Consider the following 72,089-nt stretch of genomic DNA (forward strand, 5'->3'; position numbering starts at 1 on the left):
GACATATGACCTCTGATAACCTCAAGGTCATTAAACTTGGCCTATAGGCCTATGCATTTAACGGCATTTTTAAACTGACTTTACTCCCCCAAAAAGAATATGAACAGACAAAAAACAAATAGAAAGGAACAAAAACAACATTAAATGCCAGTCCATGTACATGTGACTTACTTTTCACAATGAGAATGCCGAGGCGATCACCTTACATAACATTGCATTACATTTAGCGGTTATTGTTTATACAAAGCTACTGAAAAAAGGACAGATTCAGCAGCATACAAAATGTGGGGGCATACAGGTTAATCAGGGTTAGTATATATGAGAGTTTTTTTTCTTTGTTGTTTGTTTTTTGTAAAGGCTTTACCCCGTTTAAAACAAAAGAAAAAACAAAGAAAAAAACTCTCATATGTACTAACCCTGATTAACCTGTATGCCCCCACATTTTGTATGCTGCTGAATCTGTCCTTTTTTCAGTAGCTTTGTATAAACAATAACCGCTAAATGTAATGCAATGTTATATAAGGTGATCGCCTAGGCATTCTCATTGTGAAAAGTAAGTCACATGTATATGGACTGGCATTTAATGTTGTATTTGTTTTTTGTCTGTTCATATTCTTTTTGGGGGAGTAAAGTCAGTTTAAAAATGCCGTTAAATGCATAGGCCTATAGGCCAAGTTTAATGACCTTGAGGTTATCAGAGGTCATATGTCGTTTTACAAATGAAAAATGAATTCAGCACCCAAACATTTAACAAACGAGGCCATTTGCTAACTTCATTAATCATTTTAGTACATTTCATTCCTTAGAAAGCTGAGAAACTGGGTTCGGCTGAGACGTTTACAGGCCCAAAGTTCAATGACCTCTAGAGGTCAACAGAGGTCAGATAGAGCTCGGCATATTGCAGATTTGAATTCGGCACACCCAAATTGACAAAATAAGACTGTTTGCTGACTTTGTCTCAAAAATGCCTTTGGGTGTCACAATTCTGGATTTTGGTACCAGTCTATATTATTAGACCTCTACAGCCCCGTCACACATCCCCTCCCCAAACTGAACATCTGAAGGAAATGCAAAAACTCCTAAGGACTGCAAAGTGATGTCCTGTTAAAAACGAAACACTGATTAAAAAGGAAATGGTATTTTAAATAAAGATTTATTCTATGCCAGATGCACAGTGTGTGCAGACTTGTGAATAAACAGATGCAAAAGGGAAGCCTGATCATCACTGATCCACATTCTTCACTCGTAGCACTACAGGCACAGAGGTACAGGGGATCATGCCTAGCTCTGTGATCACCAAGTCAACAAAGTCTGGAGGTGTAACATCGTAGACCAAGTTCAGCAAGCCCAGGGATTTCACACTCTGCCAGTTCTCCAGCTGGGTCTTTCCCTTCCGTGTCACGATCAGATCGTCAGGGTCATCTAGGAGGAAAAAAAAAAAAAAGGCTTGGTAAAAAAAAAAAAAAAAAGATTGATTGATTGTATACTATTAACTGCAGAGTCGATCATAATTACCCAGCTCGTTAGATACGAACGAGTCGGTCTGCACTCGTTCACAGAACTTGTACGTCTCACAGCAGACCAGCACAGGCACATTGTACGCCTTGGCTACGAGGGCTATTTGAGATGTTCCCACTCGTGACATGACGTATCCATTAGCCAGAAGGGCATGAGCTCCAAGAAACACCTTAGACACCTGTAGTGAATAATTATATCAATGCTGTTTATTTTCTAAAATGCAATAAAACACTGGCGTAAAATTCATTACTTTTGTAAGTTACGTGCCTCGGGCAGAATGTAGGAGAGGGCAGATATGAGCACGTAAGTACAGCGAATGCCTCTCTTCACCAAACGTCTCAGCGCTTCCCTGCCCTCCAGTCTGGGCCGACTGTCCACCACGATGACTCGGAACTTCTTCTGCAGATTCTCAAATGCCTCACACAGGATATAATTGACGAGTGAGGAGCTAAAGAAAGAAAGTTCACATTAAAAAAAGTGCACATTCCACAGTCACATGACTCCATCTTAAAACAAAAAAACAAACATAGGGAGACAGACATCTATTCTCTTACCATCCATAAACTAGAATGACATCACCATCACTAATCTTTTCACTTGCGCATTTAGAGATGGCTTTGGCAGCCAGCTTGATCTTCTCATTTACATAGTTGTCGATACATGATAATAGTTTCTTCTTAGCCTATAGACAAAAGGGGGAAAAAAAAAGGTCATAACTTTTTTTTTTTTAAATATGAAAAACAGTGCTTTTGCATTTCACATCCATGTGGTGGTCTGGGAAAATCCTGTTGGAAGTCGCTGTGGCCGAAACCTGAAACCATCAAAAACTGACAGATTTTGACCAGAACTCTTTTTTTTTTCTGCCTATAAAACACTTTCTCATCTCATCTCATTATCTCTAGCCGCTTTATCCTTCTACAGGGTCGCAGGCAAGCTGGAGCCTATCCCAGCTGACTACGGGCGAAAGGCGGGGTACACCCTGGACAAGTCGCCAGGTCATCACAGGGCTGACACATAGACACAGACAACCATTCACACTCACATTCACACCTACGGTCAATTTAGAGTCACCAGTTAACCTAACCTGCATGTCTTTGGACTGTGGGGGAAACCGGAGCACCCGGAGGAAACCCACGCGGACACGGGGAGAACATGCAAACTCCGCACAGAAAGGCCCTCGCCGGCCCCGGGGCTCGAACCCAGGACCTTCTTGCTGTGAGGCGACAGCGCTAACCACTACACCACCGTGCCGCCCCATAAAACACTTTTTTATATACAATTTTACCAAAACAATGTGAAAATGCTTGTTATTTTCTAAGCTTGCTGGTTAGGGTGGTTCACAATATGATGGTATAAGTAAAAGTTCTCTAAATTTTGCCAGATCGCATTTTGCCTTGTTCCTATTGACACTGTAAACATCTGTACCAAAAATTGAGCCAATAGGATGCCAGTAAAGGGTGGCACACTTTTTCACAATTTTTAATGTTGTACATAAGAATGCGTAACTTTAGCAGAAACAGAAACTTGAACATTACAAAAAGGAACAATGCAGAATGCTCGATAAGTAATTCTCCTATTTTATATTAAACTTTGGTCAAATATCTGTCACATTTTGCATTTTGTGCAATTTTTTTTTTACCTTGCGCAATACCAGAAAAATTCAGTTGAAATCAAGCCAATTGAGGCGAACTGGTCCACCTCTGAAAAAACTTGGCATTTGGATTTCCCGGCAAACATTGATTTTCGTGACATCGCGTGCGGGACGCCTCCCTCTGAATCCTACGTCAGCGCTGGTTTGTTTATGAGAAAACGACCATATTATTTACATCCCCGGTGTTGTCTCCGTCGTCTTCACTACTTGAATCATCATCAAATCCAAACAGATGAAGCCCCAATTCTGACATCTCATTATATTCTTCATCCAAAGGTGAAGTAACACCTTTTGTTATTTTCTAAGCTTGCTGGTTAGGGTGGTTCACAATATGATGGTATAAATAAAAGTTCTCTAAATTTTGCCAGATCGCATTTTGCCTCGTTCCTATTGACATTGTAAACATCTGTACCAAAAATTGAGCCAATAGGATGCCAGTAAAGGGTGGCACACTTTTTCACAATTTTTAATGTTGTACATAAGAATGCGTAACTTTAGCAGAAACAGAAACTTGAACATTACAAAAAGGAACAATGCAGAATGCTCGATAAGTGTGCTCAATCATAATCTCTCCCAATCTCCCTGTACTTATGCTACATATACTAGAACAGTTCAAACACTATATTCCATGTATGATGACCTTGTTCTCTTTGATACTTTGTCTCTGTGTCCTTGCACAATGCGGAGCAAAAACTGCTTTTGGTCTTCATTTCGCACAGATTGTTGACAGCGTTTAATAAGGGCAATGCCTCTCTCTGCACTGTCACTGATGACCTTCAAGGCATGAACTTTTTGTCGCAGATTCTCATCTGTGAGAATGGACCTCACATCATCAGGGTTACTTGTGCTGTTAATTTGGCCTTCAGTGAGAACTTCAAAGAAGTGGATTGAGCGGCGAGTGACGAGGCTAGAGATGGTAGTTGTACTGTTCTTGCGGAAGAAAGACTTGGCATCAAGTCTTTTGAGCATCTTCCCAGGGCGTCTTTCAAGATTTCTCAGCATTGCCTCCTTTTCTTCAGCATCAATGCGAGCATCAAAAAATGCTAGGGCGACGAGATCTTCTGACAGATACCACAAATGTCGTGCAATGCTCTTCAGTGCGGCATCTGCAATGCTTTTATCCGGATATAGATGCAAACTCTGGATCAAGTCCAAATCATTCTTTGGAGCATGGGTTGCAAGGGAAGCCTCATGCCAATACATTATGTAGATGAAACAGACAAAGTTGGTATCTTTCCTCACTGATTGTTTCTGCTTCAATGTCAGACTTGTCTGGGCCTCGAAAATAGAAAAAAAACGTTAATTTTAAAATTGTGCCACCCCTACATGTGCAGCAATTGACTCCAATTTTGGTACATATGCTTAGAATATCAATTGGAACAAGGCAAAAAGCGATCTGGCAAAATTTGGTGAAAGTCAATTTTATGAACCACCCTATTGCTGGTACACAAGACAAGATTAACTAAATGAGCCAGTTTTTAAAAAAAAGCAGCTATAAAAATGGTCAGTTAGACTAAAGATGTTTGCTGACCAAGTGTGATTTCCTCACCCAGCAAACGTCAAGCTGTTGGTTGTCTGTCATAATGAAACAGGCATAAACCGACCAGCCCAAGAGATTCAGTTTGTAAATGGTGTACAAGTCAAATAATGTGCAATGCACAGACGTTCACAGACACTGTAGAAATGGCAGTGGACAACCATAATGTTTGAAATGTAGCTTAAAAACAAAAGTGAATGTAGCGAACAGAGCAAAAGTAACTGCTTTCTATCAGCAACTGTTTGAGCACAGATGGAAGACAGGATACTGAACAATAGATTAAAGAGGGACAACCGAATGATTCAAGAGAGATGAGGGACATCTGCGAAATTAGAGAGACTGATAAGGATAATTTGTTGTTTTAGTGGTAACTCATTTTCCATCAAATGTATAATCTTTGATGGGAAAAAACAAAAATCATATTTTCCAAAAATAGATTAGTATTTTGTGTTTTTAAAGTGCATATCACGGGTAAATTCAGGAGCAAGATCAATGTAATTCTCCTATTTTATATTAAACTTTGGTCAAATATCTGTCACATTTTGCATTTTGTGCAATTTTTTTACCTTGCGCAATACCAGAAAAATTCAGTTGAAATCAAGCCATTTGAGGCGAACTGGTCCGCCTCTGAAAAAACTTGGCATTTGGATTTCCTGGCAAACATTGATTTTCGTGACATCACGTGCGGGACGCCTCCCTCTGAATCCTACGTCAGCGCTGGTTTGTTTATGAGAAAACGATCGTATTATTTACATCCCCGGTGTTGTCTCCGTCGTCTTCACTACTTGAATCATCATCAAATCCAAACAGATGAAGCCCCAATTCTGACATCTCATTATATTCTTCATCCAAAGGTGAAGTAACATTGCGCTCAGGTGACAATTTCATATTTCAATGCAAAATCGCTAGCTGCTAAACTTGGTCTACACAGGGTGTGCACTGAAACCGTGCAAGCTCTCGCAGCCTGCTGGCGCTTCCGCAGGTGACGTCACGAATCTGGCTCCAGACTCCCTTGGGATTTTTCCAGACGCGTTTTATTTTTTGCTGTAGACAGATGGCCTTGTGCAAAATTACCCTTCTGGATGAGTGTGTAAAGGGACATTCTTTCACACACACACACACATTTTATATTTTTATATATATATATATATATATATATATATATATATATATATATATATATATATATGTGTGTGTGTGTGTGTGTGTGTGTATATATATATATATATATATATATATATATATATATAAAATATACATACACATTTTATTTATATATAGTGTGTATATATATGTGTGTGTGTGTATATATATATATATATATATATATATATATATATATATATATATATATATATATGAGTGATTCCACGCTTATGGGTACTGAAATGGGGACATGAACTTATTCACCTAAAACCATTTCTTTTTTTTACCATCAGGTCACAAAACATGTAATCTTTAATGAATGATGTGTTAAAAGATAACTTTAATTTTCTGAGATGTAATAAAAACATTTATATGCCAAAGTCAAGCCTATGAGTTCCAAAATGATGTCTGTTACATTACTTCTGTTACGACTGTCCATCTCGCGTCTGTTACAAATTAATTACAATCTAGCTATATACCATGTTAATCTTATTGAAAGAATGTGTGTGTAGCGCGGACAATGCGTGGGTGGAGCACAGAGGACGGCAGGACAACGTTTGGAGGTAGTAACTGCGTATTTTATTAATAAACTTTTCAGTTTAAAAGAACTCGCAGCACACAGACACACTCTCAGCCTCCACTCCCGGGTCGCGCTCCCTCTGCTCTCTCTCAGCCTCTTAAAATAGGGAGCGGTTTACTGGGAAAACACACACAAAACACAGGTTAATTACCATCAGGTGTAGCGAATCTGCCACTCACCTTCCCCGGCTCCACCCTCCTGTCACAGACCGATGCTTGACCACGCCCCCGCTGCCACATACCCCCACCGCCCGACTCAGGCCGGGCGCCCGTCCGGCCCGCAGCCGACTCCCCCCCCCCTTGACGGGAGAGGAAGTCCGCCACGACCATCTGCGCCCCCGGCCTGTGGACCACCTTGAAGTTGAAGGGTTGGAGTGCCAGATACCAACGGGTGATCCGCGCGTTGGCATCCTTCATGCGGTGGAGCCACTGGAGGGGCGCGTGGTCCGAACAGAGGGTGAAAGAGCGCCCCAGCAGGTAGTAACGGAGGGCGAGGACCGCCCACTTGATCGCCAGGCACTCCTTCTCAATGGTGCTGTAGCGCCCCTCACGCACTGACAGCTTGCGGCTGATGTATAGGACTGGGCGGTCCTCCCCCTCCACCTGCTGGGACAAAACGGCCCCCAGCCCTCTGTCCGACGCATCCGTCTGCAACAAAAAAGGGAGAGAGAAGTCAGGGGAGTGTAAGAGTGGCCCCCCACACAGTGCAGCCTTTACCTCAGAGAAAGCCCGCTGGCACTGCTCCGTCCACTGGACCGGATCTGGTGCCCCCTTTTTAGTGAGGTCAGTCAGCGGGCTGGTGACGTCCGAATAATTAGGTATAAACCTACGATAGTAGCCAGCCAGCCCCAGGAACTGTCTCACCCCCTTTTTGGTCTTGGGCCTCGGGCAGGCCGCAATCGCTGCAGTCTTATTAATTTGGGGACGCACCTGCCCGTTGCCCAAGTGGAAGCCCAGATACCGTACTTCCACCCGCCCAATCGCACACTTCTTCGGGTTGGCAGTGAGTCCCGCCCGCCTCAGCGACCTAAGGACGGCCCTCAGGTGTTGCAGGTGCCGCTGCCAGTCATTGCTATAAATGATGTCGTCGTCTAGGTACGCGGCCGCATAGGTGGCGTGCGGCCGGAGGACTCGGTCCATCAGCCGCTGAAACGTAGCGGGCGCCCCAAACAGCCCAAACGGAAGTGTGACGAACTGGTGTAAGCCGAACGGTGTGGAAAAGGCCGTTTTCTCTCGGGATAATGGAGTCAAGGGGATCTGCCAATATCCCTTCGTCAAATCCAGTGTCGAGTAAAAGCGAGCCGTGCCTAGTCGATCGAGCAGCTCATCAATACGAGGCATTGGGTATGCGTCGAATTTAGACACCGCGTTGACTTTTCTATAGTCCACACAGAACCGGACCGACCCGTCGGCCTTGGGAACCAAGACCACTGGGCTGCTCCAGTCACTGTGGGACTCCTCGACGATGCCCATTTCGAGCATGGCCTGAAGTTCTTCCCGAACCACCTTTTTTTTGTGTTCGGGTAGTCTATAAGGGCGGCTACGCACTACCACCCCCGGGGGCGTCTCTATGTGGTGTTCTATGAGGTTCGTGCGACCGGGCAGGGGCGAGAACACATCCGAAAACTCGGCCTGCAACTGGGCGACCTCCGCGAGTTGGGTCGGGGAGAGGTGGTCTCCACAGGGGACCGGAGAGGTACGTGATGCCAATGACCCTTTGGGGACCTCCGGCCCCAGCTCCGCCTTCTCAGGAACTACCGACACCAACGCCACGGGGACCTCCTCATTCCAGAGTTTCAGCAGATTGAGGTGGTAGATCTGTAGCGCCCCCTCCCTGTCCGTTCGCCTAACCTCGTAGTCGACGTCCCCGACTCGCCGTGTGACCTCAAAGGGTCCTTGCCACTTGGCGATTAATTTGGAGCTCGATGTGGGCAACAGGACGAGTACCTTCTCTCCCGGAGTGAACTCTCTAAGGCGCGTGCCCTTGTTGTACAGGCGGACTTGCCGTTCCTGGGCCTGCCGCAAATTCTCCTGAGTTAGGTGGGTGAGCGTGTGGAGTTTTGCGCGCAGATCCATAACATACTGAATTTCGTTTTTGCTCTGTGAAGGTCCCTCCTCCCAATTTTCCCGCAGAACATCTAAGATGCCGCGCGGCTTACGCCCGTATAATAATTCAAACGGGGAAAACCCCGTGGAGGCTTGGGGGACCTCTCGCACTGCAAACAACAAGGGTTCGAGCCACTTATCCCAGTTACGTGCGTCCTCACTTACGAATTTTTTAATAATATTCTTGAGGGTGCGATTGAACCGTTCAACTAAACCGTCCGTCTGTGGGTGATAAACGCTGGTGCGGATCGGCTTAATACCTAGTAGCCCATACAGTTCGCTCAGTGTTCGTGACATAAACGAGGTGCCTTGGTCAGTCAGAATCTCTTTCGGGATTCCAACCCGGGAGATGACGTGGAAGAGGGCCTCTGCAATACTGCGTGCTGAGATATTGCGAAGAGGCACCGCTTCCGGGTATCGCGTTGCATAGTCCACCAGGACTAATATAAAGCGGTACCCTCGTGTTGACCGATCTAATGGCCCAACGAGATCCATCCCAATTCTTTCGAACGGGGTCTCGATTAACGGTAGGGGGCGCAAGGGCGCTTTTGGAATGGCCGCTGGATTTACTAACTGGCATTCGCGGCACGCCGTACACCACTTACGGACGTCGCCGCGAATCCCCGGCCAATAGAATCGGGCCATTATCCGGGCGAGTGTCTTATCCTGCCCGAGGTGTCCAGCCATGGGATTAAAGTGGGCCGCCTGGAATACCAATTCCCGGCGGCTCTTTGGAATTAATAACTGGGTGACTCGCTCTTTCGTCTGAGTGTCCTGCGTCACTCGATATAATCTATCCTTCAAAATGGAAAAATAGGGGAAGGACGGGGTGGCGTTCGGCTGGAGCGTTTGACCATCGATTACTCTCACTTGGTCAAACGCGTGTCGCAGAGTCTCGTCTCGCGATTGTTCCAGTGGGAAATCCACGAGGGATTCCCCAATAGAAAGAGGAGGGGCCGGCGGCTCCTCCCCCTGTCGCGGAGGTGACGTAGACGGCTCTGCAACCGCCGCTCCAGCCAAAGCGACACCGGGACCCTCCCCCGTCAACCGGCAGGACCCACTCTTTACTAGGCGTGCCATTAAACCCCGAAATCCCGGCCAATCGGTCCCCAAGATCAAAGAGTGGGTAAGGCGAGGATTAACCGCCGCCTTCACTATAGATTTTTCCCCTCTAAAATATATGTGGACTGACACCAACGGGTAGCTGTGAATATCCCCGTGTACACACAACACCTTCACCCCTTGTGCTCCCCCCAATGCCTCGTCTTGCACCAGGCTTTGGCGGATCGAGGTCTGATTGCAGCCTGAATCCACCAACGCCTGATATGTAGCCCCTTGTACACTTACCGGTATGCGATACGCTCCGGCCCGATCGAGGGCAGCCTCTGGCGCGTCGGGGATCCGCACCACCGCCCCCACCTCCATCGCTGCACATTGTTGCTGCAGGTGGCCCGGTTCCCCGCAGCGCCAGCAAACCGGCCCGGGCCTCCCCTCTGCAACTGTGTTCTGGGGCTCACTCACCTGAGGGGGGGGAGAGACAGACACAGAAGGGAGAAACGGGAGGGCACCACGGGTGCGGCGGGCCGGCTGGGGTGGGGCCGGCCCCCGCCTCCGTGGTGGGGGAATGGGGCGAGGACGGGACACGGGAGGAGGGGGGGAAGACAGAGAGAGAGGGGGGGAAGACAGAGAGAGAGAAGAGGAGACAGAAGACGATGTCATCCGTTGTCCTGCCGCCGGTACAGCCGCCAGATGATCCTCCGCCAGTCCTACGGCCTGATCCAGCGACGCCGGGCGGTGGCACTGGACCCACTCCGCGGTTCCGGCTGGTAAGCGGGCAACGAACTGTTCCAGCGCCACCTGGTCGATGATTCCCTCGGCATCGCGATCTTCGGCCCTCAGCCACCGCCAGCAGGCGTCCCGGAGCTGCTGGCCAAACGCGAACGGGCTGCCGGCTTCCTCCATCCGCAGCGCGCGGAAGCGCTGGCGCTGCTGCTCCGGCGTGCGCCCCACGCGCTGGAGGACGGCCCGGCGAAGGTCAGCGTAGGCCAGCCGGCGGTCGGCGGGGAGCTGTAATGCGGCCAGCTGCGCCTCTCCAGTCAGGAGGGGGAGGAGGCGCGCCGCGCGCTGCTCCATCGGCCACCCCGAGGCTTCGGCGACCTGCTCGAACAAGGTGATGAAAGCCTCGGGGTCGTCCTGCGGGCCCATCTTGGTCACAGTGAGGGGAGACGGGCCCGCGGCCGGGGCGCTGGTGGACCCCGCCGACGCGAGGAGCCGCCGGAACGCCTCTCGATCTTCCTGTTGAGCCAGCACCAGGGCTTCGAAGCGGCGCTCCTGCTCCGTTCGGAGCGTGACGAGTGCCTGGTGCTGGCTCTGCTGAGCCGTGGCGAGGGCGTGGACCAAGTCCGCGAACGGGGAGGATTCCATGGAGCTGTAGCACTGGTGCTCCACCTTTTCCCGGGTTTCGGCACCACTGTAGCGCGGACAATGCGTGGGTGGAGCACAGAGGACGGCAGGACAACGTTTGGAGGTAGTAACTGCGTATTTTATTAATAAACTTTTCAGTTTAAAAGAACTCGCAGCACACAGGCACACTCTCAGCCTCCACTCCCGGGTCGCGCTCCCTCTGCTCTCTCTCAGCCTCTTAAAATAGGGAGCGGTTTACTGGGAAAACACACACAAAACACAGGTTAATTACCATCAGGTGTAGCGAATCTGCCACTCACCTTCCCCGGCTCCACCCTCCTGTCACAGACCGATGCTTGACCACGCCCCCGCTGCCACAGTGTGTTTATTCTACTACACATGTTTATTAATTATATTTGCTAAAACATCACCTTCCTATGTTTCAAAAAGTAATTCTACATTGTTAAAATTGAGAATATATATGTCCACAACACTTCTGTTACGTTCTGACTTTGGCATATAAATGTTTTTATTACATCTCAGAAAATTAAAGTTATCTTTTAACACATCATTCATTAAAGATTACATGTTTTGTGACCTGATGGTAAAAAAAGAAATGGTTTTAGGTGAATTTTTAAAAATAAGCTCATGTCCCCATTTCAGTACCCATAAGCGTGGGATCACTCATATATATATATATATATATATATATATATATATATATATATACATATACACACACAAAATATATATATATAAATAAAATGTGTGTATGTATATTTTATTTATATTATATATATATATATATATATATATATATATATATATATATATATATATATAAAGAAATTGGTCCAGGATATGCACTTTAAGTAGAACTGAAGTACATTACAGGCATTTAGCAGACACTTTTATCCAGAGCGACATACAATATACCCAGAGCAGCTGGGGCTTAGGTGCCTTTGCTCAAGGGCACTTCAGCTATTCCTGCTGGTCCAGGGAATCAAACCGGTAACCTTTTGGTCCCAAAGCTGCTTTTCTAACCATTAGGCCATGGCTTCCCCAGTTTTCTGAGGATTTTTCTCAGTTTTCTCCCTTTTGGGGGTATCCAGACATTATAATTTTATAACTTTATTTGTAATTTAGACACGTGTAGAAGTGAAGCATATAGATTTCTGAACTTCGTATAGAAAATAGTTTATAGAATATAGAAAAAGTTTTACCATCTGAAGGATTTCCCAAGCCATCATCAAAACTATATTCTCTACTGGAAATATCTTTTACCAATTAGCCAAAACATGTAAAGTAACAATTTACTTTTGAGATAGACAATTTACTTTAGACACTGAAATATTTGCCGAAGTAAGGAGCTGTTTGATCCAGTGCATTTCTATAAGTTACAAAACAGAAGCTCTAAACAGCTGTTTCATACATTTTATTTTGCGAACAGTGATCTCATACCCCACTGCGTCATACCTCAGCTGAAAGAGGTGCGTCTTCCCTGTCCTTGACTTAATTGTAAAATGGTTTGAGAGTACAGACAGCTGGGCACTAGTAAGCAAACCAAGCTACATGAATGAATGAATGAATGAATGAATGACTAGATAGATAGATAGATAGATAGATAGATAGATAGATAGATAGATAGATAGATAGATAGATAGATAGATAGATAATTATGCACAGATTCACATTTATACATTTGATACAGCATGCCCGAGTCATTACTCAATAATATTTCTCACCTCCTCCTCTTTGTATTGATTTGGAATATTGGAGATCTCTTTCTTGATGTATTTGATTGCATTACCCATGCTTGCAGAGAGGGGGCGACATTGATTGAGAAAACTGCAGAGGAAGACACAGCAAGGCAATTTCTCCATTGTGTTCTAGCAGATAATTTTTTTTGTCATATTTTAAAACGTGGTAAAGTTTGAATGAAGAAAACAAGGTAAAAGTATGAAACAACTCGTACATCAGCTGAATGTGATCAGACTGATGCATACTGAAACCCGTTAGTGGTATACGAGACACGTTTAAATTACCTGATGTAGGGCTTCAGTTTGTTCACTAGGTCCCTGGACAACTCCTCATTTGGAGGAGTACTATAGTCTTGAATAACCTGCAACATGATCATTATACAGTCGTCAGGTTTGTAAGCAAATTCTTGTTGCCTTGATTTTTGCTGTTCGACATTCAGGAACCAGAATGACTAAGGCTGTGTCCGAAATCACTCATTCACTACTCCCTACTCACTATCTAGGGAATTCTATATAGTGGACTATATAGTGAGCTCATTGGTAAAATAAAAAAAAAAAAAACACTTTTGGAAACTACTCTGCTGTGCTGGTATTTACGTCATTACTGCCGCACAATTAAAATGTGCCAGATCAGCCGGCTGGTGGGTTTTCAAAAATAATAAATCCATATTATACTGAGAGTATTTCCCACAATCAATACAAAATACTTTGTGTCTGCTGCATCTTTCAGTTCTTTTAAATCAAGGCTGAATACTTTCTTCTTTGCCGCTGCCTTTTATTCAATCAAATGAGGCTTTTGATTAATTCCTCGCTCTGCACTCTAACTTTTATTCGACTTATTCTATTTTAGCTTATTTTCTATTCTCTTACTATTTTTTAAGTGGACTTGAATTTCCGTTTACAATGTGCTTCTTCCTCTGTCCATTCACCCCAACACACTTTTTTTTTTTCTTTCAGTGTGACCGCAACGCAGTGACCATTGGTTGTACACTACTTTTCACGATGCATTGTGGGATACTACGAGTCCACTATATAGGGTGTAATTCTCACTATACATTCGGACAGCACTACAAAATGGCGAACTCGCTATATAGTCCACTATAGAGTGAGTAGTGAGCGATTTCGGACACAGGGTAAATAGCTTTAAATCAGTGACGTGTTTCTATATGGTCAACCAAAGCAATGCCAAGGGAAATGAACAGGCTGAAGTAGTAACATTATACCTGTTTAAAGGCATGCAGGAGAGCCACAGAGCGAGCGTTTGAGCCGGCTATGATGCCCTGTGAGTACTGCAGGCCCAACCGGACTATGGAGGGATGGATAACTGTGGCAGGGATGCTGAAAACACCACGTCTATTATTAACATGTATTATAATACCTTACTTTTTCAAAAGACTAACATGTTCCTCATCACAGGCCACACCACTGAAATGAAACACAGTTGCAACAAATTTCAGGTCTGTTCAAGCACTATTTTTTTTATTACTGGATTAAAAAGGTAAAATACTGAAGAATACTGGTCTGTTGGACCGATAACTTATAGCAGCACACGCCAACGTTAAATGCGTCAAGGTTGGCAGGTCTGTAAGTGGGATGGGAGCTCCTCAATCATTTCTACTGCTAGGGGGTTTCTACATACACACGGTCAGGAGTACTTCTAAACACACACACACACACACACACACACACACACACACACACAGATAACTTGATAAATCACATTACACACATCGTGAGCGAGTTAAAACAGATCAAGTTCCAAAGCGTGGCCAAGCAATCTGGCAGAGCTAGAAGTCAAGAAGAATATGGGCAGAGGGGTGGGGAAGTTGATCTACTACTGGGGGGGCCTGAAAAGGCCATTATTTCATTAATAATACCGTCTGAAAACAATGGTACACGTGAAACCGAACACGCTAAATATCTTGGTAATATAATTTACATTCCGTTTTCATCATTCTTCAGAACAGGTAAACATTTGCACCTGACTTTTTCATCTCATCTCATCTCATTATCTCTAGCCGCTTTATCCTTCTACAGGGTCGCAGGCAAGCTGGAGCCTATCCCAGCTGACTACGGGCGAAAGGCGGGGTACACCCTGAACAAGTCGCCAGGTCATCACAGGGCTGACACATAGACACAGACAACCATTAACACTCACATTCACACCTACGGTCAATTTAGAGTCACCAGTTAACCTAACCTGCATGTCTTTGGACTGTGGGGGAAACCGGAGCACCCGGAGGAAACCCACGCGGACACGGGGAGAACATGCAAACTCCACACAGAAAGGTCCTCGCCGGCCCCGGGGCTCGAACCCAGGACCTTCTTGCTGTGAGGCGACAGCGCTAACCACTACACCACTGTGCCGCCCACCTGACTTTTTTTTTTTTTTTTAAATCAAGCACTTTTTAGAAACTTGGAAAAAAAAAAAAAAAAAAAGCTCATTTTCAGATTGTACTGTAATCAAATGTCAAAAAAACAAAACCGTTTCAAACAAGTGTTGCCAGGCAAAACAAACCTCTCCCAGCAGCACTTATTTTATATCTATATGTTGATAAATGGTAATATTTCTCAGTCATCAGCTGTCTGGTTATAGTCCTATGAAAATCCATGACCTTGAGTTTGACATTTCAAAGTCGTTCAAGGTCAAAGTTCATGGCAGCAACTGAAAGCCCATATGGGACTTCTTATACAGGGGGCTGCAAAAGTAGGTATACAGTAATGAAAACCAAAACTTTCGCACAAAACGTTATTTTATTGATTATACGAACATACCAATAATAAACATATTAATCCCTCAAATGTTCAAACTGTTTGCCCCCGGCATTCACACACTCCGCTAGTCGAGTGCGGACACCCATGCACACACGGGCACAAAGGTCTTTATCAGCATCAATTTCCTGGCAAGTCTCCCATATGAACCGAATCATGGCATAAACAGAACGTGGCTTGTGTGCGAAAACACTCTTTTAATGAATTCTAGTATTAAATGAAACCTACTGCCACTATTATACAACCCCGATTCCAAAAAAGTTGGGACAAAGTACAAATTGTAAATAAAAACGGAATGCAATAATTTACAAATCTCAAAAACTGATACTGTATTAACAATTGAACATAGACAACATATCAAATGTCGAACGTGAGACATTTTGAAATTTCATGCCAAATATTGGCTCATTTGAAATTTCATGGCAGCAACACATCTCAAAAAAGTTGGGACGGGGCAATAAGAGGCTGGAAAAGTTAAAGGTACAAAAAAGGAATAGCTGGAGGACCAAATTGCAACTCATTAGGTCAATTGGCAATAGGTCATTAACATGACTGGGTATAAAAAGAGCATCTTGGAGTGGCAGCGGCTCTCAGAAGTAAAGATGGGAAGAGGATCACCAATCCCCCTAATTCTGCGCCGACAAATAATGGAGCAATATCAGAAAGGAGTTCGACAGTGTAAAATTGCAAAGAGTTTGAACATATCATCTACAGTGCACAATATCATCAAAAGATTCAGAGAATCTGGAAGAATCTCTGTGCGTAAGGGTCAAGGCCGGAAAACCATACTGGGTGTCGGTGATCTTCGGGCCCTTAGACGGCACTGCATCACATACAGGCATGCTTCTGTATTGGAAATCACAAAATGAGCTCAGGAATATTTCCAGAGAACATTATCTGTGAACACAATTCACCGTGCCATCCGCCGTTGCCAGCTAAAACTCGATAGTTCAAAGAAGAAGCCATATCTAAACATGATCCAGAAGCACAGACGTCTTCTCTGGGCCAAGGCTCATTTAAAATGGACTGTGGCAAAGTGGAAAACTGTTCTGTGGTCAGACGAATCAAAATGTGAAGTTCTTTATGGAAATCAGGGACGCCGTGTCATTCGGACTAAAGAGGAGAAGGACGACCCAAGTTGTTATCAGCGCTCAGTTCAGAAGCCTGCATCTCTGATGGTATGGGGTTGCATTAGTGCGTGTGGCATGGGCAGCTTACACATCTGGAAAGACACCATCAATGCTGAAAGGTATATCCAGGTTCTAGAGCAACATATGCTCCCATCCAGACGACGTCTTCTTCAGGGAAGACCTTGCATTTTCCAACATGACAATGCCAAACCACATACTGCATCAATTACAGCATCATGGCTGCGTAGAAGAAGGGTCCGGGTACTGAACTGGCCAGCCTGCAGTCCAGATCTTTCACCCATAGAAAACATTTGGCGCACCATAAAACGGAAGATACAACAAAAAAGACCTAAAACAGTTGAGCAACTAGAATCCTACATTAGACAAGAATGGGTTAACATTCCTATCCCTAAACTTGAGCAACTTGTCTCCTCAGTCCCCAGACGTTTACAGACTGTTGTAAAGAGAAAAGGGGATGTCTCACAGTGGGAAACATGGCCTTGTCCCAACTTTTTTGAGATGTGTTGTTGTCATGAAATTAAAAAAAAAAAAAAAATCACCTAATTTTTCTCTTTAAATGATACATTTTCTCAGTTTAAACATGATGTCATCTATGTTCTATTCTGAATAAAATATGGAATTTTGAAACTTCCACATCATTGCATTCCGTTTTTATTTACAATTTGTACTTTGTCCCAACTTTTTTGGAAATCGGGGTTGTAATAATGGAATAATCCTTACTGTATGTTGATAATGGTAAACATTTGTCTATCAGGAACCATTTAAAAAAAAAAAAAGTTATAGCCCTTTGAAAACCCATGACCTTCAGTTTGACCTTTCAAGGTCAAAGATCATGGTGCCAAATGAAAGCCCACATGGGAGTTCCTGTATGCTCATCTGTCTATCGGCAACCGTTTGAGTTATAATGGAAAATGTGTTATTTTGACCGAAAGGTTGACCTTTCCGGTGACCTTGACCCGATTACCCCTAAAATTTAAATCAGGTAATCTACGGACCATTGCCCACCTACCCTGAAAACCTGAAGTCAATCGGTGCAACCGTCTAGACGCTAGATTGTTAACAGACAGACACACAAACAAACCGCACTGATTACAATACTTCGCCCCGCTTACTCCGCCGCGGGCGAGGTAACTATTCCCATTGCTGGGCTTGTGCAGTACCTGATCTGTTGTGTGAGAGGGGCTTTGCGGCTGTACTGGTGCAGGTGGGAGAACAGGCTGACTTTGTAGCCATACTCCGACCTCAGAGGAATCTGTAAGAATAAAGAATGAACACGGGCTCGGTCAGTCTGCAGCATCATTAAGACAACAGTCAGCTGTTACTGGGCAGAAGATACTCTTCTCTTCAGGATCAGTTCTGCTGCAGCAATAAAATCATAGCTTTAATCCAGGTTTATAGCCAGAATAAACCTGTAAGGTGCACAGTACGGAATGAAAAAACACCAGGCAAAACACTAATGTTGACTAGACAACAAAATGAAACCCAACTAGCCTACATAACACCAACACACAACGAAACAGCCAGCTACCCGAGATCACAAATGTACGTCACACATTTTCACATGTCAGTGACATCCCATCTATCTCTGCTCATTTCTAATCAGGGCACTGACAAAATACACATTTAAGAAGCAAAAAAAAAAAAAAGCTTCCACTGCACACACAGCGTGGGGCCAGACCTTGACTTGAGACACATTTATGCGGCTCCCTTGCCCTGACCTCTGTAAGAAATGGGAGGTAAAGCATCTGAAGTGAGTGTGATGTCATATCTACATGGTCAGTAGGGAAGGAAGTGAATAAAGAAAGAGGATTGAAGGAGGCATCACACACACAAACCCATAAATAACGCAATTATGAAAACGTCCTCACCTGTTGTCTCTCAAGCTTCTTGGCCAGCTTTCTCACTACCGCAGGATCATCGACTTGGATGTGTTCTGGTAACCGTTTCACCACTGAGGAACAAGAGAAGCAGAAAACACAACATGGAAGATATGTATACATCCCAAACTCAACACACCTATTCAGGAGATTTTCACTGCGATTATGTTACCTGGCTGAAGGTCACTCTGTGGTGTTTTAGGTTTGTTCGTGGAGGTGGCACCCGGTTCTTTCTTCGCCTGTTTTGCTGCACGATCTGCTTCCTGCCGTGCCCTTCGCTCTGCCTTCAGCTCTGCTTTACTCTTAGCTGGCTTGTCTGCAGAGGTAGAGCTCTCTGCTGTAGGTACACTGACAGGAGCGACAACCGCTGATGGTGCTACAAAACCAAAAAGTTAGGCATGGGCGCATGAATAAACAGCACATACGGTGCACATACATAATCCTGTGTTGTTGTATAAGGTTTAAAACAAATGAAAATGCAGTCAGAATCAGCGGAAAAAAAAACATGTACAAATATTTCCACGTGTATTAAAAATATTTAATCCTCTAATCCCGTTGCCTGTTTGTTACGTGCAAATCCTCCATTAGGAAACCGTAAGCATGTGCTAGACCTTTAGGTTTTATCAATTCTGATTAATAATGTGAATTTTACTGCGAGATCCAACCTTGGTCAAACCGTATATAGTTCAGGGCTTTGAACCAGAATTTTTTTCCTATTGGTTCGTTCCGAACAGAAACGGAATTTTAACGTTACCGGTTTTGGGTTCCACCATTAAATAGACGTTCCCGAACCGGTTAGAACAAAAAAATTTCGTTCCCGGAACGGTTAATTACGTTCCCTGTCAGCTGTTTAACAAATGGCTATAAAATTATGTCTCTGTCTCATCCAGCTTAAGCCAAATGTAGGCCAATTCTATTACAACCTTCATTAAATAAGACAAGAAATAATTCAAAACAATTATTTCAAATGTTGGCGATTTGGATTCTCAGTATGTCTTCCCATCTACACAAACAGAAAAAGTGCCAAAAATGAAAGATAATTCGTTTAGTGTGTTACCAAAGGCTAGTCAGGCCCTATGCATTGATAGGCTAACAGAGGTTAACGTCATTTAATGTTCGCGAGCCTCTCATTAACGTGGACAAATATATTGATATCGTGTTTGAAATTGACGTTTTTGAATAACGATAGACTGCAATATTTACCTCTTATTTAAGATGTGGAGACGTGACAGTAGTCCACCCTCCCGCTCTCTCCATTCGGTCAGCGAACGTCACACAGGAAGTGAACCCCAGCGGGTCATAGAAACTTGCGCAGGAGAAGAATGACTTTTATTTGTAGGCTACGGAAACTTTGAGGAACGAAATAAAAACCGGTATTAACCGGTTACCATTATTTTTAATAAGCGTTTCTGTTCCGGAACATAAAAAATAATAAAGTTTCTGGTTTCGTTTCTGTTCCATGTGAAATAGAAAAAGTTCTCGGTTTTCGTTTTCGTTCCTTGAACCGGTTCAAAGCCCTGATATAGTTGTGCTTGAAAGTTTGTGAACCCTTTAGAATTTTCTATTATTTCTGGATAAATGACCTAATACATCAGATTTTCACACAAGTCCTAAAAGTAGATAACTAGAACCCAGTTAAACAGATGAAACAAAATTATACTACTTGGTCGTTTATTTATTGACAAAAATGATCCAATATTACATATCAGTGAGTGGAAAAGTATGTGAACCCCTAGGATTAGCAGTTAAACTCATCTCATTATCTCTAGCCGCTTTATCCTGTTCTACAGGGTCGCAGGCAAGCTGGAGCCTATCCTAGCTGACTACGGGCGAAAGGCGGGGTACACCCTGGACAAGTCACCAGGTCATCACAGGGCTGACACAGACACAGACAACCATTCACGCTCACATTCACACCTACGGTCAATTTAGAGTCACCAGTTAACCTAACCTGCATGTCTTTGGACTGTGGAGGAAACCGGAGCACCCGGAGGAAACCCACGCGGACACGGGGAGAACATGCAAACTCCGCACAGAAAGGCCCTCGCCGGCCACGGGGCTCGAACCTGGACCTTCTTGCTGTGAGGCGACAGCACTAACCACTACACCACCGTGCCGCCTAGCAGTTAAACTGAAGGTGAAATTTGAGTAAGGTATTTTCAAATCAATGCGATGACAATCAGGTGTGAGTGGGCACCCTGTTTTATTTAAAGAACAGGGATCTATCAAAGTCTGATCTTCATAACACGTTTGTGGAAGTGTATCATGGCATGAACAAAGGAGATTTCTGAGGACTTCAGAAAAAGGAGTTACTGATGCTCATCACAAAAGGTTGCAAACCAGTCTCTAGAGTTTGGACTCCACCAATCCACAGACAGACAGATGGAGGAAATTCACGATCACCGTGACCCTCCCCAGGAGTGGACGACCAACAAAGATCCCTCCAAGAGTAAGGTGTGTAATTTTAATTAAATTTGTCACATAGATCACACAGTGACATGGGAAGAAAGGATGACCTTACTGACGCCCTTCTTTCCAGGCTTGGGACCAGCACCAAGTATGCACTGGCTTCTCATCTCATCTCATCTTCATCCGCTTATCCGGGGCCGGGTCGCGGAGACAGCAGTCTGAGCATGGAAGCCCAAACTTCCCTCTCCCCAGACACCTCGGTCAGCTCCTCGGGAAGAACACCGAGGCGTTCCCAGGCCAGCCAAGAGACATAGTCCCTCCAGCGTGTCCTGGGTCTTCCCCAGGGCCTCCTCCCGGGGGGACATGCCTGGAACACCTCCCCACGGAGGCATCCAGGAGGCATCCGAAAGAGATGCCCGAGCCACCTCAGCTGATTCCTCTCGATGTGGAGGAGCAGCAGCTCTACTCTGAGCTCCTCCCGAGTGACTGTGCTTCTCACCCTAAGGGAGCACCCAGCCACCCTGCGAAGGAAACTCATTTTGGCTGCTTGTATCCGCGATCTTGTTTTCGGTCTATACCCAAAGCTCATGACCTTTGTGCAGGGTATTTTTACCTAACCTGCATGTCTTTGGACTGTGAGGGAAACTGGAGCACCCGGAGGAAATCCACACAGAGAACATGCAAACTCCACACAGAAAGGCCCCCGCCGGCCATGGGATTCAAACCCAGGACCGTCTTGCTGTGAGGTGACAGTACTAACTACTACACCACCGTGCCACCTCTTGTACAGTGTAATAGTCCATGAGGTCTCAAAGGAACGCAGGATAAACATCTAAGCAACTGAAGGCCTCTCTCACACTGGCTAATCTTAAATGTTCATGAGTCCACTATCAGCAGAACACTGAACAACAGTGGTGTGCGTGGCAGGGTTACAAGGGGAAATTTATTGCTCTCCAAAAAGAACATTGCTGTCTGACTATAGTTTGCTAAAGAGCACGAGGACAAGCCAAAAGGCTAGTGGAGAAATTTTGTTGATGGTCAGACTAAAACAGAGCTTTCTGGTTTAAATGAGAGGCATCATGCTTGGAGAACAGAAAAATGCTGCATTCCAGCATAAGAATGCTATCCCATCTGAGAAACATGGTGGTGGTAGGATCACGGTTTTGGCCTGTTTTGCTGCATCTGAGGCAGGGTTAGGCTTACCATCATCGACTGATTATTCCAGTGAGTTCTAAAGGAAACTATCAGGGCATCTATCCATGAACTGAATCTCTAGAGAAAGTGGAACATGCAGCAAAACAAACAATGACCCTAAACACACACAAAAAAATGGTTATAAAAGTTAATGCTTTTGAATGGCCAAGTCAAAGTCCTGACCTTAATCCAACAGGAATGTTGTGTGAGCAGTTCACGTGAGGAAACCCACCAACATCCGAGTGTCATGGGCTAAAATTCCTCCAAGTCAATGCGAAGAACTGATCAACAGTTGCTGAAAGCAAAGGTTCACATACTTTTGCCACCGATATGTAATACCAGATAATTTTCCTTAATAAATAAAATAAATGACCAAGTATAATATTTTTGTCTTATTTGTTTGAGTTAAACACATGAAGTCTACAAATTATCGTAATATACATTTTATTTAGTTACAAGCTCAGAGAGCAGCCCTCCACCTCCAGCTCCACATCTAGTACAAAAACTCCTTTCGTTTCAGTCATGAACAGGAAGACATTCAATTTTGGGGGTATTATTTATTTAAATCGTTTTGGTTTGTAGTTGTTTTTGTTGTTCATTCCCCCCAAAAAGTAACATTTTTATAAATGAAGGGAAAAAAAAAAGAAACCTTCCTGTCACAGGTTACTGATTATCACCTAAATTTCCAAAGAATAAAAGGTAGGCTCATTTTTATCATTGAAATAGAGCGGCACCTACAATTACCGACACCTTTTCAGATTTAGAATAGAATATATCTTTGTCATTGTAAATAAATACAATGAAATTAAAATGCAATCCTTGGTGCAAAAAAAGTGCATCTAAAAACCTATGAAAATAATACAAGATAAATTAATAAATTAAAAAAAGTTATTTAAAAACAGCAGTCATCACTCACAAACATTCACATCCTTTGGTGTGGAGAGCACTGCACGATCCCGTATTGCATCATATTTGTATTATTAAATATACAGGTTTGCTTTATTTAATGCCCTTTTTCTATGCCAGTGCCATAGAAACTGTTCGTAACCCTGTTTGTCCTGGCTGTTAATGACCTGTAACGTCTGCCCGAAGGCAGCAGTTCAAACACAGTGTGTCCAGGGCGAGATGGGGCCCTGAGAATATTTTGTGCTTTTTTTTTTTTTTAAATACTGCGGGAACTATACAGGTCCTCCAGAGAGGGCAGCCGAATATCTTCTGGGCCGTAGTGATGACCCTCTGGAGCACTTTCCTGTCTTCTACTGTGCAACTAGAAAACCACACACAGAAACAGTAAGTCAATATGCTCTCAATGGAGCAAGGGTAGGACGACACCAGTAGTTTTTTTTTTTTTAAAAGATGGTAGTTCCTGAGTACTCTCAGGAAATGCAGTCTTTGCTCTGCCTTCTTGGGAACAGTTGTAGTGTTGACACTCCAGGTCAGGTCGTCCTGAACATGGACCCCCAGAAACCGAAATTCTGAGACCCTCTCCACAGAGTTCCCAATAATAAGCAGGGTCAGAATGTCTGTTTTCTTCCTTCTAAAGTCTATGATCAGCTCCTTAGTCTTGGTGGTGTTTAAGACCATGTAGTTATTTGGACACCAATCTGACAGCTGCTCCACCTCATCTTGGTATGCGGACTCATCACCCCCAGAGATGAGCCCCACCACAGTGGTATCATCAGCACACTTGATGCTGTTACTGGAGAGGGCAGAGATGCAGTCAAGGGTGTAGAGTAGAGTAGGCAGGGGCTTCAAAGTTTGGGAGAATAGCAGGGTACAAATAATTTACAGCAGGGTGCAAAATGGTAAAATGTCTGCCAGCAGCAGACATAATGCATGCAAAGCGTGCGGGGGGGTGGGGTGGGGGGTTCAAAGGGGGGTGCGCCCCCCTTTGGGCACGGAAAATTTTATGAAATGCACTGAGAAATGGTGGCCTCTGGTAACTTTTAACAGTGAAAATAAAGGGTAATCAATACTATTTGGAAACTTGAAATATGAAAACATACCTCAGTCATTTTATCAAATTTCAGAAATATTTGCAAACAAACACATAAAAAGTAGTCCGATTGAAATCCACATATGGATGATATAATTTTAAGTCTGATGTGCACTTTGACTAAACTAAGGTGACACGTTTCTCCATATTCTCTAATACTATTGAAGAATATGGTGAAATCTTGAATACAGATGAAGAACAAAACAACTTCAATTATAATCAAAATGTTTATTTTTTGGCAGTCAATAAACTGTTACATAAAATGCAGCTACATCTACTTCATCAGCTGACTTCATCACTCTGACAGTCTCAGCATTTCTACTGAAAATAACTTTTATCCAAATCCCATCAACCTAATCATGTAGGGGCCTACTGAATAGAAATTATATAAATCTAGTTATTTAGTGCGGGTTAGGCACAACAAATATAAATATATACATACATATATATATATATATATATATATATACACATATATATATATATATATATATATATATATATATATATATATACATATATATATATATATACATACATATACATATATATATATATATATATATATATATATACACACACATATATACACACATATATATACACACATACACACACACACACTGGCCACTTTATTAGGTACACCTGTCCAACTGCTCGTTAACACTTAATTTCTAATCAGCCAATCACATGGCGGCAACTCCGTGCATTTAGGCATGTAGACATGGTCAAGACAATCTCCTGCAGTTCAAACCGAGCATCAGTATGGGGAAGAAAGGTGATTTGAGTGACTTTGAACGTGGCATGGTTGTTGGTGCCAGAAGGGCTGGTCTGAGTATTTCAGAAACTGCTGATCTACTGGGATTTTCACGCACAACCATCTCTAGGGTTTACAGAGAATGGTCCGAAAAAGAAAAAATATCCAGTGAGCGGCAGTTCTGTGGGCGGAAATGCCTTGTTGATGCCAGAGGTCAGAGGAGAATGGCCAGACTGGTTCGAGCTGATAGAAAGGCAACAGTGACTCAAATAACCACCCGTTACAACCAAGGTAGGCAGAAGAGCATTTCTGAACGCACAGTACGTCGAACTTTGAGGCAGATGGGCTACAGCAGCAGAAGACCACGCCGGGTGCCACTCCTTTCAGCTAAGAACAGGAAACTGAGGCTACAATTTGCACAAGCTCATCGAAATTGGACAATAGAAGATTGGAAAAACGTTGCCTGGTCTGATGAGTCTCGATTTCTGCTGCGACATTCGAATGGTAGGGTCAGAATTTGGCGTCAACAACATGAAAGCATGGATCCATCCTGCCTTGTATCAACGGTTCAGGCTGGTGGTGGTGGTGTAATGGTGTGGGGAATATTTTCTTGGCACTCTTTGGGCCCCTTGGTACCAATTGAGCATCGTTGCAACGCCACAGCCTACCTGAGTATTGTTGCTGACCATGTCCATCCCTTTATGACCACAATGTACCCAACTTCTGATGGCTACTTTCAGCAGGATAATGCGCCATGTCATAAAGCTGGAATCATCTCAGACTGGTTTCTTGAACATGACAATGAGTTCACTGTACTCAAATGGCCTCCACAGTCACCAGATCTCAATCCAATAGAGCATCTTTGGGATGTGGTGGAACGGGAGATTCGCATCATGGATGTGCAGCCGACAAATCTGCGCCAACTGTGTGATGCCATCATGTCAATATGGACCAAACTCTCTGAGGAATGCTTCCAGCACCTTGTTGAATCTATGCCACGAAGAATTGAGGCAGTTCTGAAGGCAAAAGGGGGTCCAACCCGTTACTAGCATGGTGTACCTAATAAAGTGGCCGGTGAGTGTATATATATATATATATATATATATATATATATATATATATAGATAGATAGATATATAGATAGATAGATAGATAGATAGATGCAAGTACGAATTTTTCATGGAGCGGGATGGTTTGGAACAGGTCATCTAAAATTGGGATAACATTTACCCGGGACGGGTATTTGAGGCGGGTCGTCTAGCTTAAGCTTGATTGGCGTTGTTATGCACGCAGTTTGTTTTTTCGAGCAGCTGTCAAACACAGAGTCAACTTTAAGATCTGCGATTATAATGTCTTAAGCAAGGCTGAGAAACGGTGGACTAAGACGTATTTATTTTTCTATATCAACACAATGACAATAAATTTGCGTTCAAAACGTACTTACCTTTCCCTCTAGACCTTTTTAGCCACGCATCCAGCATGGAGCCGCTTGCAACTCTCTTCGTTGCCATTTGTGAGTCACATGATGGTATGAACCATTCACAGTCCATGGAACACTCTAAGCCAATCAGAGTACGGCTTACATATGGCACAAGGGGCAGTAATGGCTGCAGTCATGTCGAGGATGGAAACAAAGTTGACGCGGCAACGGACATACATGACATAGTGGATGTAATTTACGTTCACAACTTTTTTTGCCGTCAGAAATATTTAATATTAAATTGTGTGACTCGACTGACAATAGCCGGCGGCATAAGCCACAGACGGCGATTTGCCACTGGTGACCAGCTACTTTTGAGACCGCAGAGTAGGGGGCTCAGCACACAGCCCTGAGGGGAGCCAGTGCTGATGCTGAGGGCAGAGGAAATATAGGTGCCTACTCTCACTCTCTGGGAGCGATCAGTGAAGAAGAAGGAGAAGGGCTTTATTGTCACTGCACAAACGTACAACAAAATTTAATTAATCGTAGGAGAGCACAGCCGATGCGCATGTGTGCGCCGCCACTCTTGGGCACTTCAATCCAAGGCCGTCCCATGTTAACCTAACTGCATGTCTTTGGACTGTGGGGGAAACCGGAGCACCCGGACGAAACCCACACAGACACGGGGAGAACATGCAAACTCCACACAGAAAGGCCCCCCATCGGCCACTGGGCTCGAACCCAGACCCTTCTTGCTGTGTGGCGACAGTGCTAACCACTTATGCCACTGTGTCGCCCAGTGAGGAAGTCCTAAATCCAATGACAGATGGTGAGATATTCTGAGGTTTGTAAGTTTGGTCACTAGTCTGTTTGGGAGGATGGTGTTAAAGGCGGAGCTGAAGTCCACAAAGAGCAGCCGTACAGTTACCCTGCTGCTCCAAATGGGACAAAGCAAGGTGGAGAGCCGTGGCTACTGCGTCCTCTGTGGCCCTATTAGCTCTGTAGGCAAACTGGTGAGGGTCAAACCTGGGCGAGAGGTGTGAAATAATTTGAGTTCGGACCAGTTTCTCAAAGCACTTCATAATGATAGGTGTAAAGGCCTCTGCATGCTCTTGTGACAAGGCTTTCGCAGATAGCTTTTCGCAGACAGTTGTAATTTATCGTTGAGCGGGGAGTAATAGGCGTGTGCGATGTTATTCACTGCCACAACGCAAGGGCGTGCGAAGTCGCGAAATCGCTAGGAGTAGTTGGTGGGTGTGGTTAGTGGAGTGTTTATCCTCCGGTTACTTATAATGACTAGAACTGGAGTCGTATAGATGTACGTACTTCCTCACTTCCTCGATCAACCGCTCTTCATGCTGCTCCATCTTCGCTCATGTTTTTAAAAATGCCGGTCGTGAAAACAAAACAAACCGGGAAAGTAGGGAAGCGGAAGTGCGTGTACAGCGGATGTAGAGTGGACCAATCAGAGCCCTCTTGTCTGCGACGTGGTCTGCGAGGCTTCTGCGGTGGTCACAATTTTTGGGAGGTGCGCGCAGAGCGTCTGCGAAGGGGGGGGGGGGGGGGGGGGGGGGCTACGCAGACACTGTCTGCGACGCTATCTGCGAGGACTGGGTTGTCAGCATAAATTGGCCTTAAGTGCTACTGTCCGGTAATCGTTAAAGCTGCTAATGGTGTTGTTCTTTGAGAGGGGGACAATTATGGAGGACTTTAAGCAGGGCGGGACAGCAGCCTGAGACAGGAACAGATTGAAGATCTTGGTAAAGACCCCAGCCAACTGATCCGCATAGACCCGCAGCACCTGTCCTGAGACGCTGTCAGGTCCTGCAGCTTTCCACAGGTTTACCGCGCTCAGCGTGTGCCTCACCTCATGCTCCTCCACCATGAGAGTGCGGCTGTTGTGGGCTTGCGAGTGTAGTATGGCTGCCTCTTGTGACTCCACCTCAAAGCGGGCGAAGAAGTGGTTCAGCTCCTCTGCCAATGAGGAATTACCATCAGCTATGAGGTTGCTGGGTCTGTAGTTGATGATATACTGGACCCCCTGCCACACCTGCCTGGAGTTGTTGCTCTGAAAGCAGTTCTCTATCCTCCTCCTCTAAGCAGCTTTGGCCTCTCTTCAGATCGTCTCTGGTAGCACTATACAGGTGCTGGGCATATAATTAGAATATCATGAAAAAGTTGATTTATTTCAGTAATTCCATTCAAAAAGTGAAACTTGTATATTATATTCATTCATTACACGCAGGCTGATAGATTTCATTTCTTTTAATTTTGATGATTATAACTGACAACTAATGAAAACCCCAAATTCAGTATCTCAAAATTAGAATATTGTGAAAAGGTTCAATATTGAAGACACCTGGTGCCGCACTCTAATCAGCTAATTAACTCAAAACCCCTGCCAAGGCCTTTAAATGGTCTCTCAGTCTCGTTCTGTAGGCGACACAATCATGGGGAAGACTGCTGACTTGACAGTTGTCCAAAAGACGACCACTGACACCTTGCACAAGGAGGGCAAGACACAAAAGGTCATTGCTAAAGAGGCTGGCTGTTCACAGGGCTCTGTGTCCAAGCACATTAATAGAGAGGCGAAGGGAAGGAAAAGATGTGGTAGAAAAAAAGTGTACAAGCAATAGGGATAATCGCACCCTGGAGAGGATTGTGAAACAAAACCCATTCAAAAATGTGGGGGAGATTCACAAAGAGTGGACTGCAGCTGGAGTCAGTGCTTCAAGAACCACCACGCACAGACGTATGCAAGACATGGGTTTCAGCTGTCGCATTCCTTGTCTCAAGCCACTCTTGAACAAGAGACAGCGTCAGAAGCGTCTCGCCTGGGCTAAAGACAAAAAGGACTGGACTGCTGCTGAGTGCTCCAAAGTTATGTTCTCCGATGAAAGTAAATTTTGCATTTCCTTTGGAAATCAAGGTCCCAGAGTCTGGAGGAAGAGAGGAGAGGCACAGAATCCACGTTGCTTGAGGTCCAGTGTAAAGTTTCCACAGTCAGTGATGGTTTGGGGTGCCATGTCATCTGCTGGTGTTGGTCCACTGGGTTTTCTGAGGTCCAAGGTCAACGCAGCCGTCTACCAGGAAGTTTTAGAGCACTTCATGCTTCCTGCTGCTGACCAACTTTATGGAGATGCAGATTTCATTTTCCAACAGGACTTGGCACCTGCACACAGTGCCAAAACTACCAGTACCTGGTTTAAGGACCACGGTATCCCTGTTCTTAATTGGCCAGCAAACTTGCCTGACCTTAATTGTGAAGATTGTGAAGAAGAAGATGCGATACGCCAGACCCAACAATGCAGAAGAGCTGAAGGCCACTATCAGAGCAACCTGGGCTCTCATAACACCTGAGCAGTGCCACAGACTGATCGACTCCATGCCACGCCGCATTGCTGCAGTAATTCAGGCAAAAGGAGCCCCAACTAAGTATTGAGTGCTGTACATGCTCATACTTTTCATGTTCATACTTTTCAGTTGGCCAACATTTCTAAAAATCCTTTTTTTGTATTGGTCTTTAGTAATATTCTAATTTTCTGAGATACTGAATTTGGGATTTTCATTAGTTGTCAGTTATAATCATCAAAATGAAAAGAAATAAACATTTGAAATATATCAGCCTGTGTGTAATGAATGAATATAATATACAAGTTTCACTTTTTGAATGGAATTACTGAAATAAATCGACTTTATGATATTCTAATTATATGCCCAGCACCTGTATAATTCTCCATCACCAGCCCTGAAGGTGATGTTCCTCTGCCTGAGCAGGCTCTGCACTTTTTTTTTTTTGTCATCCAGGGCTTTTTGTTGGGATAATCCCAGATACACTTATCCACTGTGACAGTGTCTGCGCAGAACGTGATGTATCCCAGGACAGCTGTTGCGTACTGCTCCAAGTCCTGATGCTCAAAAACATCCCAGTTTGTTGACTCAAAGCAGTCCTGCAGCTGTTGAGAGGCACCTTCAGGCCACATTTTAGCCAAAGTTTTTATTTCCCAATAAAAAACAATTTTACAAAAGGTTTCAGTTACAACAGTTATTATTGGTTAATCAATCAACCGGAAGACCCGCCTCACCCTTTGATCTTGTCATCTGGCAACACAGCTCGTTACCTGAGATGGAATTTTTTTTTTTAATCACAAATCAGCAATTTGAGGAAAACCCGGACATTATCAATCATCGCAGGTAAGTGTCGTGGAAAGATCATGGACATGCATTTACTGATCAAATTCACCAATATTTCATGACCTCCTTGTCGAAATCTACTTTGTTTCTTACTCTTTCGTTTGACAGTCGCCATTTTGTATCTAAACGCGCGTTTGAGAATCACGTGAGGTGTCAATAATAGTGATCACTTTCACCGGTGTCCACCATTATCGACACGCTGTGGAATTAAGTGACATTTATAACTGTTATGGATCGATCTTTGTGTAACATTGTTGAAGTAGATGAAGTACTTTAAAAAAAAAAAAAAAAGTGCTGTGATTTACAATTTTTTCCCCCAATTCATAACAGAATGGAATGTTTATAGAGTATTTAGAATCCAATTGCAATAAATAGAATTAGACCAGAATTAAATTCCTAGCATATAAAAAATTACATGCTTGAAATATTCAGATTTTTCTATTCCATTCAGAAGTTTTTTTTCTTTGCAGTTTGTTGTAAATCTCGACCACACATTACAATATCAGAACACATTTTATATTTTGGTTTGAGGAATGACATGCGACCTTTGACCTGGATTTTCATGTGGTTACAATGTCAATTGCCTGTTGATATTTATTGGTAAACTACAAAACTAGAAATTAATACAAACAACAACGAATGATTAACAAAATGTGATCTACGAAAATACTTAGAAAGTGGGTAGAAAGTGGAACAAAAAGATTTTCTGACAGGTTCAACATTATCAGTTCATTTGTTTACAAACATTAGAATTACCTTCTCATTTACGTCAGCACCGACATCGATATATTTATGTAAAAGACATTTTGTACTAAATATAAGTCTATGTAAAACAAAGTTTAAATAAAAACTGTGTTTTGGTAACTTAATACCACATACTTTTTTTAAAAAAATAATCATCTGGATGTCGATAACCGTGGACAAAGGTGCCGATAATTGTGGAATGGTGTCACGTGATCCGATACGCTAAGTAATCGGGAATCAACTCCCACCCGTGGAAGTTTGAGTAATTATTCATGCACAATTTACATATTGAAAGTCTTTTCTACTTTTGCAATGGCCAAAAGATCATTAAGGTGTCGATAACTGTGGAACGGTGGTGTCGATAACTGTGGACGAAGGTGCCACGTGATCTGATACGCTAAGTAATCGGGAATCAACTCCCCCTCAGTGGAAGTTTGAGCAATTATTCATGCACAATTTACATATTGAAAGTCTTTTCTACTTTTGTAACGGCCAAAGGATCGTTAAGGTGTCGATAACTGTGGACAAAGGTGTCATGTGCTCTGATACGCTAAGTAATCGGGAATCAACCCCCCCCAGTGGATGTTTGAGTAATTATTCATGCACAATTTACATACTGAAAGTCTTTTCTACTTTTGCAACGGCCAAAAGACCATTAAGGTGTCGATAACTGTGGAACGGTGTCGATAACCGCGGACAAAGGTGTCGATAATTGTGGAACGGTGTCGATAATTGTGGACAAAGGTGTTGATAATTGTGGAATGGTGTCACGTGATCTGATACGCTAAGTAATCGGGAATCAACTCCCCCCAGTGGAAGTTTGAGTAATTATTCATGCACAATTTACATACTGAAAAAGTCTTTTCTACTTTTGCAACGACCAAAAGATTAAGGTGTCGATAATTTTAGCCGCCGCTCTATTCCTTCTCTCCAAGCCCCCCCCAACAACCCCAGAATCGAGATACCAGATCTGAAAGGCAGAATCGGAATTGATAAAATTGGACCTTATATCTCAGTGCATCTTTGAACTTGAGACACCTCTGAAAGGTTTAATGTATCAGGAATTTTGCTGATTTCTTGACTATTTTTCTTGCACTTACGACTAAATCGTTGCTCTGAGAAGCCTGGCTCCATAATCACCTACCTTTCTGTGCTGGATTCTGTGCAAGCGGCTGCTGAACAATAGAAGGGGCTGCTGTTTTCCCTTTATCCATCCCTCTTTCTGTTGGACCCTTGTCATCTTTTTTGCCCTTCTTTTGCTGTTTCTTCTCTTTCCGCAGACGCTGCTTCTCTTCTTTTGTCAGTTCTCGACCATCACTCTGTAGAAAGGTTCAGGTATAATTTCAGACACTATAACACCAAGGTTTACTGGGATTTTTTTTTTTTTAAACTAACTGATATTCGTCAGGGAGCATATGTAATCTACTTTACAAAATTTGCCAAGTCTGGTTTCTCAGTATTAACCCTTTATTTACATCCCAAATAAATTTTTACTTCTTGTAATGACAGCAATCACCATTTTCACCCCCCAAAAAAAGAAATGCTAAATAAATATCGCATGTAAAAACATAAAAAAACCCAAACATATCCGTATCCATGGATTAAAGCAAAAAAAAAAAAAAAAATCTGACTTAAAAAAAAAAAAAAAAGCTCCATGTCGTTGGCCCCTACCACGTCAGCGATGCGCCAAATTTTAAACGCCGTGTTGTCCATTATCCCCTCGGCCCCTACTTACAGTACATTTACATAATTTTAACAATGACTAAAGCTAAGGGAAGACTTTACCATTGTCATTACTGGCTATAAATGATGAAACATCAAGTTTTCAGCGCAAAGTGCAAATTTATTTCAACAATACTTTAGTAATGCACAACAGTGGTTAAGAGAAAAGTGCAAGTGCAGTCGAACTTGAACCATGCTTTCAGAAGAGTGGAACAGAAAGAAAAATAAGAAAATCTGTTGACATAAAACCAGGAAACAAGAAAAGTAAAGTGAAAGTTCACTTTTTCTGCTTCTTCGCAGTGAAGCCAAAGGCATCTAGTTTTTTGCCATTGCTTCCATAAACTTTTTTTTATGGCAAACTACACAAAAGCACACACCTGCCATTTTCATCTTTTTGCACCATGAAATGGCTTGCCATTATCGCCCATTTCATTTAGCCAAGCCCATCTCCACTTATTCTTTACCGTTTTGTTGATGTCTGACACATCTGTGCCTTCATTTAAAAGAAGCGCGTCCATGCTGGCAAAACCGAAAGTAATTTGACGCGCTCTAGTGATGGAAATCGAAGGGCCTATGTTCGGTGAAATATGGCCTTATATGCAGTACTCGAGTTGAGGGGGGGATGTGGGGGGAGGCATCCCCCTTCTGAAATAAAAATCTCAAATCATCCCCCTTATAAAACGGCCATCAAGTTTCAAATCAAATCAAATCAAGTTTATTTGTACAGCGCTTTTAACAATAAACATTGTCGCAAAGCAGCTTTACAGAATTTAAACAACTTAAAACATGAGCTAATTTTATCCCTAATCTATCCCCAATGAGCAAGCCTGTGGCGACGGTGGCAAGGAAAAACTCCCTCAGACGACATGAGGAAGAAACCTTGAGAGGAACCAGACTCAAAAGGGAACCCATCCTCATTTGGGCAACAACAGACAGCCTGACTATAATATTAACAGTTTTAACAGGTATAACCCTCAACTGTCCTCATGGGGCCGTCCTTCACAGGAGTGGGGCGATAAAACTCCGACCAGACACAGGGCACCAGGATGGATCAAGCAGGTCCGAGGGGCAGAAGAGGCCAGCATCTCAATCCCAGGATCAACATGTAACTCAGAGGGACAGATGGGGGGGGAGAGAAAGAAAACACGCCCCCCCATCACATCCCTTTGGCCATTTTACCAATTATTGTGGAAATTAGCCTACTATTATTTTAACAAATATTACTACTATTTCAACATTAGAGGCTTTGCGCAGTGATAGCCTACATGTAGCCGGATAAAAAAGACCCATATATATTTATTCGGTTGCACCTCTCATTCACACCTATACGGAGGTTTCAGTCACTGAAAACAGCTACTTTCGCAAACTCTGGGCAGAGTGGAGATTTCTGAAAACTCCATCTTCAGACACGCGTGTAAATCGGGAAAACGAAGCAACAGTGGGCGAGAGGGCGCGCGCGAATATAATGAGTCATAGGTGTGAATCTTTCACCGAATGCCAATTGTCCCGGTTCTTCATGAAATCGCACGCACAAATTCATTAGGTTAACTTTCAAATAACTGTTCTTGTGCACTTGCGACACCGGAGCCACTTTCCTGAATTTTGAGCTTCGGAGTATTCGCTTCTTTATCTATTTAATCAATGAATTTGTCACATACATTAAATTACTAATGTAAAACATTAGTAGCCTATTTAAGCAATAGCTGTTTTCTCCACTGTTTTCCGACCTTCTGTGCTTAGTGAATGAGACACTTCATTACACTCCACTGACCGACATCCAATTCCGGACTTGTTTGAAAATGTAAAATATAGGCCAACGAGATGTTTTTTTGGGACTTAATTCGCGTTGCTCCTTCACTATTAATTTTTGAGACTGACGAGGCACTAAATACTGTGGAATTATTTTCTCCTTACTATGAAGTTTGGCATCTTAAACAAGTGTCGGGAAATCTTGCAGCCCGACTCTGGAGCCTCCAATGTTTAAGCGAACTGCTGAAACCATAATGTTTAAAGATTAAATCGTAGGCTAATCAAACCAAAGAAAAACACAGCCTTTCCAGAATGTTGTCTGCCGAAGCCTGTTTAACCTACAAAAGGCTTAATAGCAAAGGTCTTGCTGCGGCTTCAACTTTTTCACCTGATCACCTTTCAGTAGGCAAACATCATTATTACTACTACTACAAAAGGCCTAGTATTAGTAGTAGACAAGTAACCTAGTTGCCTAGTAGTAGGACAGCCAAATAGTTTCATCAGTGGCCTACGCCGAGCCTCCCCAGGACTAGACAGTAGCGGAGGCTGTATTTATTTATTCCTATCTAGCGCAACAACTTATTCCTTTACATATACTCAAACATAGCACAAGAAAGGGTTCAACAACAGGCAATCACAGCAGCTTGGTGAAGTTCTAAATCACATCGGTGTCAGACCTATGAGCCTACCCCCCCCCTTTTTTTTTCCTCGGATCTGCATCAATCTCATTATTGACCTTTAGCGCTCCCAGTTGACGGAAATCCGTCGTAGCGACGGAAAACTTTAATCCATGCGTATCACTTAATCTGTATTTTTTTTGAATTACCCGTTTACTAATTTTGTGAATAGAAATCATATATTTACATGATATCAAGTTAAGTTTAAAATGAGACATTTAAGTACATAGAGAACATAAAAAAGCCAGAAATATTTTACACTATTGCTACAGAACCTGAGAATATTTCCAGTTTATCTACATTCCAGAACTCAGCTCACATTCTCTCATTTCAGAAATTTCTGTGATACATTTATTACTAAGCTGCTAGCGGTTTGTTTATGTCCAAACTACATCAAGAAGTAACACTTTGCCTAAGGATTCAAACACAAAACACGAAGATAAAAGCAGTTATTGGTAACACGTATTATGACCAGAAATAAAGCAGAATGAGCATTTTCTAAGAGCATGCATATTAAGCTACCTTCAAATGTGTCCTCATGTTCATGATGCAATGAACTCGTCATCATTTGGTATTCTATATTAATGAATAAGTAAAAAACGAATGATACTTCTAATTCAAAATATTATATTTGACATGTGCAGGTTTCAAGTTTTGTCTTATAAAATCTTTTATTCAAATAAGGAATCACTTATCCCAGCTTTTTATTGAAGAGTTGGTATGTGGACACATTGTTATTAAGCATTAGCATATTAGCACAAAGCACGTTTACAGGATAGGTGCAAGGATGAGGAATCTGTTGTGGTACTGTATGCGGTTGTGTATGGAGAGTGCATGGACAGATAAGCATCAGACATTTCAGTAACTCTATAACTAACAGGTTCGCTAGTTATCTACAATTTGTAAGAAAGAGTTATATGCTTAATTATGGCTGAGACAAGCATGCAAACATACAGAAAGGCAAAGGTAGAAACATAAAGAAGCGACTAACTTGCTGAAATATTTTTGCAACAGAGTTATGGGACCCCAACAGAAACTCAGTCACCTTGTTAAACACTTTTTTCATCAATCTTGAAAACAAACATACTTTTAGATAAAGAATCTATAGAGTAACAAACTCCTAAAAGCAAAAAGTGATGTCAGTTGAATAGACTGAGCAGCACGCCACACCACCTCTGAGGTTCGAACTGATCCCACTCAGTAGTTTAGGTCCTTTTAGGGTTAAATGGGTATCTAATGTATGAACCATGCTTTTGACCTGAGTAAAAAGGTTGTGTGCTACAAATAACATATGGATAAAATAATTGCATATTAACAAAAGGTGGACAGTAACAAAGTACATTTACTTGAGTACTGTACTTAAGTACACTGAGTATTTTTTGGGGGAAACTTATAACTTTAACTTCATTACATTTGAAAGGCAAATATAGTACTTTTTACTCCACTACATTTCTATCAAGGTCCTCGTTGCTTGTTATTATGAAGCAGCTTTGAAAGTGGATGTTCTTTTCTTTTCTAAAACATGATTGATTTTTCCACAGGTGACACCGAGACAGCCTATCAGTAATCACTAGGGTCACGTCACGTCCATAGACTGGATAAAATCAAGATCAGTGATTTCTCTGCAGCATTATTTGAACATGATCAGTTGATGGCAGAATGGAAGGAGGCGGTTCTTCTGGAGAATGCGCACACACCCATGGTCATACCTAGAACCCATGTTTCAGTTTTCTCAAAGGAAAGGATTAAAGATTCGTTTCGTTTTAAACATTTGCCGAAAATGAACCACATCATGGCCTACAAAAACTCGCCATCCAACCTGCAGAAGCATATTGAGGGATATAAACATTTTATTCCAAGAGAAAGCTTGCAACGAAGTTGTCTGTGCTTTTAGAGCTAGCGATAACATTGCAATAGCTATGCAGTCTGGTTAGTCAAATGACTTTCTATGGATTTACCCGCCAAGGTGCTGTAGCCTTGTCCATGGCTAACGTTAACACATAGCTAGTTAACTTGGACACTGTTAGTTAGCATGTAAAAACGGAGTTACGCTAATATCAATAACGTTAACTTATCTGAAGTGCTTTCAGAAGTATGTTTTAGCATAATCTTGCCAAATAAATAGAATGTAGAAATATTTCTTTTCTAGTAGCGTTAGCTACCCAATATGATTTTGAGTTTGAAAAGAGTTTGCTAGCCTGACTAGCTAGCTTAACGTTAAACCACCATGATGGCACAGCATACGTTCATTTTGTGAATTCACATTTCTGTCTTTGGTAACAGCATTAGGTTTTGTAAGCGTTGTGGCACTAATACAACGATGCATTGACAGAAAATGTACTTTTAATACTTAAGTACTTTTAAAAGCAAGTACTTCAGTACTTTAATGCCGCTTTTCCACTACAAACGCAGCTGAGTCGGGCTGAGCCGTGCCGTGCTGAGTCGGGCTGAGTGGGGCTGTTGGAGTTGCATTTCGACTACAACCGCGCTGAACCGTGCTGGCTGGAAGTGGGTGGACACATTGGGTGGAGTTAGCGAAAGTGGGTGGACGTTAGGTGATGTCGTTAAGCAGCGCAAACAGTGACATCAGTGAGCTTTTAAGCGGTAGTCTCACAACCCGAATAGTAAACAATAAACATGGAGGACATGGAGTCGTTAGTGTTGCTGGTCTTGGTGCTGTGGCTTGTTGTCACCGACAACGCCAACAGATACTGGCAAGAGCGTATAGATGAGGCGAGGCGCATAAGGCTTCAGAAATTCTCGTAATTCTTCTCCTTCCGGGTTTACAGATCCCAGCGCGCTCGCGGGGCGTGTGTGGGCATGTGAGGACACTCCTCCTCACCAATCAGTGCACAGGGGAGTGTCTGCTCACGCCCCCAGCCTCAGTCGGCTCGCTTTGGCTCGCTTCAGCCCCACTCCAAAACGGTGCGAGTTTTAGGGGCTAAGCAGGGCTGAAGCGAGCTGAGTCGTGCTGGTTTTTGGTAGTCGAAACGCGAGCCGTGTCGGGCTGAAGTGAGCTGAAGCGAGCTGAAGTGAGCTGAAAAAGGGTAGTGGAAAAGGGCCATAACTGAAGTAAAAATTTGACTGGAGCACTTTCACTTGTATTGGAGTAACATTTGACCAGTGGGATCTGTACTTTGACTTAAGTAATGAAGTTGGGTACTTTGTCCACCTCTGTCACTCACTTCTTCCAGCTTTTACCACTTACATGTGTGGAGTTACTCCCATGTGGACCCTATTGATCCACATGTCACACTAATTGGAGCATAGTTTTACGTCGGCTGCCTGTCCTGCCACAACCCTCCCATTTCTGGGCTTGGGAAGCAACCATTCACACCTATGGACAATTTAGCAATTTGGAGTAGCCAGTTAACCTAACTGTGTGTCTTTGGACTATCAGGGAAACTGGAGCTCCTGGAGGAAAACCACACAGACAACATGCAAACTCCACACAGAAAGGCCCCCATACACCACTGGGCTCAAACCCAGAACCTTCTTGCTGTGAGGCGGCAGTGCTAACCATTGCACCACCATAGAATAAGTCATTATGACGACAAGTAATTATGACAAAGTCATCTTTGAGATATACTCTCATCATTATGACACACTATGTGACTTCATTTTTTGCAAGTGGTGGAAACAGGCTTCCATAGATAGTGCACATGGTCCAATATGACTGGAATTTTAGACTAATTGACCATAATCTTTCCCAGTTTAACAAACGAATGCGCTGTATTCTATGGGAGCGTTCACCGTGACATCACGAAATGGTCACATGATGTTTTGGTTGACAAGAGGCTATTTATAAATGGCCGATTGGAGTTATCGGGTCATTAATTAATTATGGTAGTGTCGTGTTATCAGCTGCATATGGAGATTTGACAAGAATGATCCTGAGAGCTTTTACCATATTCCAAAAAAACCCTGAAGCTCGCCGAAAGCTTTGGATCGCAGCAATTAAGCGTGACAAGTGGGAACCAACCGACAACGACCGTGTTTGTTTTCGACACTTTATATCTGGTAAGACACATGATTTTTTATTTTGTTTTGCAGTGTAATATTACATTAATTTGTTGTGGCAAAAGATCAGTAAAATATCAGCCAAAAGATGAGTAAAAACACACGAACAGCTGATCTGTATGCAGTACACGTGAGTACGATTTCTGCAAACGCACTCGCGGCAAATTTATGTACTTTTTTGCAGTATAAATATTTGACAGAAGCTTGGTCAAACTTTTCATGATATGAATTTGAAGATAAATAGCATAGCCTGGATTTAAAACACTGTGCATTCTAAATATAGAACTTGCTTAAGTTTAGTACTGTACTCTTTGGTGTGTGCGTATGAAGCAACAACATTAACTTATGTTTCAAAGATTATATTGTGCCTATTTAAATCTTTGTGTCTTTATTATTAGGCGCAAAAAGCAAATATAATTGAGTATTTCAATAAAACAACTGAATAACACTTAATTGTATGCATCAAGAGACTTGTAGGCTTTCATTGATTCTTTTGTGTATATTGAAGGCGTGTCAATCAAATACAGGTAGATATCGCCGAAGGTCAGGTCAGGCGCTTGGATTTGGGTCCCATTTGTCCGTAACTGCGTAAGGATCAGGCAAAACTTTGGTGCCACTGTTGTACAGAAGCTTTGCTGCATATCTTTGCTTAGCATCAGCTGGCAACGAACTTGCATCCTGCGATAAATCGCTACGAAAACTAGGTGATGCAACTTTGTAGGCTATTATGAATGGTTCTTGCCAACCAATTTTATGCGCATGCGCAATATTACGTCACGCTCTAGTTTGGCAAATGCTCCCATAGTGAACTACGTATAGCAGGGTCTCTCTCTCTCTCTTTTGCAGTCAGGGATCCCATTAACTATTCAAAAATTCACAGATACACACTACCGGTCAAAAGTTTTAGAACACGCCAAATTTTCCAGTTTTTTTATTGGAAACTATTCAGTTTAATGTCTCATTGCACTCTGAAATGAAAGCATAGTACAACCCTGATTCCAAAAAAGTTGGGACAAAGTACAAATTGTAAATAAAAACGGAATGCAATGATGTGGAAGTTTCAAAATTCCATATTTTATTCAGAATAGAACATAGATGACATATCAAATGTTTAAACTGAGAAAATGTATAATTTAAAGAGAAAAATTAGGTGATTTTAAATTTCATGACAACACCACATCTCAAAAAAGTTGGGACAAGGCCATGTTTACCACTGTGAGACATCCCCTTTTCTCTTTACAACAGTCTGCAAACGTCTGGGGACTGAGGAGACAAGTTGCTCAAGTTTAGGGATAGGAATGTTAACCCATTCTTGTCTAATGTAGGATTCTAGTTGATCAACTGTCTTTGATCTTTGTCGTATCTTCCGTTTTATGATGCGCCAAATGTTTTCTATGGGTGAAAGATCTGGACTGCAGGCTGGCCAGTTCAGTACCCGGACCCTTCTTCTATGCAGCCATGATGCTGTAATTGATTCAGTGTGTGGTTTGGCATTGTCATGTTGGAAAATGCAAGGTCTTCCCTGAAGAAGACGTCGTCTGGATGGGAGCATATGTTGCTCTAGAACCTGGATATACCTTTCAGCATTGATGGGGTCTTTCCAAATGTGTAAGCTGCCCATGCCACACGCACTAATGCAACCCCATACCATCAGAGATGCAGGCTTCTGAACTGAGTGCTGATAACAACTTGGGTCGTCCTTCTCCTCTTTAGTCCGAATGATACGGCGTCCCTGATTTCCATAAAGAACTTCAAATTTTGATTCGTCTGACCACAGAACAGTTTTCCACTTTGCCACAGTCCATTTTAAATAAGCCTTGGCCCAGAGAAGACGTCTGGATCCCAACTTTTTTGGAATCCGGGTTGTACAAATAAGCAAATGGAGTTAAAGAAATCATGGAATCAATTTATAGTCCAAAATATATTCTAAAACTTTTGACTCGTCAAATGTTTGGCAGAGATAACAGCTGAACACACTCATGGCATTCTTTCTACAACCCTGATTCCAAAAAAGTTGGGACAAAGTACAAATTGTAAATAAAAACGGAATGCAATAATTTACAAATCTCAAAAACTGATATTGTATTCACAATAGAACATAGACAACATATCAAATGTCAAAAGTGAGATATTTTGAAATTTCATGCCAAATATTGGCTCATTTGAAATTTCATGACAGCAACACATCTCAAAGTTGGGACAGGGGCAATAAGAGGCTGGAAAAGTTAAAGGTACAAAAAAGGAACAGCTGGAGGACCAAATTGCAACTCATTAGGTCAATTGGCAATAGGTCATTAACATGACTGGGTATAAAAAGAGCATCTTGGAGTAGCAGCGGCTCTCAGAAGTAAAGATGGGAAGAGGATCACCAATCCCCCTAATTCTGCGCTGACAAATAGTGGAGCAATATCAGAAAGGAGTTTGACAGTGTAAAATTGCAAAGAGTTTGAACATATCATCATCTACAGTGCATAATATCATCAAAAGATTCAGAGAATCTGGAAGAATCTCTGTGCGTAAGGGTCAAGGCCGGAAAACCATACTGGGTGTCGGTGATCTTCGGGCCCTTAGACGGCACTGCATCACATACAGGCATGCTTCTGTATTGGAAATCACAAAATGGGCTCAGGAATATTTCCAGAGAACATTATCTGTGAACACAATTCACCGTGCCATCTGCCGTTGCCAGCTAAAACTCTATAGTTCAAAGAAGAAGCCGTATCTAAACATGATCCAGAAGTGCAGACGTCTTCTCTGGGCCAAGGCTTATTTAAAATGGACTGTGGCAAAGTGGAAAACTGTTCTGTGGTCAGACGAATCAAAATTTGAAGTTCTTTATGGAAATCAGGGACGCCGTGTCATTCGGACTAAAGAGGAGAAGGACGACCCGAGTTGTTATCAGCGCTCAGTTCAGAAGCCTGCATCTCTGATGGTATGGGGTTGCATTAGTGCGTGTGGCATAGGCAGCTTACACATCTGGAAAGACACCATCAATGCTGAAAGGTATATCCAGGTTCTAGAGCAACATATGCTCCCATCCAGACGACGTCTCTTTCAGGGAAGACCTTGCATTTTCCAACATGACAATGCCAAACCACATACTGCATCAATTACAGCATCATGGCTGCATAGAAGAAGGGTCCGGGTACTGAACTGGCCAGCCTGCAGTCCAGATCTTTCACCCATAGAAAACATTTGGCGCATCATAAGACGGAAGATACGACAAAAAAGACCTAAGACAGTTGAGCAACTAGAATCCTACATTAGACAAGAATGGGTTAACATTCCTATTCCTAAACTTGAGCAACTTGTCTCCTCAGTCCCCAGACGTTTACAGACTGTTGTAAAGAGAAAAGGGGATGTCTCACAGTGGTAAACATGGCCTTGTCCCAACTTTGAGATGTGTTGTCATGAAATTTAAAATCACCTAATTTTTCTCTTTAAATGATACATTTTCTCAGTTTAAACATTTGATATGTCATCTATGTTCTATTCTGAATAAAATATGGAATTTTGAAACTTCCACATCATTGCATTCTGTCTTTATTTACAATTTGTACAATTCCAACTTTTTTGGAATCAGGGTTGTACGATAGAAATCAAATATTCTTCAGAAAAGTTCTTCCCAAATCTGCTACAGAAGTTCCCATAAATGTGTGGCACTTGTTGGTTGCTTTGCTTTCACTCTTCTGTCCAGTTCATCCCAAACCGGCTCGATGGGGTTTAAGTCTGGAGACTGTGCTGGCCACTCCATGTTTTCAAGCTTTTTCCTGAGGTAGTTCTGGCATAGCTTGGACTTATGTTTTGGGTCATTACCTTGTTGTAGGATGAACCCCTGACCAACTGGGGCGCATACCGGTACCAGAGGGTATTGCATGGCTTTGCATAATGCTGTGGTAGCCGTTTTAGTTCAGGGTGCCTCTCACTCTGTACAAGTCACCGACCCTGGATCCAGCAAAACAGCCCCAGACCATCACACTTCCTCCTCCATGTTTGACAGTTGATGTCACACACTGTGGAACCATCCTTTCGCCTACTCGACGGCGTACAAAGATCCTGCGTGATGAACCGAAGATTTCAAATTTTGATTCATCGGTCCATAATACCTTCTTCCAGTCTTCAGTAGTCCAATGGCGGTGTTTCATGGCCCAGGCAAGCCTCTTTGTCTGATGTCTTAGCAATGGCTTTCTTGCTGCAACTCAAAGTCTTCTCTTCACAGTTGAAACTGAGACTTACTACGACCACTATTAAGCTGTGCTTGAAGCTGTTGTCCTGTGAGCCACCTATCACGCAAGCTGTTAACTCTCAGAAATTTGTCCTAATATTCAGTTGTGGCTTTGGGTCTGCCAGACCTCTTCCTGTCAGAGTTTCCCCCAGTTTCTGAAGGCCTCTGCATGCTCTTGCAACAAGGCTTTCACAGATAGCTTTTCGCAGACAGGTGTAATTTATCGTTGAGCGGGGAGTAATAGGCGTGCGCGATGTTATTCACCGCTACAACGCAAGGGGACGCGAAGTCACGAAATCGCTAGGAGTAGTTGGTGGGTGTGGTTAGTGGAGTGTTTATCCTTCGGTTACTTATAATGACTAGAACTGGAGTCGTATAGATGTACGTACTTCCTCACTTCCTCGATCAACCGCTCTTCGTGCTGCTCTATCTTTGCTTGTGTTTTTAAAAATGGCGGTCGTGAAAACAAAACAAACCGGGAAAGTAGGGAAGCGGAAGTGCGTGTACAGAGGATTTAGAGTGGACCAATCAGAGCCCTCTTGTCTGCGACGCTGTTGCGGTGGTCACAATTTTTGGGAGGTGCGCGCAGAGCGTCTGCGAAGGTGGGGGGGGCTACGCAGATGCCATCTGCGACACCGTCTGCGAGGACTGCGTTGTCAGTATAAATTGGCCTTGAGTGCCTTTTGAAGGTGAAGAAAACTGTACTCACTGACACCTTGACTTTCTTGGCAATTTCTCTGTAGGAAAGACCTACATTTTTAAGTGTTATGATGGTCTGTCTCTCTTCCATTGTTAACTGCCTTTTTCTCACCATTTTTGTAGCAACACACTACTTTCTGCAGTACAATACTGTTCAACTGATGCTCACGAGAGTAAGGTACCACAGTGTGTTCCAACGCTGCTTTTATGCAGACAGAGAGGGTTGTAAGCAATCAAGAAAAGTTGGAACAACTGTAGGAATTAGTAGCACCAGCTTTCAAGGCTTGATCAACCTTCATTGCTGCAGAACAGCTTTAAAAATTGTTAACCCATTGCATGTTCCTTGAAAGAGGCCTTTTTGTAGAATTCTGAAACGTAGGTTATTTTTCAGTTTTGGGTAACCTTACCTTTTTTTTTTTTAAACCTCTGACAGTTCAGCACCTACCTTTGTACCATTTCAAGCTATTCATTGGAGTTGAACAACTTAAATTGCAATAAATAACTGAAAAAATTGGGGTGTTCTAAAACTTTTGACTAGTAGTGTCCAGGGCCGTAGCCAGCATTTTAAAATCACCGAGGTCCATAACGCGCCGAAAAATTTGAGACATATTTAAATGAGAGGGGTGAATTACACGCCACACAAGAGACCTATTCCTGAAACTACTTTTAATGGTGTTTGAACTGAATATCATCAGTTTTGAAAAAAAAAAAAATCATGTATGTGGCATTCACACCAAGATCCTCTTACCCTCTCTAATATCACAAGGCAAAGTTATCCAAGGCAAACATAAGTTGAAACTTTCCACTCCTTTGCTTTGGCTTATCAAATGATTTATTTTTAAAAATCACAAATAAGGTAGGCTACAACTGCACTGCTTCGAAAAAGGAAATTTAACAGCTTCATGAAAGTGGGCTGATGGTTACCATGAAAAAAACCGTGTCTACTGCACTGCGTTCCTCCCCCGAGTCGCGCACTCATTCGTTTGTGTGTTCTTGGTCTCAGAGCCGCACGCATGAAACAGAGACAGAATCAATGTTTAACATAACAATGCACTTTTTACGCAGACGTTTTAATGCTATTCTTTATTTTTTTTATCCAGTTGAATATTTAGCGTACAAATGTATTTTCAAGGCGGCACGGTGGTGTAGGTGCAAGCGTTGTCGCCTCACAGCAAGAAGGTCCGGGTTCGAGCCCCACAGCTGACGAGGGCCTTTCTGTGCAGAGTTTGCATGTTCTCCCCGTGTCCGCGTGGGTTTCCTCCAGGTGCTCCGGTTTCCCCTACAGTCCAAAGACATGCAAGTTAGGTGAATGTGAATGGGCGTCTGTGTCTATGCGTCAGCCCTGTGATGACCTGGCGACTTGTCCAGGGTGTACCCCGCCTTTCGCCCGTGGTCAGCTGGGATAGGCTCCAGCTTGCCTGCAACTTTTCAGCTCTTAAAAATGACCGAGGTCCAGACCTCGGGGGCCTCAGAGCTGGCTACGGCCATGGTAAGAAAGAAAGCACAACTTTATTCATCACACACTTGTGAAATTTCCTCTCTGCATTTAACCCATCTGAAGCAGTGAACACACACACACACACAGAGCAGTGGGCAGCCATGCTAACAGCGCCCGGGGAGCAGTTGGGAGTTAGGTGCCTCGCTCAAGGCCGTCCCATATTAACCTAACCACATGCCTTTAGATTGTGGGGGAAACCGGAGCACCCGGAGGAAACCCACGCAGACATGAGAAGAACATGCAAACTCCACACAGAAAGGCCCTTGCTGGCCGCTGGGTTCGAACCTGGAACCTTCTTGCTGTGAGGCGACCGTACTAACCACTACACCGCCCAAGTAGAGTATTTTATAAGCCTAATCCAACTATTCAGATCTGTACTTTGACTTAAGTTGGGTACTTTGTCCACCTCTGCATATTAATGATGTAATACTTTTATACCAATTTCCTAGATGTGGTTTCAGGGCTCTATACGCAAAGTTCCCCTGCAGAATTAACTTTGAAACAGCAGCCTACAAACATTACAACAAGTCCAGATTTATGAATTTATATCCGAACTTGTATATTATTACCAAAAACAAGACTTGGCATTTATTTTGCAAAGTAGCCTCCAAATAAAACCTAAACAAAACACTACCTGACTATAAGGACACACTTGCATGATGTGACTCACCCTCACTCGTGCAATTTCCTCTAATTTCCCATCTCCATCTGTAGAACACAGAGTTTATCATCATATTATTGTTAACTAAACAAAATACCAGTCAGTGTTCCTTCAGCCACACTTACTTCAAGTATGAGACATAAGCACACAGTATGCCACTGGCGCTCAACTGTTTTACAGGATATTTTGGAGGGAAGCAGCTTCTAAACAGCAAATAACTTCTAATCTTTTCCTCCACAATAATAACTGTATATTTAGCTGTTCAATAACCACGACCACACATTACACAAGTCACACAATAACACAGTGAAGGAGAACACAAACAATATGATGCAATTTCACTGCACTTAGCATTAGCATTAGCTGAGTCACACAGAACAAGCTAACTAAAGAAAAAGCCTGGAGTGTCTTCACTGTAAAGAAAAACAAATGTTTCATAAGTGTTCACAGTTTTTTAATGGCGGTTCAATCAAATGCACACCACCAAGGGGGGAAAAAAAGGTCCATTTACCCGCAATCTGTTTGGACTCATCTTTTTCCTCTGAGTCCGCCATGTTTCTAGTTTGCGTACATCAGGCTAAAGAACTGCTGAGAAACGGTCAAAAACACCATACTGCCCTCTTGTGGCTGGAGTGCGGAAGTGCGCGTGAAATGGAACTAGTGTGCTAGTCTCATCTCATTATCTGTAGCCGCTTTATCCTGTTCTACAGGGTCGCAGGCAAGCTGGAGCCTATCCCAGCTGACTACAGGCGAAAGGCGGGGTACACCCTGGACAAGTCGCCAGGTCATCACAGGGCCGACACATAGACACAGACAACCATTCACACTCACACCTACGGTCAATTTAGAGTCACCAGTTAGCCTAACCTGCATGTCTTTGGACTGTGGGGGAAACCGGAGCACCCGGAGAAAACCCACGCGGACACGGGGAGAACATGCAAACTCCACACAGAAAGGCCGTCGCCAGCCACAGGGCTCGAACCCGGACCGTTTTGCTGTGAGGCGACAGCGCTAACCACTACACCACCGTGCCGCCCCCGCAGGGCTTAGCTTATATTATATTATATTATATTATATTATATTATATTATATTATCCATTTCGGGCGGCACGGTGGTGTAGTGGTTAGCTCTGTCGCCTCACAGCAAGAAGGTCTGGGTTTGAGCCCTGTGGCCGGCGACGGCCTTTCTGTGCGGAGTTTGCATGTTCTCCCCGTGTCCGCGTGGGATTCCTCCGGGTGCTCCGGTTTCCCCCACAGTCCAAAGACATGCAGGTTAGGCTAACTGGTGACTCTAAATTGACCGTGAGTGTGAATGGTTGTCTGTGTCTATGTGTCAGCCCTGTGATGACCTGGAGACTTGTCCAGGGTGTACCCCGCCTTTCACCCGTAGTCAGCTGGGATAGGCTCCAGCTTGCCTGCGACCCTGTAGAACAGGATAAAGTGGCTAGAGATAATGAGATGAGATTATCCATTTCCCGTAACCACTTATCCTGTGCAGGGTCACGGGCAAGCTGGAGCCTATTCCAGCTGACTATGGGTGAGAGGTGGGGTACACCCTGGACAAGTCGCCAGGTCATTGCAGGGCTTATATTATATTATCTCATCTCATCTCATCTCATCTCATCTCATCTCATTATCTCTAGCCGCTTTATCCTGTGCTACAAGGTAGCAGGCAAGCTGGAGTCTATCCCAGCTGACTACGGGCGAAAGGCAGGGCACACCCTGGACAAGTCACCAGGTCATTGCAGGGCTTATAATATAATCTCATCTCATCTCATTATCTCAAGCCGCTTTATCCTTCTACAGGGTCGCAGGCAAGCTGGAGCCTATCCCAGCTGACTACGGGCGAAAGGCGGGGTACACCCTGGACAAGTCGCCAGGTCATCACAGGGCTGACACATAGACACAGACAACCATTCACACTCACATTCACACCTACGGTCAATTTAGAGTCACCAGTTAACCTAACCTGCATGTCTTTGGACTGTGGGGGAAACCGGAGCACCCGGAGGAAACCCACGCGGACACGGGGAGAACATGCAAACTCCACACAGAAAGGCCCTCGCCGGCCCCGGGGCTCGAACCCAGGACCTTCTTGCTGTGAGGCGATAGCGCTAACCACTACACCACCGTGCCGCCCTTATAATATAATATAATATAATATAATATAATATAATATAATATCCATTACCCATAACCACTTATCCTGCGCAGGGTTGCGGGCAAGCTGGAGCCTATTCCAGCTGACTACGGGCGAAAGGCGGAGTACACCCTGGACAAGTCGCCAGGTCATCGCAGGGCTGACACATAGACACAGACAACCATTCACACTCACATTCACACCTACGGTCAATTTAGAGTCACCAGTTAACCTAACCTGCATGCCTTTGGACTGTCGGGGAAACCGGAGCACCCCCATGCAGACACGGGAAGAACATGCAAACTTCACACAGAAAGGCCCTTGCCGGCCGCTGGGCTCGAACCCAAGACCTTCTTGCTGTGAGGCGACAGCGCTAACCACTACACCACCGTGCCATCCCTGTTTTTCATAATTTAATTCAAAAACATAAACCTTCATGTTTTTGTATTCATTATAAGTAAAGTGAAATATTTCAAGCCTTTTTGTTTTCATTTTAATGATCATGGCTTGGGCCGTACGGTGGTGTAGTGGTTAGCACTGTCGCCTCACAGCAAGAAGGTCCTGGGTTCGAGCCCAGCGGCCAATAAGGGCCTTTCTGTTTGGAGTTTGCATGTTCTCCCCGTGTCTGTGTGGGTTTGGTCCGGTTTCCTCCACAGTCCAAAGACATGCAGGTTAGGCTAATTGGTGGCTCTAAATTGACTGTGAGTGAGTGTGAATGGTTGTTTGTCTCTGTGTCAGCCCTGCGATGATCTGATGACTTGTCCAGGGTGTACCCTGCCTCTCGCCCATAGTCAGCTGGGATAGGCTCCTGCAACCCTGTAGAACAGGATAAGCAGCTACAGATGATGGATGGGTGGATTATGGCTTATATCTCGGGGCAGTATCTCCAATTATTAGAATATTTCCTTAGGTCAATCAGAAAAAAGATTTACGGTACAGAAATGTCCAACTTCTGAAAAGTATGTTCATTTATATAATTAGTACTTGGTTGGGGCTCCTTTACCATGAATTACTGCATCAGAGCAGTGTGGCATGGAGGCGATCAGCCTGTGGCACTACTGAGGTGTTACTGAAGCCCAGGTTGCTTTGATAGCAGCCTTCAGCTCGTCTGTGTTTTTGGGTCGGGTGTTTCTCACCTTCCTCTTGACAATACCCCATAGATTCTCTCTGGGGTTCAGGTCAGCCAAGTTGGCTGGCCAATCAAGCACAGTAATACCATGGCTAGCAAACAGTTTGGTAGTAGTTTTGGCACTGTGGGCAGGTGCTTAGTCCTGCTGGAAAAGGAAATCAGCATCTCCATAAAGCTTGTCAGCAGATAGAAGCAGGCAGTGGTCTAAAATCTACTGGTAGATGGCTGTGTTGACTTTGGACTTGATAAAATGCAGTGGACCAACACCAGCAGATGACATGGTACCCCAAATCATCACAGACTGTGGAAACTTCACATTGGACTTCAAATACCTTGGATTCTGTGCCTCTCCACTCTTCCTCCAGACTCTAGGACCTTGATTTCCAAATGAAATGCAAAATTTACTTTCATCTGAAAAGAGGACTTTGGACCACTGAGCAACAGTCTAGTTCTTTCTGTCTTTAGCCCAGGTAAAATGCTTCTGACTTTGTCTCTGGTTCAGGAGTGGCTTGATATTAGGAATGTGACAGTTGTAACCCCTTTCCTGAAGACATCTGTGCATGGTGATTCTTGATGCACTGACACCAGCTTCAGTCCACTCCTTGTGAAGTTCTCCCAGGTTCTTGAATCAGCTTTTCTTGACAATCCTCTCAAGGCTGTGGTCATCCCTGTTGCTTGTGCACCTTTTCCAGCCAGCCTTTTCGGCAATGACCTTCTGTGTCTTACCCTCCTTGAGGAGGGTGTCGATGATCGTCTTCTGGAGAACTGTCAAGTCAGCAGTCTTCCCCATGATTGTGGTTGTGTGTACTGAACTAGACTGAGAGATACACTGTATTTATACTGTTTTACACAAACTTGCAATGAAGTATTCTCATATTTTGATTTTTTTTGCACTCTAGGGCATAATTATCAAAAATTAAAATAGAAAAATGCTCTGAACATTTTAGTTTATATGTAATGAGCCAAGAATATATTAAATTTTCACTTTCTTAAAGAACTGATGGAAAATATTGAACTTTTTCACGATATTCTAATTGCTTGAGATGCACTAGTAGTTCTTTCTTGGGACTGTGAACTATGAAGGTGAACTAGTTCATTTTAATCTGTATGAACTGAACTTTGACCTAGACGTTGTTAAGTGTGAACCTGCACAACACTAGCTGTAGACTTGCTGAAGCATTTGGGTAGTTTGCACTTTCTCAACAATAGCACTGGAAACTACTTTGCACATATGTGTGGGTTAGGGTTAGGTATTAGAATAAAAACTCACAAATAAACTTTTTTGTGGTTATTTTGCCGATTTGAAGCCATTTAATGCGATGTTGTAGTTTTCTCACACACCCTCTTTATATAAGAGCAACAGCTTCATGAGACCTCATCAACAAATATGGCAGCATACTGTCACTAAAGTGCAGTTGTCCCCACAAATTTGCATGTGCATGTTGTCACAAGGGGCGGCACGGTGGTGTAGTGGTTAGCGCTGTCGCCTCACAGCAAGAAGGTCCGGGTTCAAGCCCCGTGGCCGGCGAGGGCCTTTCTGTGCGGAGTTTGCATGTTCTCCCCGTGTCCGCGTCGGTTTCGTCCGGGTGCTCCGGTTTCCCCCACAGTCCAAAGACATGCAGGTTAGGTTAACTGGTGGCTCTAAATTGACCATAGGTGTGAATGTGAGTGTGAATGGTTGTCTGTGTCTATGTGTCAGTCCTGCGATGACCTGACGACTTGTCCAGGGTGTAACACGCCTTTCGCCTGTAGTCAGCTGGGATAGGCTCCAGCTTGCCTGCGACCCTGTAGAACAGGATAAAGCGGCTAGAGATAATGAGATGAGATGAGATGTTGTCACAAAAACACATGTAAGGGCCCCGTCCAACAACACCGATAACTATAAATATACATATAACTACATCTATGACTACACCTCTGCCTGAATTTAGTTCCAGTCTGGAGCATTCATACCACGACTATAATATCGGTTGGTCCTGCCACTCAGGTAAATAAATGCATGCGACTTAAATAGCCATGGAAGTTTTTCCAAGTAGTAGCACATTATTCCAGGTCGTACTGTAAGCTTGGACTTCACAATTAAATGTTTGGACTGCTGAAGTTCATAATTAAAATATCCTACCGGCATTTATATGTTTACTTTATTAATTTACTATTGATATTTCATGGAAAATATCACATAATTGCGAATAAAAGATCTGTGCTTTGTATTATTATTATTATTATTATTATTATTTAATTTTCCATGAATCCGTATTCCGTGACTTCAGGATGCAACAAGGATGTACAAAGATGCCTGGGAAAAACAGCACATGCTCAGGCAATGTCACATGTAAACAATTGCCTGATTGGTCAGATGTTTTATCAGATCAGGTCCAGGCCTGGAAAAATCACTCCAGAAGCAATCTCACTGATATCGATCAACCCAGGCCTGGGCTATAGGTATCGTTATCGGTCTAGTGTGACCACCAATGACATAAACCGCAAGGGACCGATTTATTTATAGTTATCGTTATATTTGTAGTTATAGTTATCGGTATTGTGGAACTGAGGTCCTGATTTTGACAGCCAGACATCACATAGCATATTGACTTATGAAAGTTATTTCTCACTTCCTGTTACACCTGCATGACCATGTCACGCTCTGCTTGTTCGCAACAGGAGGAGTCTCGGAACTTTTTGATCACATCTCGTATTTGAAAAATCTCACAAAATAAATCCATACTGAGGAGGTTTATGGAATTGATCTTACAGTTAAAGGGATGCCTGGCTACAAAAAGTATAATGTACACCTTTTCAGATTCATAACCTTATAGACCCGATTAATGACTCATTTAATTCAGTGTTTAATTCAATTAATGTAAATTATATTATTATATTGTTTCAGCATTCTCTGGTGGGGGTTCTGGGGGCAACAGGCTGGCAGTCAGTCCAGACTTCCCTAATCCCAGCCACAGATTCCAGCTCCTGGGTCTCTCAGTCCAGTGGGATGTGCCTGGTACGCCTCTAGCAGGAGCCCACCAAGGTGTGTACATCCTTATAATATACCCGAAGCACCTCACCTGGCTTCTTTCAAGACTATCACGCAGAGTAAGCCCAGTGGCCCTGTGGAAGAATTTCATTGCCGTCATGTGATCTTGTTCTTTTAGTCACTACCTACAACTCATGACCCATGACTCATAAGTGAGGATATGTAGGTCATGGTTGGCTTTTAGGCTCGCTGGTGTTTGCTGAATTTAAGCAGATGCAAGTGTGATGCAAGTGTGTGATGATAAAATCTAAAAATGGACTAGTACATGCACAAGCTTTTAAAGATCATGTTCTGGCTTACAAGGAGGCCCTAAACAAGGCTAAAGGGCTCTGCATGCTCTTGCGACAAGGTTTTCGCAGATAGCTTTTCGCAGACAGTTGTAATTTATTGTTGAGCGGGGAGTAATAGGCGTGCGCGATGTTATTCACCGCCACAACGCAAGGGGGCGCGAAGTCGCGAAATCGCTAGGAGTAGTTGGTGGGTGTGGTTAGTGGAGTGTTTATCCTCCGGTTACTTATAATGACTAGAACTGGAGTCGTATAGATGTACGTACTTCCTCACTTCCTCGATCAACCGCTCTTCGTGCTGCTCCATCTTCGCTCGTATTTTTAAAAATGGCGGTCGTGAAAACAAAACAAACCGGGAAAGTAGGGAAGCGGAAGTGCGTGTACAGCGGATGTAGAGTGGAACAATCAGAGCCCTCTTGTCTGCGATACTGTCTGCGAGGCTTCTGTGGTGGTCACAATTTTTGGGAGGTGCGCGCAGAGTGTCTGCGAAGGTGGGGGGGCTACGCAGACGCTATCTGCGACCCTATCTGTGAGGACTGGGTTGTCAGCATCAATTGGCCTTAAGTCCTTGTATTACTCCACTGTCATTGCGAGAGGTCAGAACAACCTCAGAGCCCTGTTTTCCACTGTACATAAAATCCTTCAACCATCTAAATCCTTCCCACTTACTCCCTCAGCAGATCTCTGCTTTGATTTTCTAAATTATTTTGGAAATAAAATCAGCACCATCTACAGGCAGCTCCAGTCGCTCTCTTCTCCCACTCTGAGGGATGGTCCATCTCTGCCTGCAACACCTACTCAATCACTCTCCTGTTTCTCTGCTGTTGATGAGGAAACTGTCCATGATCTTGTCATCAAGGCAAGGCCTACCACCTGCCTCTTGGACCCCATGCCCACCCCTCTTGTCAAAGCCTGCCTGCCAGCTCTCTGTCCCCTTCTTGCCAAAATCATAAATACATCTCTCCAGACAGGCGTGGTCCCCCACTCCCTAAAAACTGCAGCCATTACGCCTGTCCTCAAAAAATCTGGAGCAGCTGTGGATGATTTTAAGAATTACCATCCCATTTCAAATCTACCATTCATTTCTAAACTGCTAGAACGTACTGTGGCCTCCCAGCTTCAAGACCACTTAACATCACACAGCCTGTGGGAGGAGCTTCAATCTGGCTTTAGAGCCAAGCACAGCACTGAAACAGCCCTAGTAAAGGTCGTAAATGACCTGCTGATTGCTGCTGACTCTGGCCACTTCAGCATCCTCCTACTGCTGGATCTAATGCCACTTTTCCACTGCCAACGCGGCTGAGTTGGGCTGAGCCGTGCCGTGCTGAGTTGGGCTGAGTCGAGCTGAGTGGGGCTGTTGGAGTTGCATTTCGACTACAACCGCGCTGAACCGTGCTGACTGGAAGTGGGTGGACACATTGGGTGGAGTTAGCGAAAGTGGGTGGACGTCATGTTTTGTCGTTAGGCGGCGCAAACAGTGACATCAGTGATCTTTTAAGCGGTAGTCTCATGACCCGGATAGTAAACAATAAACATGGAGTCGTTAGTGTTGCTGGTCTTGGTGCTGTGGCTTGTTGTCACCGACAACGCCAACAGATACTGGCAAGAGCGTATAGATGAGGCGAGGCGCATAAGGCTTCAGAAATTCTCGTAATTCGTAATTCTTCTTCTTCAGGGTTTACGGTGTTTACAGATCCCAGCGTGCTCGCGGGGCGTGTGTGGGCATGTGAGGACACTCCTCCTCACCAATCAGTGCACAGGGGAGTGTCTCCTCACACCCCTAGCCCCACTCGGCTCGGTTTGGCTCGCTTCAGCCCTACTCCAAAACCGTGCGAGTTTTGGGTGCTAAGCAGGGCTGAAGCGAGCTGAGTCGTGCCGCTCTGAGATAGTCGAAACGCGAGCCGTGTCGGGCTGAAGTGAGCTGAAGCGAGCTGAAGTGAGCTGAAAAAGGGTAGTGGAAAAGGGCCATAACAGCTGCATTTGACACTGTCTGCCACAGCACTCTATTCACACGGCTGGAATCACTCCTGGGCGTCACTGGCACTGCACTTTCCTAGTTTAGGTCATATCTCACAGGAAGGGAACAGTTTGTCTCCATTGGTGATTTCCGTTCCCCTAGTGCACGCCTCCCACATGGTGTTCCACAAGGTTCTGTCCTAGGTCCCTTGCTTTTCATCATCTATATCCTTCCCCTGGGTCACATGGCCTATACATTCCCCTCCATCAGCATGGCCTATACTTCCACTGCTATGCTGATGACACACAAATTTACATTCACACTAAACCCTCTCATCCACTCCCCCCTTTTACAATTGTCCACTTGCCTGTCTGATATTAGTAACTGGATGACACACAATTTTCTCAAACTCAACCATAACAAGACCGAAGCCATAGTCATTGCCACTCCAACACTGCTGAAGAAGTTAAATCTTGCACAGTTCTCCATCCCAAGTTACTTCACCACCATCTCCTCTGAAGTGAAAAACCTGGGCGTCATCATTGACTCAGCTCTCTCTTTTGATTCACACATAAAACACATCACTAAAACAGCATTTTTTCATCTCAAAACTATCTCCAAACTCTGCCCCTCACTCAGTCTCCCCACTGCAGAGACCCTAATCCATGCCTTCATCACCTCCAGACTTGATTACTGCAATGGCCTGCTCATTGGGCTTCCAAGTAAATCAATAAACAGACTACAACACATCCAAAACTCTGCAGCTAGACTCCTCACCCATACTAGACCTTGGCATCACATCACACCCATCCTCCATCAGCTACACTGGCTTCCTGTTAAATTTCGCATCCATTTCAAAATCCCCCTCCTTGTTTACAAGGCCCAGCACAACCTAGCACCCACCTACCTCTCTAGTCTTCTCACTCCATACTTACCCATCCGAAATTTACGCTCCTCTGATACACTCCTTCTCACCACCCCCTCCACAAATCTCCGATCTATGGGTGATAGGGCTTTTAGTGTGGCTGGCTCCAAACTCTGGAACAGCCTCTCACTTTCATTGCGTCAATGCACCTCCCTTTCATCTTTTAAAACCATGCTCAAAACTTATCTTTTTACCCTTGCTTTTTCATCATAATGCTGAACGATCGAGGTTATTTTTATTAATAATTTTTTATTTATTATTTTTAATTGTATTGCTGCATCATCTGTTTTTTTTACTTTGTTGTTGATTCTGTGTCATGCTTCTGTGCCTTTTAACTAGTTCTACTTTGACTTTTACTTACAATTTTCACTTTTTGTAAAGTGTCCTTGGGTATCTTGAAAGGCGCTCCAAATAAAATTTATTATTATTATTAGTAATTTGTTTACAAGGAAGTAGTGATGGGCAAAACAAAGCTTTTGAGACAGTAGTGAAAATAATTTGGAGTATCTCCATGTTTGACACCCAGCTCCATACTGACATTTGCTGGACAGTAAACATTCAGACAGGTGCCCAGATATTATGCTTAAAGAACTGAAGAAAAATATATGAAGACTTAAGAAAAAAGGCATTTTCTTCTAGATATTCTGCTCATAAATGGCCATTTTTTAAAAAGTGCACTAAAATTATCAAAGCCCCAGGTTTCTACTTTCATATAAGCCATCAAAAACCTACATTACACAATGAAATAGCCTTCTACTTGTAAAATGACTTATAGTTTGGGACACACACTGTGTGTTAGAGTGTTGTGTCTTTAGTGGCTACATGGGCAAATCACAATTAGTTATGCAAATGTGATTTTTTTATCATAGGAATGAATAATGTGCACTATGAACAAATGTCATTTTCTCACTGTTGCTATAACTCTCTATAGATTCGAAACACATTATATAGTGGTCTTTTATGGCACTGATTTGCTTTATAGGTTAATTCTATGCAGAAGATTATACAGGAAAAAATAATATAACATAAACAAACAATACCTAATAAGAAATTAGTACAAGACATACTCAATGTACAACATAAAATCCCTGGACAATAGATTAAAGCTAGACGGCCTTTTGATTTCATAAAATCGGTGAAATTTAGTTCCCTCTAAAATTTGGTCATTGTGATATATGTTTATTTCTGTAATATTTCAAAACAACAACAAAAAAACAGGCCATTCTGTGGCTGGGAAGTTATTCACTTTGAGAGAATTCTCTACCAAATAATGTGCATGAAATCACTCGCTTCGCGCAGTCAAGCAGACAGAGGAAGTCCGTGTACGCATGTGCAGGTTTACCTTCTTCTTCTCCTTCTTCGTTTTCCTTTTTCTTCTTCTTTTGGGTTTTACAGCAGCTGGCATCCACAGTGTTGCATTACTGCCATCTACAGGTTTACCTTGACCATGCACTGACATTTACATCATTCTGTCGCTAAACGAACAGCTGATCACACCGAGGTGCTCGCTGACCGCCGATATTTATTAAATTGGTACTGCATTTCCTTTCCTTTGCAATATAACGTCTTTTCTTCTCACTTTCTGTTACTGTAGTCGGTCTTTCACGTTTCATTCGCACACTCACATCTCCCATTTTTCTCTCCTGTTTGAAATTTGTATCCCACAATGCCTTGTGCGAACAGGGAAAGCCCATCACGTGATGCATGATGTAGTATCTTGAATCGGGTCATGGTAAAGCAAGAAAAAATAGTGGAGAAATTAAGGGCCACGTGGCCCTAAATTCATTAATTGTTCTATTTCAGAAAAAACCTCATAAAATGTGAAGTCTGCGATTCAAATTCAGTAGCTTTCAGTCCACTAAACAAAAATAATTGGGTGTCGGGGAAAATTCTTTTTATGACCTACACTTGGAAAATCTGAAAGGCAGTCTACCTTTAACTTCTACTAAAAGCAGTACTGTATGTCAATGAATTGTGCATCTGGATGAATGAAACTTAGCACAAAACCAGACATCACTCCATTGTTGAACCAGACTCTGAGGCCAGCTTTGTGCTTCATGTCCAAGCAGAACACAACACTGATACTCTGATGTTCCAGGATGACAGTTGTGGGGTGCGTAAGGCCATGCGATTCGTTTGACAAGTATGATGGAACTCTCAATCTTGTAGAAAAATATGGAATTATTTGGAACGGCAGGTGAAACACTAATGCCCTGGTCACACTGCAGCTCTCAATGGGTTTGTGAATACTTGGCTATGAAAAATTGGTAGCATCGCCACTGATTGTGTGATGTGCGGTGAATGTTCTCCAAGCTTTGTGAGTTGTTTTTGGTGTATCTCCGCCTCATGAGTGGCCAAAAACATCACAAAAAATTTCAAGGCATGCACTGAAATTTGGTGGTGATGTTTTCGTTGGCAAACTAAGCGATGAATACTCGCAGATGGGTTTGGGAATACTTGGGAATGCTGCCAAACGCCTTGTTTTCATCGATAACCCATCGCAAAGGATCACAAGCTGTAGTTTGACCGTAGCATAAAATAATCACCCACAAACTGTAGGTGAACTGTAAAAGCAGTCAGTGGAAGACTGAACTAAATTTACAGGACATCAGGAACCCTTACCTTACAGGACTGGTGCTGTTATGCTGTTATCAAAACGACAGCTATGACCTGATATTAGGAAAGAATTGACATGTGCAACTCACGTGTTTTTGTTTTTTTTTTCCAGGGAGACATATCTGTATTGGACACTCGATATGCTGTTAATGCCTGAAATCCACAATGATTATGCAGCACATGCTTTAAGCAGAAGAAGGCTTTAAGCATTCTATCAGCTATTCAGTAACTTCCCTGTGGAGTTCATCTGAAATATATAATATAGTTTTTTTTCCTCATAATGAGATGAGTCCAGGTGAGTTAGAGCTGGGAAATATTCAAATGTGCAGAAAAAATGTCTAAACGTATGTAATGCTGATTTCAGTGCTAAGTAAACCACAAGAGGATAAACTCCAGTTAATGAGAAATTTTAACTTCCTGGTATCATATTTGAAAATAAGGAGTCACAACCCATCAGAGCTATCATGAAAGATAGCTGTTAGTTCCTAAATAAAAAGGTTAATATGTATTGCAGTCATTAAAGCTGTACTGCCTTTCAGATTTTTCAAGTGTAGGTCATAAAAAGAATTTTCCTTGACACCCAATTATTTTTGTTTATTGGACTGAAAGCTACTGAATTCAAATCACAGACTTCCAATTTTATTAGTTTTTTTTAAATGGAACAATTAATGAATTTAAGGCCACATGGCCCTAAATTCTGCTATTTTTTCTTGCTTTACCATGACGCAATTCAAGATACTATGTCATGCATCACGTGGTGGGCTTTCCCCGTTCATGCAAGGCATTGTGGGATACAAATTTCAAACAGAAGAGAAAAATGGAGGACGTGAGTGTGCAAATGAAACGTGAAAGACCGACTACAGTAATGGAAAGCGAGAAGAAAAGATGTTATGTTGCGAAGGAAAGGAAACGCAGGAGCAAACTAATAAATATTGGCGGTCAGCGAGCACCTCGGTGTGATCAGCTGTTCATACATGCCCCTTTTCCACCAAAGCAGTTCCAGGGCTGGTTCGGGGCCAGTGCTTAGTTTGGAACCGGGTTTTCTGTTTCCACTGACAAAGAACTGGCTCTGGGGCCAGAAAAATCGGTTCCAGGCTAGCACCAACTCTCTGCTGGGCCAGAGGAAAGAACCGCTTATGTCAGCAGGGGGGCGGAGTTGTTAAGACCGACAACAATAACAAGACCGCGAAAGATTGCCATTTTTAAGCGACGAGAAGCAGCAGCTGTACAAACGCGAAGTCATCCATTATTATTATTATTGTTGTTGTTGTTTCTGCTGCTTCTTCCGTGTTGTTTTTGCTTCGATATTCGCGCCAAGGTTTATGCAAACGTAGCGACGTAATGACATATACAACGACGTAACTGACGTATACAGCGACGTAATGACGTGTCTTCTCTTAGCACCGCGAGCGATGGAAAAGCAAGCTGGTTCTCAGCTGGCTCGCAAGTTGAACGAGTTGTGAACCAGCACCAGCACTGGCCCCGAACCAGCCCTGGAACTGATTTGGTGGAAAAGGGGTATTGTGACTACGTTTACATGCACATCCAAATCGAGCTGCTGTCGATAATCGAGCTGAAGGTCCCAGCAGGGTGCCAGAGAAATCCAATCCTACATGCACACAATGAAATCGGGCTATTGTGTGAGGTGCATTGTGCACCCGAGCCACAGGTGGCGCTACACGCCCCATCGTGTTGGTACACTTCCGGTTGTCATCATGAAGAAGAGCTATTCAAGAGTGTAAACAAAGTTATCAGTTCCGTGTTCTCCATTGCGCGTTTTTCTCCTGTCCATGAATTTTAATATATTCAACTCCTTAAGCTGAATGAGCATGAACTCTGTCTCCTCATTGCTCCAGAAGTGCACGTTTCTGCTTGCCTGTGGCAGTGGGGGTGTGGTCAAGCACTGGTCTGTGACAGGAGGGCGGAGCCAGGGAAGGTGAGTGGCAGAACGACGGTACACCTGACGGTAATTAACCTGTGTTTGTGTGTCTTCCCAGTAACCGCGCCCTATTTAAGGAGGCAGAGGGGAGAGCTCATCCTGGGACTAGAACACAGCGCGTGTGTGTGTGTGTGTTTGCGCGCACGCTTCTCTCAAGAATAAAAGTAGGCTGTTAAACTGAAAAGTCTGACAATAAAAAGCCTATTAGTACCAGAAGCTTTGTCCTGCCGTCCTCTGTGCTCCACCCACACTTCAGAGAGCTCTACATCGCCATTTTCTCTCCTTCGTTTGTTCCTCCTGACCTCTTCTGCTGCTCGCTACTACTGTTGTCATGCCGATCGAGGCTGTTGTGTTTCCCGCTTGTGGTCTCGTCACTCGTCACTTCCAGAAGTAGCTCGACAACTAGCTCGATAGGGTATACATGCACAAAGTAGCTCGGCAGAAATCGCATAAACTAGGTCGTGTAGCTCGATTCCGAGAAATCAAGTTCGGTTCAATTTCAGCCGAATTAAGGTGTATACATGGCATTTTGAACTTCGATTTCAGTCGAGCAACGGCAGAAATTCGATTCTCTCTATGTGCATGTAAACGTAGTGAGTGACAGAATGATGTAACCGTCAGTGCATGGTCAAGGTAAACCTGTAGATGGCAGTAATGCAACACTGGATGCCAGCTGCTGTAAAACCCAAAAGAAGAAAAAGAAGGTAAACCTGTGCATGCACACACGGACTTCCTCTGTCTGCTTGACTGCGCGAAGTAAGTGATTTCATGCACGTTATTTGCTCGGGAATCCCCTCAAGTTAAATAACTTCCCAGCCACAGAATGGTCTGATATTTTGTGAGATATTACAGAAATAAACATATATTACAATGACCAGATTTCAGAGGGAACTAAATTTCACCGATTTTATGAAATCAAAAGGCCGTCTAGCTTTAATGAATGCACCTGGGAAAACATATTGGAGCACAAGTAGCCACCTGCTTGTAGTGAAGCCAGCTTTGTTGGAGGAGGTTATGTTTTCGCCTCTGTTTGCTTGTTTGTTTATTTGTTTGTTTGTTTGTTCCCAGCAAAACTCCAAAAGTAGTGAACAGATTTTGATGAAATTTTGAAGAAAGGTGGTCCATGGGCCAAGGAACAACTGATTAGATTTTGATGTAAATCCAGGTATGAATGTGGATCCAGGATTATTTTTTTTTTGTCTGTCCTCAACATAACTCAAAAAGTGGTGAATGGATTTTGATAAAATTTTAAGGAAAAGTGGTTCAAGGAACAACTGATTAGATTCTGATGTAAATATGTGGCTTGGCGGAGGTACACAGTCTACCGAGCGCTTCTCTAGTTTACAGTGACATTTAAAAATATTAAAGGGATTAAACGTAAAATTCTATGAAATGTTAAAATATTAAAGAGATATTTACAATCACAAGATTCGTTAATCATTTAACATTTTATTCAGTTGTAATGGTATGTAACATGAATATACACATAAACATTGCACATTATTGCATTAGTTAAAACATAGATAAATAGCATTTTCAAACATATTCTTTATTCTTTGTGACTAATTTAAAAATGGCACTTTTTTGTTTTAAATGGCCAGGTTTTTGTTTGTTTTTAAATTTGCTCATAGTCTGAATTGCTGGCTGAATTCACAGCGCAGTAGCTGGTTGAAGGGGACCAAACCTCAGAGAAACACCTGACTTGGTTCCATTTGACCAGCCACAGCAAGGTGTGTTGATTCCAGACAAGAAAAGGAATGTCAGGAGGACAAAGCTGGGATTAGTATTAGGGTTCAACTGCCTTTCGTCCTCTCTAATGACCTTTGCCATTTACCTGTTGAGAGAGAAAGAAATGAAAAGTAAAACGTACAGAGTCACTGGATACAGTCTGAAAACAATCATACATTTTTAAATTCTCTGTAAATCTGACAAACAGGATTTGCAGTCCTGGATAAAGTTGTGCATCACGATTATTATTGCAAGCTTTCCTTCAGGTTATATTATTCATCGTTTGACTGAACTGCCTTGTGACCATAGCAGAAGTTTTTGAATTTATCTGGCCGTCTCTGTTTTGATTGTCTTGTGCTACTTGTATTATTATCTCATCTCATTATCTCTAGCCGCTTTATCCTGTTCTACAGGGTCGCAGGCAAGCTGGAGCCTATCCCAGCTGACTACGGGCGAAAGGCGGGGTACACCCTGGACAAGTCACCAGGTCATCACAGGGCTGACACATAGACACAGACAACCATTCACACTCACACCTACGGTCAATTTAGAGTCACCAGTTAACCTAACCTGCATGTCTTTGGACTGTAGGGGAAACCCACGCGGACACGGGGAGAACATGCAAACTCCGCACAGAAAGGCCCTCGCCGGCCACGGGGCTCGAACCCGGACCTTCTTGCTGTGAGGCGACAGCGCTAACCACTACACCACCGTGCCGCCCCATTATTATTATTATTATTGTTGGGACCTCTATGCTTATGCTGTTTAGCACCGTACTTTACATGAAGGTGTACAAATTATAAAAAGGTAAATAAAGAGAAAGCAGAACATAGAGGAAAGGCCTCTTAAGGTTAGAGCGCTGGTAAGACAGAAAGATTAGAACAGCTGTTGGTTCTGTCTGCGCAGTGAGACAGCTAGAGCAGACGGTGATGAGCCCTGAGCGCGTGCCTTTGACCAACCAACCACATAAACAACAGTATTAGCACCTCTTCGGCTGCCCACTGTATGGGGCTTGCCTATTCGTCCTACGACTATTTTTTTTTCACACCAATGATACAAATGTCATTTTCAGAAAAAAATACAGACAGAAATGATTGAGGGGTTTTTTTTTTTTGTCCTGATGACCTTAAACCCTGATGATAAACTCCCCCTGAAACCACACACTTCCTTACATTCCATAGCTGGATTATTCATATGGGGATATAAGGAAGCATGTCTTCACAGTCGGGAAACAACTGGATTTTCTTCTCTGCACAGACAAAGTGTCCCGTCATATGGCACTGTACTACAATAACTTTATAGTAGTTTCAAGTCCAACAGTGAAGGTAATATACATGCAGAATGGGTCATACAATAAAATAAGGAAAGGGAAATGGCTATCCAGGTTGATCTAGCTATATTGGGTAAGCATCTAGCAGTCCTTCATGAAATAACCTCAAATGCACAATCAGTGTAAAATAGGAACTGAAAGATTTGTTGAAGATTACCTGTATACTGGATGTCACCGGAGTCCTACGTTGTAAAGTAACAGCTAGAGAGGTGTGTAAGGTATATTTAGTTCCATTAATCAAATGTAGCACCATCCCCTTGAGCTTGAGCTTCAATGATGTCAACCTACAGAACTAGAAATGACGTCCTTGATCTGTATCGTTTCCTTTTACTTTGCAGAGGTGTGGAAAAAGTGCTGTTACACTACAGTAGATCAAAGGTAAGCAATGACAAGCGTGAGGTTGATGACACTCCTACATCTGCTTCCTCCCACCACAAACGTGTGATATCCTGCATTTGTGGGTTTGATAATAAAGCAGGGATACTTTAAGTAATATTGTCCAAATCCAAGCCTTACTCAAGTCTTCATTAGATAAGAGTTAAAGAAGGAAGGTGCTGCTGCTGCCGGATCCTCCGATGCAAAAATGACCTCTCTTTGAATACACTATTACGTCTAATCAGAAGCCTTGTGATGGATTAATCTAATCCTGGTGACATAGTACTGTAATATGGTTTTCTTTAAGAGCTTCACTGCTAATCAATTAGCAGTACCTGACCACTTACATCCAGAATGAAACAACAACAAATAATACTCTGTAGCAATTCTAAACACCTCTTTCTAAAAGTTTGTCCCCCCGTCCTGTTTTGTCCCATCCTCCTCTGAGCCCTGCTTATGGATTCTGCCCAGGCATGTCTTCCTGCTCCCGGCCTTTTCTATCCCTCCATCTCCCTCACTCCCCCTCCCCGTGCCATGGTGGCCTCCCACCTGTTGGTGTCCTTTAGAAGCCCGGGCCTCTCCTGTGCCTGCTGTCCAGCCCAATCAGGGCCATGACATGGGAGAGCAAGTCACACCTTTCAGCTGTTCACGCTAGGCCCGAGACACCCTACACCCTTCGCTCCTCTTTTTATCCCGAATTTCAATGCTTCTCGAAGAACGTGAATCCTAATACCACGACTATAGGAAGATTTTATTACCAGATAGCGGGTAGGTATGAGACTAAAACCAGCCTGCTTTCTAGGTACTGGTACTGCATCCTAGGCTCAGATCAGCTTAGATTCAAGCTCCAGTACACTTTTATATGTTACAGTGTGTTCTTTATTTCAACACATTTAATATACAGTGGATGGATATAAACCCTTATTTTCTTCAAAATACAGATCAAATATGTGTTTTTATTTTAGTTATAGCTGCTTTCATAATCACAAATTGAAAATGCATTCATTTTAACGTGCTTAAAAACAGCACCCGATGAAACAACAGGTTTTATATATATATATATATATATATATATATATATATATATATATATATATATATGAGTGATTCCACACTTATGGGTACTGAAATGGGGACATGAACTTATTTTTAAAAATTCACCTAAAACCATTTCTTTTTTTACCATCAGGTCACAAAACATGTAATCTTTAATGAATGATATGTTAAAAGATAACTTTAATTTTCTGAGATGTAATAAAAACATATTTATATGCCAAAGTCAAGCCTATGAGTTCCAAAATGATGTCTGTTACATTACTTCTGTTACGATTGTCCATCTCGCGTCTGTTACAAATTAATTACAATCTAGCTATATACCATGTTAATCTTATTGAAAGAATGTGTATGTTTATTCTACTACACATGTTTATTAATTATATTTGCTAAAACGTCACCTTCCTATGTTTCAAAAAGTAATTCTACATTGTTAAAATTGAGAATATATATGTCCACAACACTTCTGTTACGTTCTGACTTTGGCATATAAATATGTTTTTATTACATCTCAGAAAATTAAAGTTATCTTTTAACATATCATTCATTAAAGATTACATGTTTTGTGACCTGATGGTAAAAAAAGAAATGGTTTTAGGTGAATTTTTAAAAATAAGTTCATGTCCCCATTTCAGTACCCATAAGCGTGGGATCACTCATATATATATATATATATATATATATATATATATATATATATATATATATATATATAAGTTGTTCAGGTTTAAAAAAAATGTATTGGGTTGTCGAACATCTTGATTTTTTGAAATGAATCCTGATTTAATTGCACATCTGACTTACTACTGACTTGATCTAGCTCTACAAGAGAGACAGGAGAGCGCTGGTTCTATTTTCCCCTGCAGCAAACGTGGCAGGATTTTGAAGTCAGCACCTGTGTTCTAAAATGAGCCCGAGCAACAGGAGCCCTGGACCCATTCACAGAAAGTCAGGGCTATAGACTAAGCTTACTCTGAAACCTAATGCCCTGCAGGATTTTAACTGTGTAAAGCCTCTACAAATAGCTACTATCAGCATCCTCAACTCATTTCCCCTCAGCGGGGATGACACGTAATACTGATAAAATGAAATGTTTCTATTTTCATGATTCGTACCAATAATGACTGTTATTGTAATGGACATAGTATAGAGTATAGTGTATTCTGCTAGAGAAACATGTCAAGTCAAGTCAACTTTATTGTCAAATATGCTATACATGCTCGACATACAGCACAGATGAAATATCAGTCCTCTCTGACCCACAGTGCAAACAGGCAATACAATAAATAAAAATAGAATAATTGAAAAAACAAACAAACAATATAAACAGTATAAACACTCTAGATAGGAACTAGACATAGACTAAACACTCAGACAATATAAACAGTATAAATAAACAGTATAAACACTAGATAAGAACAAGACATAGACTAAACACTCAGACAATATAAACAGTGTAAACGCTAGATAAGAACTACACACAGACTAAACACTCAAACAGACAATATAAACAGTATAAACACTCTAGATATGAACTAGACGTAGACTAAACACTCATATTGTAATGCTGATTAAATCAGATGGTGATTAAATCAGAAACTGTTCAAAATAGGTATGTTTTTATCAAGTTGTATACAGGATGCGAATTCACATAGCTCAGGCTATGCACTGAATGTGTTTTCTGGGCATAAATAAAGAGGTGACAATGTTTTTCTCTGGGCTCCATTAAAAAAAAAAGGACAGCCCAGTGTTGATGTCAGTTCTAGATTGGGTCAATGGTTTTATTTTTAACTCAAGCACACGCCGGCTGAGGTTCAGCTTGCTAATAACTTTGTTCCTCTCGGTCACATGAATTTATCAGCTAGCATCCCTCTGTATTTCAGAGGTCATTGCTCTTATAGCAGGAAAAGTGACATGTGACATCCCCGGAGATGGCGCAGCGTGAAAGCTGATCTGGGCTCAGATGGTATACGTATATGGTTCAGAGCCATTTCGGAAACAGGCAACACCTACTGCTGACCTCAGCGCAGACCTTCCAAATCAGCTGCTATGACTTCCCATCTGAGCTAAATTATGTAGCTAAACTAATCCCCTAAGCCGTTCCTATTCTCAGTGCTGTCTAGGACCCACAAAGTCAACAGCTGACCAATGTTTTTAAAGCAGGTGGATGGATCTTTATTCTGCTTAAGAGCATTTCCTTTAATTATATTCCTTTGACACTAGATCCATTGCAGTTTATGGTGATGACATTTGTGATATGTCGTGGTAGTATACAGCATAAGGTAACTGGATAAGATATGGCCGAATGCAATAATAATAATAATAATAATAATAATAATTCATTCACCAAGGGTTCTGGATGGCAGAAAGGTAGGACTATTTTTTTAAATCTACCTAATAAACAGAATTTCTTTTCTTTTTCTTTTTGAAACTGTATGTGTAACAATCCAAGACATTTGGAAAAATCAAGAGAATATAATTTGAAAAAGGTTTTGCCATGACCCAGGTCACCAGGTCTCATTTTAAGAAGGTAGTGAATGACATCACACACTTCAGCAACATTTCTTTTAGAATTATTTTATCTTAACATACATACACAATATCTGACCAGTTTTTTTCCCCCACTGGCCGAAAGGCCCGAAGGGGGATTATGTCATGGCGATGTATGTCCATCCATCTGTCTGTCCATCTGTCTGTCCCAGGAAGGGTGCTCACCTTCTGAAATCAACTCCTCTCACAATTTTTGGAGGAATTTCATGAAACTTGACAGGATTCTTTGCTATATGTTGGTACGACGCATATTGCAATTTTGTTCAATTCAGTCGCATTTTACCAGAGTTATGGCCTTATAGCATAGATATACAGTGGTGCTTGAAAGTTTGTGAACCCTTTAGAATTTTCTATATTTATGCATAAATATGACCGAAAACATCATCAGATTTTCACACAAGTCCTAAAAGTAGATAAAGAGAACCCAGTTAAACAAATGAGACAAAAATATTATACTTGGTCATTTATTTATTGAGGAAAATGATCCAATATTACATATCTGTGAGTGGCAAAAGTATGTGAGCCTTTGCTTTCAGTATCTGGTGTGACCCCCTTGTGCAGCAATAACTGCAACTAAACGTTTGCGGTAACTGTTGATCAGTCCTGCACACCCACTTGGAGGAATTTTAGCCCATTCCTCCGTACAGAACAGCTTCAACTCTGGGATGTTGGTGGGTTTCCTCACATGAACTGCTCGCTTCAGGTCCTTCCACAGCATTTCAATTGGATTAAGGTCAGGAGTTTGACTTGGCCATTCCAAAACATTAACTTTATTCTTCTTTAACCATTCTTTGGTAGAACAACTTGTGTGCTTAGGGTTGTTGTCTTGCTGCATGACCCACCTTCTCTTGAGATTCAGTTCATGGACAGATGTCCTGATATTTTCCTTTAGAATTCGCTGGTATAATTCAGAATTCATTGTTCCATTAATGATGGCAAGCCATCCTGGCCCAGATGCAGCAAAACAGCCCCAAACTATGATACTACCACCACCATGTTTCACAGATGGGATAAGGTTCTTATGCTGGAATGCAGTGTTTTCCTTTCTCCAAACATAATGCTTCTCATTTAAACCAAAAAGTTCTATTTTGGTCTCATCTGTCCACAAAACATTTTTCCAGTAGCCTTCTGGCTTGTCCACGTGATCTTTAGCAAACTGCAGATGAGCAGCAGTGTTCTTTTTGGAGAGCAGTGGCTTTCTCCTTGCAACCCTGCCATGCACACCATTGTTGTTCAGTGTTCTCCTGATGGTGGACTCATGAACATTAGCCAATGTGAGAGAGGCCTTCAGTTGCATAGAAGTTACCCTGGGTTCCTTTGTGACCTCGCCGACTATTACACACCTTGCTCTTGGAGTGATCTTTGTTGGTCGGCCACTCCTGGGGAGGGTAACAATGGTCTTGAATTTCCTTCATTTGTACACAATCTGTCTGACTGTGGATTGGTGGAGTCCAAACTCTTCAGAGATGGTTTTGTAACCTTTTCCAGCCTGATGAGCATCAACAACGCTTTTTCTGAGGTCCTCAGAAATCTCCTTTGTTCGTGCCATGATACACTTCCACAAACATGTGTTGTGAAGATCAGACTTTGATAGATCCCTGTTATTTAAATAAAACGGGGTGCCCACTCACACCTGATTGTCATCCTATTGATTGAAAACACCTGACTCTAATTTCACCTTCAAATTAACTGCTAATCCTAGAGGTTCCCTTTTTAATTTTCATTTTTACCCTATAGGAAGGCAAATTTTGCATTCAACTGAATCTTATGACACATCTTCCCCTCAGTGCACATATTTACTTGGATATATATATTTTTTTAATCAATGAAATGGCATAAACACATGTTGACAGCCAATAGGACTGAGATATCGGACCTCTGCAAACCCTGCAGAATGTCATTCCTTTCAGAACATTTTATAATAAATAGGAAATATTATTTCAAATAGTCAAGTTTATTTGTATAGCGCTTTTAACAATAAACATTGTCGCAAAGCAGCTTTACAGAACTTTAATGACTTTAAACATGAGCTAATTTTATCCCTAATCTATCCCCAATGAGCACGTCTGTGGCGACGGTGGCAAGGAAAAACTCCCTCAGACGACATGAGGAAGAAACCTCGAGAGGAATCAGACTCAAAAGGGAACCCTTCCTCATTTGGGTGATAACAGATAGTGTGATTATAAACAACTCGCTTCTATAACAGTGTCTTATAGAGTCACAAAGTATAACTATGTAAGCAGGAAATTCATTATAGTTTTAACATTATAAACTGTTCACTGATGAAAACTTGAGTGCAAAACTGTTCATGACAACTGCAGTCCTAGAGTTAGCAATTCAACTGTCGTCCTCAGATATAAAAGCATTACTCTAAGTGTCCAGAGTGTCTTCCAAGTGCGACTTTTGACTGTCCATATGGGGCCGTCCTCCACAGGAGTGACGTGATGAGACTCCAGCCAGACGTAGGGCATCAGGATGGATCAGGCAGGTCTGAGGAGCAGAAGAGGTCAGGATCGACATGTAGCTCAGAGGGACAGACAGAGTGGGGGGAGGGGGAGAGAAACACAGGTTGTCTACATCAACATACTGATAGCGATCAGTTAAATAAGAGCTGAGCTGTAGATGAATATATTTACTAACTGTGATTATGATGTTATGATACAACAAAATAAAATTATTAAGCCGAATTTTAGACTTTCATTCCAAGCTTGAACGTGTCTTGTTACATTGGCAGATTTTTATGGATAATTTTTCTTATTTCAGGCATTTATTTATATATAAAAAAGGAAGAAGGAACATTCTGGCCAATATAATTTCAAGTTTGAAATCAAGAAAAAAATGTTTAGAAATCTGTTTAATAATATTACAGGTTTTAATCTTATGACACAAAATTATAATCTTGTAATGTTTTAATACCAGATTTAATCTGTCAATGAAATAGCATAAATATAAACAGTAACACGTTGACAGCCAACAGGACTGAAATATCTGACCTCTGCAAACCCTGCAGAATGTCATTCCTTTCACGGCATTTTATAATAAATATGGGCTTTTAACTGAACAAGGCATCGAACAAAGGCAATAAGACGCATTATTTTTTTCACGGTCCGGTTTCCATCAAATCCTGCGCTCTGATTGGCTGGTGAGCGGGTCCGTATCCTACGATACAGACCCTGGTTACAGACCCCGGTTATGGACCTCTGGCGACTCGCTCGTTCACAACAACAAACATAGTAGCATTTTTTGTCAACACATCTTTTTTTTACAAGATTTATTTATAAGATAATCAAAAATCTTATAAATTTTTGCCAGCATTTCTCAGGAGAATAGCATTAATTTTACAGCATGGATAGCGATAACGACAGTGTTCACAGCAAAAGCGAGTTTTACTACCCTGAGGAAGAAGAAATAAAAGAAAACATTTCAGGAGAAAGCTAAAAACCTGTAACTGTTGCTAACGCTGAGCAAAAACATGGCTGAATCCTCGTCTCGTCTCGTCTTCTTCCGCTTATCTGGGGCCGGGTCGCGGAGGCAGCAGTCTAAGCATGGAAGCCCAAACTTCCCTTTCCCCAGACACCTCGGCCAGCTCCTCGGGAAGAACACCAAGGCGTTCCCAGGCCAGCCAAGAGACATAGTCCCTCCAGCGTGTCCTGGGTCTTCCCCGGGGCCTCCTCCCGGGGGGACATGCCTGGAACACCTCCCCAGGGAGGCGTCCAGGAGGCATCCGAAAAAGATGCCCGAGCCACCTCAGCTGATTCCTCTCGATGTGGAGGAGCAGCGGCTCTACTTCGAGCGCCTCCCGAGTGACTGTGCTTCTCACCCTATCTCTAAGGGAGCGCCCAGCCACCCTGCGAAGGAAACTCATTTCGGCCACTTGTATCCGCGATCTTGTTCTTTCGGTCATTACCCAAAGCTCATGACCATAGGTGAGAGTCGGAACGTAGATCAACCGGTAAATTGAGAGCTTCGCCTTTTGGCTCAGCTCCTTCTTCACCACGACGGACCGGTAAAGCGACCGCATCACCGCGGAGGCTGCACCGATCCGCCTGTCGATCTCACGCTCCATCCTTCCCTCACTCGTGAACAAGATCCCGAGATACTTAAACTCCTCCACTTGAGGCAGGACTTCTCCACCAACCTGGAGAGGGCAAGCCACCCTTTTCCGGTTGAGAACCATGGCCTTGGACTTGGAGGTGCTGATTCTCATCCCAGCCGCTTCACACTCGACTGCAAACCGCCCCAGTGCATGCTGAAGGTCTTGGTTTGAAGAAGCCAACAGGACAACATCATCCGCAAAAAGCAGAGATGAAATCCTGTGGTTCCCAAACAGGATTCCTTCCGGCCCCTGGCTGCGCCTAGAAATTCTGTCCATAAAAATTATGAACAGAACCGGTGACAAAGGGCAGCCCTGCCGGAGTCCAACATGCACTGGGAACAGGTCTGACTTACTGCCGGCAATGCGAACCAGACTCCTGCTCCGTTCGTACAGGGACCGGACAGCCCTTAGCAAAGAGCCCCGAACCCCATATTCCTGAAGCACCCCCCACAGAATACCATGGGGGAC

General features: G+C 43.0%; 1 protein-coding gene across 2 annotated transcripts; it reads right to left on the minus strand.

The window, feature by feature from the left end:
• Nucleotides 1–1,134: 1,134 nt before the first annotated feature.
• Nucleotides 1,135–47,054, minus strand: eif2b4 (eukaryotic translation initiation factor 2B, subunit 4 delta). Of its 2 annotated transcripts, XM_060917664.1 has the most exons (13): nucleotides 46,977–47,054; nucleotides 46,475–46,512; nucleotides 32,359–32,533; nucleotides 18,673–18,876; nucleotides 18,492–18,574; nucleotides 17,784–17,875; nucleotides 13,924–14,038; nucleotides 12,986–13,062; nucleotides 12,686–12,788; nucleotides 2,073–2,200; nucleotides 1,786–1,966; nucleotides 1,516–1,696; nucleotides 1,135–1,422 (listed from the first exon to the last, which is right to left on the minus strand). In XM_060917664.1, the coding sequence occupies exons 1-13, from the start codon at nucleotides 47,017–47,019 to the stop codon at nucleotides 1,223–1,225; spliced, it is 1,620 nt and encodes a 539-aa protein (XP_060773647.1). In that variant the 5' UTR covers nucleotides 47,020–47,054; the 3' UTR covers nucleotides 1,135–1,222. The 2 variants fall into 2 exon arrangements, with proteins under 2 accessions (XP_060773647.1, XP_060773648.1); XM_060917665.1 differs by lacking the exons at nucleotides 46,475–46,512; nucleotides 46,977–47,054 and adding an exon at nucleotides 45,231–45,318.
• Nucleotides 47,055–72,089: the final 25,035 nt, after the last annotated feature.

Source organism: Neoarius graeffei, chromosome 3 (genome assembly GCF_027579695.1).
Source record: "Neoarius graeffei isolate fNeoGra1 chromosome 3, fNeoGra1.pri, whole genome shotgun sequence".
Taxonomy (NCBI): domain Eukaryota; kingdom Metazoa; phylum Chordata; class Actinopteri; order Siluriformes; family Ariidae; genus Neoarius; species Neoarius graeffei.

What these genes read in the sequence shown, in the direction of transcription:
- eif2b4 (XM_060917664.1), bottom strand. Translation starts at nt 47,019, where the DNA reads ATGGCGGACTCAGAGGAAAAAGATGAGTCCAAACAGATTGCGG. An exon ending in AGAAGCTTGAGAGACAACAG is followed by an intron (nt 17,876 to 18,491) that starts GTGAGGACGTTT and finishes TTATTCTTACAG; the next exon opens with ATTCCTCTGAGGTCGGAGTA. An exon ending in ATCAATACAAAGAGGAGGAG is followed by an intron (nt 2,201 to 12,685) that starts GTGAGAAATATT and finishes TTTTGTCTATAG; the next exon opens with GCTAAGAAGAAACTATTATC.